The sequence below is a fragment of the Struthio camelus genome, chromosome 1 (assembly GCF_040807025.1).
Source record: "Struthio camelus isolate bStrCam1 chromosome 1, bStrCam1.hap1, whole genome shotgun sequence".
NCBI classification, from domain to species: domain Eukaryota; kingdom Metazoa; phylum Chordata; class Aves; order Struthioniformes; family Struthionidae; genus Struthio; species Struthio camelus.
Window position 1 is genome coordinate 106684304 of NC_090942.1, and position 64493 is coordinate 106748796.

General features: G+C 42.5%; 2 protein-coding genes across 9 annotated transcripts; one reads left to right on the top strand and one right to left on the bottom strand.

Moving 5' to 3' along the window:
• The first annotated feature begins 15204 nt into the window (after positions 1–15204).
• On the top strand, positions 15205–44055 carry GPR89B (G protein-coupled receptor 89B). Of its 7 annotated transcripts, none has more exons than XM_068910323.1 (14): positions 26042–26175; positions 29312–29371; positions 30248–30351; positions 31825–31931; positions 32759–32860; positions 36060–36180; positions 36495–36575; positions 39846–40037; positions 41209–41320; positions 41695–41787; positions 42139–42234; positions 42796–42885; positions 43477–43542; positions 43701–44055. In XM_068910323.1, exons 1-14 carry the CDS (start codon positions 26134–26136, stop codon positions 43905–43907), a joined length of 1473 nt encoding a protein of 490 aa, XP_068766424.1. In that variant the 5' UTR covers positions 26042–26133; the 3' UTR covers positions 43908–44055. The 7 variants fall into 7 exon arrangements, 6 of the variants coding, with proteins under 6 accessions (XP_068766424.1, XP_068766452.1, XP_068766462.1 ...); XM_068910351.1 differs by having other exon boundaries at positions 39846–39955; positions 41232–41320; positions 43412–43542; XM_068910361.1 differs by having other exon boundaries at positions 39846–39955; positions 41232–41320; positions 43412–43542; positions 43723–44055.
• Positions 44056–44620: 565 nt separating this feature from the next.
• PDZK1 (PDZ domain containing 1) lies at positions 44621–60659 on the bottom strand. Of its 2 annotated transcripts, XM_009682698.2 has the most exons (10): positions 56085–60659; positions 53079–53167; positions 52173–52384; positions 51591–51852; positions 50501–50637; positions 49054–49246; positions 48597–48793; positions 47880–48074; positions 46741–47040; positions 44845–45741 (listed from the first exon to the last, which is right to left on the bottom strand). In XM_009682698.2, exons 3-10 carry the CDS (start codon positions 52380–52382, stop codon positions 45664–45666), a joined length of 1572 nt encoding a protein of 523 aa, XP_009680993.1. In that variant the 5' UTR covers positions 52383–52384; positions 53079–53167; positions 56085–60659; the 3' UTR covers positions 44845–45663. The 2 variants fall into 2 exon arrangements, with proteins under 2 accessions (XP_009680991.1, XP_009680993.1); XM_009682696.2 differs by lacking the exon at positions 53079–53167 and having other exon boundaries at positions 44621–45741.
• Positions 60660–64493: the final 3834 nt, after the last annotated feature.

Here is a 64493-nt window from a genome sequence, read left to right on the forward strand (position 1 = left end):
GTGGTGTCTGCCGAGAGCTGGTGAGTAGGCGAGGAGCGGTGAGTGTGACCGCTGAGACTGTGCGGGGCGGGAAGCTTTTCCGTTTATGATTTCACCTGGACTGCCTGCCAATCTCAGCACACAATGTTATCGCTGTAAGCCAGCACATGGTCAGGCTGCCTGTGTTCATGCAGTCTGGCCCCGGGGGACGTTCTCCGGTCCTTATAGCTTTTGGTTTTGATGGCTCTCGCCAGAGTCATGTCATGGCCCTGTTGCCTCACTTTGTTTCCCGTGACACTGGGACTCCCTTTGCTCATTGATAACCTGTGCCTCTGAAGCAGTTATCTAGGACCAGGGAGTAAAAGTGAGGCAGGGAACTCTGCTCCACCCCACCCCTCTCTGGCAATCTGTGTTGCTCTTGACTGTTTTCTTATCTAAGTTTATTGCTGTGCAAAATAGCTGAGCTAATGACTCGGAAGGAATGCTCCATCCCTCTGTGCAAAGACTAAGCTTTTTGGATAGAAACCCTTCCCAAGAAGCCCATTCCCCTCTCTGTAACACATGCACAGTTATTGAAACCACAAGCATTTTCATATAAAGCAACATACTGGGGCTCAGACCCAGTTCTGAAGCAATTGGTTCCATAGGTCAGGGATGTGGTCTGTGTATAACTGTGTTTACTTTTGTCACTGTAAAATATCTTGCCTAAAAGGGAGAGTCAGGCTCAGATCTTCAGAAGCACTTGGCATTGTCACAGATCTTCTCCCATGGGAGTTGATGGAAATTTTATCATCCCTCTGAGGGGCACTAGCAGGGTCAGTGCTGCCTCTGGAAGTTCCAGCCTGAGCCTGCCCTCCTCCCTGCACTAGCAGAAAGACTACTTCCGTTATTTTGGTCTGTTGTTGTGTAAGATATTTATTGCCCTTTGCTTGCTGTTTTGCCCAGACTCCATTTTGCTTTCTGGATCCATTCTCAAAAAGAGGGTCAGAAATCAATACACTTCCCTTAACTCCTTTGCAGCCCTTACTTTTCCCATGGTAGATGTTTTCTAGGGCATTTTCAGGTTTTTGATCCTTTGGCAAGACAGGCAACGCATTCAAAGTGTAGCAGCACTTTGCTGCTACTGGACTAATTTGCAGGAAATGAAATGGTTCCAGCCTTTGACTCATGAGATTCACTGGGGACCAGAGCCTTTGGTGTCAGGCAGACCTGTTAATCCAAGTGCTGATTTCCAGCTAAATTGAAAAAACGAAACAAAAAACCCAAAACAATAACTTTGGAATATGGGTAACATCTACTTGTAGGAGAGTCATGTGGACCTCAACATGCATGACAACCTATATAGTGAATAGTCTCCAAGAGAATTTGCAAGAGTGTTTTTGAATTTTGGTTTGTCCCTGGTACATGATCAGTGGCTGGCTGTTTATAAGTCTTTGCAGGACGTTCATGCTTTGCCCATCTGTAGGTCCACTGACAGCTTGGTGGGATCTGAGTTTGTACTCCAGTACATAGAAAACATTAGATTGCTGGCAGCTTCATGCTGGACAGATATAAGTCTGCTATAGACAGCTCAGGTGCTGGTACACGACATTCTTTGGTACAAATGCACATGGGTGCTTTGTGGGGCACATTCTGTATTAAGCTGGAAGGAGGCAGGGCTTACATTCAATCTGTCTGTGAGCTGCCTTTTGGCATATACAGGTTGTGCTCTGGTAGTGTCTGTTTATTGCTTTGGTTTCTGCTCTGAGTTTTTCTTGCTATTCTCATTCTGTTTTTCAGTCATCCCAGTCTTCTGGCTTCCCAGTTGCTTCTCACATGGTCTTGCCCATCTCCTTCAAACTCCTTCCTTTATATGGAGAGCAAGACAGGCATTATCTTCCCAGAACTGGGAGATGAGACATTGCTCTCAGTTGAGATGGGCTTTTGAAATGCATGGGCAAAAATCCATGGAGCGATGTTCCACATCTCCACTGATGACACTGCCTTCTGGGCTACCTCATAGGTTATTTCTGGGAGCTTGACTAGAGCTGAGCAGAATTAAGCTCTTAAAATTACATACTAGGAGCACATGTGTAGCTCTGCAATCTCAGATGATCAGCACAGGGTGTGTAGCTCTGCAATCTCAGATGATCAGCACAGGGTGAGAGGACAGTCCTGGGAGGTACAGTCTTCATTCAAGCCAGCAGGTAGAGTATTAGATTTATCATGAAAGCAACCTGACTTTTGAACCAGAAGAAAAGCACTCTTTCACTGGGTTAGAGGTCATGGAGACGAGAGAACAGGGAGATTTTGACAGCAGGGGGACTGTCATGAACATTGGAGAATAAACCAGGCAGGTTTGAGATGATACACATATACACCTCGCCCCTGCACATACATCCAAGGATCACCTCAGCCCTTTCAAACACAATGTTGCACTGCGAGCTCAGATAGAGCTGCTCAGCCACTCTGAGCCCAGTGACCTCAGCAGAGTTGCTGCTTCCCCAGAGCACATCGACAGCCTGACCTCCTTGGGGATGCGTGCCACACGGCCTTCCCTGCGCTAAAGCAAACCCTCTCTGTGTGCGCCCAACTTGCTGGGCCATCTGGAGCACTCTCAGTCAGCAGTCTGCCTTTTTCATTATTTACCCCTCTCCTGGGCTTGGTGACATTTGCCAAAAGGTTGATGTTTTCTTCCAGGTTATTGACTAAAAATAACATGAGGCCAAAGACTAAAACCCTGCAGGACCTTGGTACGAACGTGCTATAAACGTGACAATCATTTCTAGTTCTCAATTGCATTTTGGGACCGGTCTGATAGGCCATTTATAGTCCATTTAATTACTGCTATCTTATTTTTATGTCAAGAAAGTTTTGTAATCAAAATGTCATACAATAGCAGGGAAAACGGCTTCCAGGATGTTATGTATCCTGTACCACCTTCGATATATTTAACAACTAAATGTGTAACTTTCTCAGAGAAAAGTATCAAGATAGTTCAATAAGGTATATTTTCTGCAAACTCATGTTGATTGCTCTTACTTATATTTCCCTCCTCTTTGTCTTTACTCTCTGCTTTCTGCATTAGCCATTTCATTGTTTAGTTCAGGACTGAGGTCATGTCACAGGTCTGTAGATACCTGTGTGTAATTCCAGTTAACACATAATTATGCCACTCCACATACTCTTTACACAAGGCCAGACTATGGGCTTTCTTCTCCTCTGGGACTTCCCCACTGCTCTAACAAGTAGAGAAAATCAACAGGAATAGTGAGAGACCTCCTGTTTAGCTTATTAAAAAAAGTTTTAGGGCAATATATCCCATCCTGTTGGTTTAAAATGTCTAATTTTAGTAGGTGCTATTTAACTTTTCTGGAATACTATAGGAATGGGCATGTCACCAACAATGTCTTCATCATCAACTTTTTCCCAGAAGTAGGGCAGAAGTATTCATTGATTTTGTCTGCCTTGTCTGCATTATTATTGAATATTCTAACATTTCCATCTGATAATGGATCAATACCATGATTAAGACTCTTTTTGTTCTTAATTTACTTTAAAAAAAAATTAGCTTTGTCAGTTATTGATTCCCCCTGCCTTTTACTTCCATTATCAGTTTTCTGTTATTTCTGTGTTCTGATTTATATTCAGCTTCTTCTCTCTTTTATTTTTTATGTATGTTTTACTTATTCTAAATCCATCTTCTTCCCTCTTAAACTAGACTGCATTTTTTAAAATTGTTGCATTACTTTTTCTTGACTGGGGTGTGTGTGTATGTTTTTGGTGCCCAGTAAAATGCGTTTAAGCAGTTCTCAGTAATATATTTTCTAATTTAAATTCCTTCTTTGTGTTGATTTAGCCCAGAATTCTATTCAGGGCTGGGAAACAGGGCTTTTAAAGCATCATGTTTTTTTAAGTGTTATACTGCCACTTTAGACCTTTTTCTGCATTCATATAACAATGCAGTTAACTCAGGATCGGTGATACTTAACCAACCACCAGCCTCTTGTTTCTACCGTCACCTTATACACTTGGATGAGGTGAAATATGACTTTTGTTCATTTTGGATTTAAGATTTACAAAATCAGGATACTGTTTAAAACATTTAAAAATTCCCAAGACTAGTTTTGAGCCAGCAACACCAGTGGATGTTAAACTAAATAATAACTTAACTTTATTTTTTCCCCAGTGCTTGAATAACCAGTGATCCCATATGCCAGGGTTGTGTTGCTCAGTTGTCTGTAGAAGACCCAAGCCAGCACTCCAGTTATTAGAGCAGCAATTCACAAGCATCCAGTATCGTTAATGAGGAAATCACAATTCAAAATCAGAAATGAGCAAGCAGGTAATACCTTTTCTTTTCACTCCTGCTTCTGCCCACTCAGTCTTTCCCAGGGCTATAGCCATTGATTTTAACATTCAGTCATACAAACCACCCCAGCATGTTTTCCAGTTTCTTACAGCTGCAGTCCCCCGGGCAGGCAAAGCCTTGATGAGTATAAAATAGAAAGGGATGCCACAACTGCATACAGCTAAGGGGGATGTATTAGAAAGGCCTTGGCTTCTATATTGTGCTTCTGTAAAGGAGGGCATGCTTTTGCAAGGAAGAAGAGCCAGGGCTGCAGCTAAATATACCCAGAGCTGGTTGGGGAAGTTGATATACAGCAGAACTACAGAGCTGCTACTCCCTGGGCTGAAGCAGGGTGACTGGCAGAGGTATTAAAGATCATGTCCTCTCTTCAGAGCTTCAGGGGTTGGAGAGACAGAAGCTGTTAAAATACTTGCCTGTTCTTTGCTGAAGAACTATCTGTAGGAATAACTATGTTTATCATAACAATGTTTATCGATCGGACAAGAATGGGGCCTCGTAGTGCTAGATGTGGAGAAGAGTAGTAGTCAGTTGCTGATCCAAAGCAGGATTCACCATTCAAGCAGCTGCTGAAAGTTTTGCCGGGTCTGACCCAGGACAGGGGAACCTGGAAGAGCCTTAATGCTGCTCTTACAAGGACGCTGAGAAAGCTTTAACCAGTCTTCCTTTTAAGATTATCATTTTCATTGAGCAGTAGCAGGACTCCAAGAAGATTACAGTTTGCTGGAAATCACAACCAAAAAAAAGTCTCTTCAAACTGGAAGCCCTTAAGCCCTACCACTACGACCTACGTTTCCCAGCAGGTCTGTAGAGAATGTGTGCATAGACACTCCCTGACTCCCTCCATCCTGCTGTTTATTAATATTAATAGAGGCTGGATTGTCTCAAGGAATGCGCGAGTCCTTTGGATGGATGAATTGCCTATGAATGGGTTATCTTCTTGATCAGGAAAAGAGAATGACAGGCTCAACAGCTTCCAAGTTCAATAACCTCCTTTTCTTCTTAATAAATTGCTGAGGCATGAGAGGCTTCCGTTCCTTGCTGGCATCTTTGCACTATGCCCAAAGAAACAATCATATCAGGCTCAGGAAGGCAAGTAGCTTAAAGGGCAGGGAAACAGGAACTGTCCCCACAGATGTCCTCCCCAGAGAAGCTGGGAACATGCTCCGCTGTGGGAAATGGGAAGCTGAGGTCAGCCAAAGTGCATGGCAGGTATGCATGTCTCTCAGGATCAGGAGAACAGGGATAGTGCACCGTTCTGCTGCTCGCATCACTAACTCGCGCTGCTTATGAGCTCCCCCAGGTCACCTCCGCACCTTGTACACACAGTGCACCTCCTCCACATCATTCTGCAGTGTGGAAATGAAGGCAGGGAGATAAAGGTGGAGAGTGGGTGGTGACAACGCTCCCGAGAGCCCTGAGCCTACCACTCAGCAAGGCTGGCCTTTGCAGTGTTTCAAGAGGGCAGAGCCCAGAAGAAGGAAGAAAGGAGTAAGGAATGAGCCTCTGGCAGAATGTCGAAGGCAAGGGACCACATAGACAGTGAGGTAATGCAGGAAATCTCCAGACATAACCACTTGTTCTGATCATTCAGAAGCTTTGTCCTTTCCAGCTCCTTGTGCCTAAGGATCTTAACAGATCCTTACAGAAAGCCTTGATAAAGCAAACACACAGAAATCCCCTCAAGAGGTTGGGAAATATTATTAGCTCCTCTTTTACTGGCAAGCATGGAGCAATTAATTATTACGAGAAGTATTATCCGGTGCTTGTCACTCCATTCCCTGGATCCACTTTACATAGTCCAGACTGGCTGTAAACAACATGTTCCCTGACTGGTCTGATACCTCACAATTCCTGATAGCAGTTAATCCATCTCTGAAGAGGATCTCAGTGGTGGTGGAAGGGCCATAATCTAGGGAATCTATGTAGAGAGCAATTTGAATCCATGACCACCTAAGTATACAGCTTGCATGTATTCTGAGATCCTCTCTGTGATGATGGCCTCCAGCTGGCGTGCTCCAGCTCCACGTCTCGCCAAGTGGCAGGTCCTAAGCAAGGGGATAGAGAAGATGACAGGTAACAGGAAGGGTATATGGGGACCTAAGAAAGGTCTTACTGTATATGATGGCTCCATAAGGTATGTGCTGTACCTTGCTCAGAAACTCTGGGCCCTTTCCCAGCACATCTCTTTATAAATAACATCTGCATTGGCACAAGAACTTAGAATTTCTAATGAGGACACTGCTGTAGAGGTCTGCATTTCTAGAAATAGCCTGGTCAAGTTTTACATGAAATCATGCAGATCTAGGAAATCAAGAGTCTAAATGAGTATTATTTTCTTCCTAGCCCTGCTTATGCTGCTGTTCCCGTAGCATAACACCCTGCTTTGTTCTCACACATTTGAAGCATTTGAGAGTTGATCTCCATTCCTAAGACATTCTTTTAAAGTTTAGTTCAGTTTTTACTATTAAGCATACTGTTGTTAAACAGTGGGTCATACAGTTCAGCTGGTATACATAAGGAATATTTCCTGGGTTAAGGATATAGATCAAAGTGAAAATATAGCTTATACAGGCAAAAATATTGCTTTTCTCAACAAAGTTCATACTGAGTCTACAAGTAAAATCAACTGACATAAAAGTGATTTTCATGTTGGTTTAACTCCATCTACTTAACCATTGTAAAAGTACTGTAAAAAAATCCTACCCAGGATATTATTTAACTATTTACTTACATAGATATTAGCGTACCACCACAAATTTCTCGTGTTGCTTTGCCTTAGATTTGTACCTGCAGAAAAAATTAAAGGAAGGAAGGATTAGAGAAGAGAAAGGTAGGGTTTAAGTACAGCAAACAGTCACACTGTCTCCCCTCCTTCCTCATTCCTAGCACCCCTCTGTCTAGTCTGGTGCTGTGTTGTAAATGAGAAAATATCGCCCGCTAGTGGTTTAGACTGCAGCATCCTGAGAGGTCGCTTGGCAGAGGCTGTTTCCTATTTTTGCTTTGCTGATGCTATTCCAACAATTGTACTGGGACAAGGTAGGTGTCTCTCATTCCTCCTGCCCTCACATAAAATCAGCATCTCTGGAAAAGGTCAGTGCTGAACTTAGTGAGAAAACAGGCTCTTACTGGAAGTGCCATGGGTCACTCGCAGTCTGTTTTTCATGTTCAGTGTCAATGTCCAGACAAAACACTCTAAATAACGCCTGGCAATTAACCTTACAATTAATATAGCAGGAGAACAAATTGGTTGAAATGTGGTTACGGTGAGCAAACACGTCTATATCCGCAGTATGTTCAGAGCCATTGCTGGTTACTGAAGCCAAAGCACAAAGCACTGACTGTCCCTAAGCTTCATACAGTATAGCCCTCCTGGCACGGTATGGCAGTGCAGAGATACCTCTGCTAACCTGTTGGGGGCCAGCACCAGCACTGGAAAGAGCACAGCATAGGTGTGCTCCATGTTGCCCTGGCTAATTAGCCCCACTCCAGAGAGGAGATAATTAGCTGAAGTGGAACACTTTGCCGACACAGCAAACCTGCCTCCAGATCTGAGCTGGTGCCTCTCCAGCTCAGCATTGCACCAGCTGGTGTAGACAACCCGGGATGTCCAGGCTGAGTTTTCAGAGTTGGAGGTCTGACTTTTTTTTAAAACTGAAATCGTTTCTCCAAGACAAACGCCAAGAAATCATAAAAGTGTAGGGCCAAAGACCTCAGGAGGCCCCCCCAGATTGTTTCGCTGGTTATGAGGCAAGATCATCCTTAACAGATGTTTGTTTACCTCTTCATAAAAACCTCCTGTGATTCTACAGCCTCCCCAAGCAGTATGTTTCAGTGCTTTGCTATTCTTGCTGTTGCAAAGTGTTTTTCTAATGTTTAACTATATGATCTTTATTGCAAATTAAGCTGATTTTTTTCTTCTTCTACCTCCGGTGAATGTAGAGGACAATGGCTTACTCTCCACCCGTTATAACAAATGTTTACGTACTGGAATACTGTCGTCATGCCTCCCCTCCTGTTGTTTTTTTTTTCTAGAGAAAACAAATCCAGTTCCTTTATCCATTCCGTATAAGTCATGTTTTTTCGTATCTCTTATCATTTTGTTGTTCTCTTTTGGACTCTCTCCAATTTGTCTACATCTTCTGTGAAATGTAGTGCCTAGAACCTGACACAATGTTCCTGCTGAGAGCTCAGCAGAATCAAGTAAATGCACAGAATAATTGCTTCCTTTGTCTTACACATAAAACTCTCCTTAAAGCATCTCAGAATGAGATTTGTCTTTTTCTGCAGGAATCTCACTTAACTGACTCATAGTCTCTCCTTTCTCTGCTGTGCCGCTGCCTACATGGTTATGATCTAGTTTGGACCAGTGTATTTGGTGTCTACACAGTCACCTTTTCTGAACTGTACATTCAGGCAGTCACCTCTGCTGAGGGAAAACCAACTCTTCAGCGTGTCAAGTTCATTCCAAATTCTGATCTCCCCCCTTCAGTAAGGACGGCAGCCCCTCCAACCTGGCTGTCAGCCTTTCAGTTTTGTCCTCTATTCTGTTGACTAAATCATTCAAGGAAATGAGCCACAACATAGGGGACATGATTCTCCCACCTGGAAAAGTGAAGCCCTGGTAATTACCTTTGATTATGGTACTTCAATATGTCCAGCCCCTGCAGGGTGACTTCATCTGCTTGCTGCTCTGGGAGTCTGTGATCGAGATTATTTTCTTTCCTTATCAAAACGCTTACTAAAGTCAAGGTATTTTATATCTACCATTTCTTCCTCATCTACTAGGCTTGTTAGTCAAAGAAGAAAATCAGCCTGGTTTGACAGGATTTGTTCTTTTCAAATCCCTGCCGGTTGTTTCTTATCTCCTTATTGTCCTTTAGCTACTTATAAATTGATTGTTTCATAATTGGTTCTAGTATCTTTCTAGGTATCACAGTTACTCTGACTGGCCTGTAATTCCCTAGGTCCTTTTTGTAATAGTAACTTTCAGAGAGGAACTGTGTTTAAGTTAAATAGATATGGAAAGACATTCTACTTTTGCCCTGCTTATCTTTATTCACCGTCTAGTTTTGTTCCATCCCTTAAATTAAAAATGTGTTTCCCATAAGTACTTATTCCCCACTTTAGGCTCAGCATAACCCTGCCCTGCCTTCACCTCTTCTCTTGCGTTCTTGTCCAAACCTTCCTGTTACCTACATACTTCCCTCATTTCCCTCCTTCTTGATGCTTTTTATCTTACTCCCTCTCTTTTCTTTCTGATTTGTTTGCAGTTCCATAGCAAAATATATTCCTTCGCAATTTATATACCTTAATTTCCTGAGGGCTCTGAAGAGATGCTGAGCTTTAGGCAAGTCCTGGAAACATCTCAGAGCTCTGTCTTTAAGAAAGGGACTGTGACAGTTACCAGTCTTGCAAGGGCATGGCTAATTCAGCCTACAGGTGTGCCTAGCACTCGTTGCATTTAAACGATCTCTGAGACCAGTAGGTGGCAGAGAGAAAATGCAAGCTGGGAAACTCTCACCCTCGTGACCAAACTGACTGACCTCTAGCATGGACACAGAGATACATTACTAGAAAGCAGGTGTCTGCTAAGTCAGGTAGTCTCTAGCACAAAAGAGTGTTAGGCAAAGCTCCCAGCTTCTTGTAGGGAGGCTGAATATATCTCGCGTTCAGCTTCAGCCAGGAGTGAAAGGTCTGTGTGTTCAGCACAAGAACAGGAAGCATGTGCCACTTTCTAGCTAAGCAGATCAAGAGAAGATAACTTTGTTTGAGGGAGAGGTACTGTTATCCAGGGTTGTGCTCTATATAATTGCACAATCTGCCATCATGCATGAACAGAGCTGTTCAATAGCATGGCCCTGCCTTGTCCTGACATCATGTCTGCATTGGAAATCCTCTTGGAATGAAAAATCTCACATTTCCCAAGTGACCTCGTAGTCTGTGAGCAAAGGGCTGAGCTGCAGTGGACACTTTATAGTCTGAGTGGTACCAGGAGATGGGAGCTCAGTAACCTGCCTCAAAGCAGCTAAAGAACAAGAAGTCAGCAATGAAGCAAGCTTCTTCCCAAAGAAAAGACCATTTCCAAAGCACAGGAGATGTCCATGCTTCTTTTGAAGGCAAGAAAAATTCCTAGTAATAGTGTTACTCTCATTAGCTGCTGCTATTGCTAGCACTGACCTCAGAGGTGGAAGTGCTCAGCACTTCAGCAGGTTGCCTACTGAGAGCAGAAGTACTCAGCCGAGTACGGAGGTTAGAAGTGTTGGTCGTTATCAGCCCAGTACCATCAATGTTGCAGTTTTCTTGCAGGCTCACCAAATGTCCTGTGCTTAGAGTGAGGTCCAGTCTATTGGACCTTTGGTTTTGTGGTCTCTACTCCTTTCTTTCACAGCCACTGTTTTCACATTACAAATAGCAGCCCTTTCGCAATCAACCTCTTCCCTGTGTAGTCCCATTACAAGAGGAATTCCTCACCGGTCATCTTTGTCTTCATTTAGGTCTATTTCTATCCTCATGCAGGACGAGGCAGCCCTAGTAAGCTGGGGAATCTGGCCTACAGTCCAGTGGTGCCTTTTTTTAAGGAATCCAGTCGAAGGGCCTTTGTGGTTTTCCCCAAAGCAGGGATGTCCAGCAAACTCACGCTGCCCCTTGTTAAAGGCCCTGCACCTCAGTAATGAAAAAGAAGTCACCCTGGTCATTCAGAAGAAGGTAACACATACCCAAAGATCAGTGATTTGAGTATCTTTTCTGCGTTAGCCACGTCTGGCAAGCTGGATGTTTCTGCAACTTTCCAGAAAGTGTTTGATATCTGGAATGGTGTTTGCAAATGGTAGATAGAAGGTTAATGTGAAATATCCCTGACAGTAGTTGGATGTAATTTAGAGATGGACTATAGCCACATAGTTACATGTGGGATTTGGGTTTTGGCTCGTTTTAGCAGAGAGATAGGGTCCAGAAAGGGTAATGCAGATTCAGTCTGAGCCGAGTTTTCTAGAAAGATAGTTTCAGGCTGAACAGCGACTGGCAATTTAACATCTGAACCACTTCGCCTCTGTGACACAGCAGCTTGCAGACACTCTTCAAAGGTGTTAGCTCCTGGTGGTATCATATGGTCTTCTCTTTTGAGGGTGGCAGTGACAGCCAGTGACTCCTGTACTAATTATAGTTCATCTCAGTAGTAAATAACAAAACAAAGTAAGAAAGAAATTCCTTACTCTTCCTTACCATTCTTAGTCCCCATGTTGATCAAACTCTTGGGACCTGAATCTCCTCCTTTGTGTGTTCGCTTGGCAGGGAGTCTCCTCCCATGTTTTTTTTAATGTAGCACAAGCTGCAGAATAGCCTGTGAAGACACCTACTACTTCTCTACTAAGAGAGTGATTTATTCAGATGTTCAGAAAATGACATTCATTCCAACTGCATAGACAGAGACTGATTTTTCTTTTGTGTCTCCAAACTGATCCCTCTTGCAAGCTGTGATTGTCTTCCATCCCTTGCTTACGCTTAAGCTCTTTTGAAATCCAATCTGAAAACCATCCTCTCTGCCTTCAGCTGGGCTTTGGACTTTGGGACTACGCAACTCAGCTTATAAAAGCTGCTTGGGAAGACAACTGATGAAACAAGGCCCTGAACTCACCTAGGCACAAATGCCCAGAAACAGAGAAGAGAGTCCTGAAACCGTTGTTTGGAGGGTACAAAATGTTGGGGCCCTAATATTATAATATCTCTTGCAAATAACAGCTTTTCTAGAAACAGCATGCTCCCAATGCCATTCTGGGGAAGTAGGTTCAGTGGTCAGTCAGTGTAAAGAAGGAGAGCTACTTGCTTGTTCATCACTGTATGAGCCTGTTATCCATACCACGGCTTAGCACACCTTGCTTCCCAATAATTCCCTGTCTTCTCCAGAGCTGTGCACCAAGAGCACATTCAGAGCAATTCTTACTGCAGAGACGACACCTCAGAATGAAGTTATATTCTTTGTCTTATAATCAAAACTCATTGGGCAGTCTGTTGTGCAGGTGGATGCAATAGGCATCACCAAGTTTTTGTCTTCTGCTGGCTTTCTAGCATTTTTGCAGGTGGCTGGGGGTAGGGGTAATGCCTGAGGTAACATTCCTCTTTGCTGGGCTGCTGGAATTTGGTTATGCTCCTTAAGAAAACAGTTTGTTTTAGACATTTTTGATGCATATGCATTTGAAGAATGCAGTTGGAGGGAAAAAAAAAGCAGAAATAAGAAGATACTGAAAGGACAGGCTGTAAAATTGGTATTTCTCAGCTTTGATTAATACTGACTGATTATCTATTTCTTTCACACTGGTCCTTTTTCCCAGCAAAATATACTAAAGAGCAGGCTGAAGTATTTGCCAATGCCAAATACCTCAGTGAATGCCTGTGCTGTAAATCAGCAACGTGACTTGGCTGTCAAAACTGGGTGTAGGGTAAAAAGTTAGTTTAATTAGTTCTGCCACCCTCAAAGGTGCGGGAGCTCCCTTTTCGCCTGTTGCATCATGACACCTAAAGACTAGCGAGTGGAGACACACGTAGAGCTGTTCTGAACTATAGCAGAATTGCAGAGATGCTTCAGTCCCCGCTTAACTGTGCAAACTCTCGTTTACGCATGTACTAAGTTTTCATTGCCTGTCACCTATCCCTCTCCCTGCTCTGCTTTTTCATGTTCAATGCATTCTCCTCCCTGTGCCTCTGTCTCTCTTTCTCTGTTTTTTCTCTCTCTATTGTTCCCCATGTCACTAACTGTCACTCACTTCATAAAGCCGTCTGGCTCGGAGCTTAAATATTGCAGGGCAACTAAAACCCACCATCAGAGCCAATTCAGTCATATCTGCTCAGTCGTGCGACAGATTGGGACTTTTAGAGTAGGGAAGAAGAGAGACAAAAGTTCACTCTCCACTGCAGCGTGCCAAGAGAGGAGGGGGACACATTTCTTCGGTGGAACCTTTCCCAGTGGCAAGTTGCTTGCTCAACATCCTTAATCTATAGAGTCTCTTTTGCTGGTAGTGTGCTCAGACTGCGACGTCTGGAACTGCAGGGTGGGGGTTTGCAGCAAGCCCATGTGAGATAAGAACACCAGTCTGTTGACTTGGAGTGGGCTTAGGCAATCTACTGCTCTTTTCCTGGTGGCAGGCAATTTCAGGGAAAAGGTGACTGCCTAAATTCATCACTTTCTCTGTTTTGAGACTTAAGGGGCTGATTGATTACTGGTGGAATTCTAGACATTAAAATTGCTCGTACCGCTCATCTCCAGCCCACTCAAAATTGTTCCTTGCAGTTGAATCAGTTGAACAATCTTGAACCACTTCACTTGCAGAAAATAGAGAGGATGGTCATGGCAGATTTCTGAAAGATGTGACTAGCTCAGAAATGATCTCAAGAAGAATTTAGCCAAATGTAGCAAGCTGCAAGTGAGACCTTTGATGGAGTCAGACAGGAAACATTTTTCTTCCTCTGTTACAGTGAGTTATCTGTTTGATGAGAAGGTTTATCATGTCTACAATGTCACTCTTCCATGCTGCAGTGGAAATGTTCAACTGGTAGCTGTGGAAATCCGTGTGCCTCACAAAGAAAGAAAGGGATTGAGTTAACTGCAGTGCCTGGAGGACAATGAAGTTTATATTGTGTATAGTTGTGCTCGGTAGAGTTGCACATGATTGTTAACTGTCTGGTGTACTTTGCTCCGTGAATTTGCAGAAAGAGAATGTTTAAATCAGTTTAGATAATGTATGTAAACAGCACAATGTTCTGCTAGACTTGCTAATGTAAGTGCTGACATTAACATGCTCCTTTACACAACTGTAATGACTGAGAAAGTAGCAATTTCCTTTGGTGATTAAATTATATGTTTGCCGCTTATGCATGCAAGGTGTGTCTGCAAGCTGAGGGACTGTGTTCTGCTCTTCGGTTTTTAACATGGGGGTCTGGGGTTAAATTTTTACAGTGTTTAAGGACAAAAGTAACAAGTCCAACTTGTTCCAGAAAAATGACATCACAGGGGTTTTTGGTACAAAATTTGTGAAATTCCCCAGAGTCATAGAACTCTCTCAATATTTTGTGTGTTTGTGTATGTGTGAATATGTACACACAGTAGTTGAAACAGACTGGTATGCGTTGGTGTGTCATAACATATGGCATTACAAATACATCCCAGTGCTATCTGAAGGAGGAGGGAAGCTGAGATAGTCACATTTCCATATTGATGTTTCTACATTCCTGTTCCCAGCACTTGTGTATGTGTGTCTGCATACAGAAAACTATAGAGGGAGGTAGTATCTAAGAGATGAACTTCTAGACCCCTGTGAACGACTATTTTATGAATTAATATTCCCTGCTTCACTTGTTACTGTCCTCAAATCAATGTCCCTGGATCACTGTAATACTCTGTAGTCCTCAGAAGCTTCAGACTGCTGTACGTTAAATCAGCCCATTCCAGAAATGTTTCCGCTTTATTTCCCTCAGTCATAGATTTTCCCTTACCCAAAATTATACAGTGGGAAGTCTGGGATATACAGGATGAAGTCCTAGTCTAGGAATAACTTCTTAGCATGTAGAAATGACCACAGTTGTAATGTTTGACCTGCAGTACTGGAAAATGGACTACTTTCTTAGCTTTTACTATAGGATACCTGCAGCTGGCTTCCAGCTCCATGATAGCTTGAGATAGCAGCAGTGACATTTTAGAGAGAGAAAATAGTATTTTAGGACCCAATTATAGACCTTTGTACTTCTCTCCAAGTTGGCTCCAGTGTAACTGAGGCAACTGACTTCAGGACAGGATACAAAAAATAGCCCCAATAACATTAAATAATTATATTGTACATAATGTATATTATATATCAGAACTGGTATACAAGGTAGTCGTTTATTAGGCTTATACGGTATTACTAACACAGTAATGATGTTGTTATTGCTATTCTTACCTAACATACAATGATTTCTAACATAAACCTCATATGTGCAACCTATAGAGAAGTTAAGTTTGTGTAGCTGCAACGTGGGCACCAATTTGAGATGATCTGTTTGACTCACGTAGTTCTGCTGAAGAAGAGCTTGGGTACTTGAAAGCTTCACTCTTTCTTCTAATCACAGCAGCTGCATGCTGATAAATCTGTCCTACCATACTCCTGGCAAGTGTTTGTATGTGTATAAAATCTAAGTAGGCTCGAACAACTGAGCCTACAAGGGACCACAGAAGATTCCTACCTGGAAAAAGGAATTAAATATTCTCCCTGGCTGAAAAGTAATTGCCCATTTTGAGCCAAGGAAGAAAGAATTTAGCAAGCAGTTTACTCTGGCTTCCCAGCGCTTCTGCTAATAAATCACAGTGATCAGGTAAATAAGCAAGCAAACAACCTTCCTTTTTCAAAGCATATCAGGGAAACATTTACTCGTTGAAAGCAACAACAGGTATCAATGGGATAACCCCAAATCTTTTTAATTTAGCATAATTTGTGGTCATTCTCTTTCTTTTCTCTTCCCTTAGACAGTAAGAAATGGGTGACTGGAGTTTCTTGGGGAACATTTTAGAGCAGGTGAACGAGCAGTCCACGGTCATCGGGAGAGTTTGGCTCACAGTGCTCTTCATTTTCCGCATCCTGATCCTGGGAACAGCTGCCGAACTAGTGTGGGGAGATGAACAGTCAGACTTTGTGTGCAACACCCAGCAACCTGGTTGTGAGAACGTCTGCTATGATGAGGCCTTTCCCATCTCCCACATCCGGCTCTGGGTCCTGCAGATCATTTTTGTATCCACACCTTCCCTAGTGTACTTTGGGCATGCAGTGCACCATGTTCGCATGGAGGAGAAGAGAAAAGAGAGGGAGGAAGCTGAAAGGCGTCAGCAAGCTGAGGTGGATGAAGAGAAGTTGCCCCTGGCTCCAAATCAAAACAAAGGCAACAACCCTGATGGGACCAAGAAGTTTCGCCTGGAGGGGACCCTCCTGAGAACCTACATTTTCCACATCGTTTTCAAAACTCTCTTTGAAGTGGGGTTCATAGTAGGCCAGTACTTTCTGTATGGCTTCCGGATTCTTCCCCTGTACCGCTGTGGGCGGTGGCCCTGCCCCAATCTTGTGGATTGCTTTGTCTCCAGGCCCACAGAGAAGACCATCTTCATTATGTTCATGTTGGTGGTGGCTGCTGTGTCCCTTTTCCTCAACCTGGTGGAGATAAGTCACTTGATCCTGAAAAGGATTCGGAGAGCTCTGAGAAGGCCCGCAGAGGAGCAGCTGCGGGAGGTCCCAGAGAAGCCCCTCCCTGCCATCACAGTTCCCTCCATCCCAAAGACCAAAGGCTACAAGCTGCTGGAGGAGGAGAAGCCAGTGCCCCTTTATTTCCCTCTCACAGAAGTAGGAGTAGAGCCCAGTCCCCTTCCATCGGCTTTCAATGAGTTCGAGGAGAAAATTGGGGTGGGGCCACTGGAAGATCTCTCCAGAGCATTCGATGAGAGGTTACCATCGTATGCACAAGTGAAGGAACCGGAAGAGGAGAAGGTAAGAGCAGAGGAGGAGGAAGAACAGGAAGAGGAGCAGCCGGCACCTCCGGAAGAGCCAGGGGTGAAGAAAGCAGAGGAGGAGGTGGTAGGCGATGAAGTGGAAGGGCCATCAGCACCTGCTGAACTTGCCACTGATATGAGACCTCTCAGCAGGCTAAGTAAAGCCAGCAGCCGGGCCAGGTCAGACGATTTGACTGTATGAGGCTGCAGGATACGGGGAGCACATGAAAAAGAAAAGGAGGAAAAGAAAAGGAGAGGTAGAGAAAGAGTCAAAAGATGTTTTTAAGCAAAGTGCCAAAATGGTCATTTGAATATTACTTCCTCTTGAGATTCTCAGCTGAAAAGGTACTATCATGGTAACTGTGCCCTATTTGCCCTGTAGGCCTACCTGAAAAGGAACATTTTCCCTGTTTCCACATGCCCGCTCACTCCTTACAGCAATACCTACATTGTACATGTAACCGATGTATTTTAAAAACTAAAGCAGCACCAAATGTCGCCACTGTGAATGTACTTCCTGGAAGCTTTATGTTCCACGTTTCTCTATGGACGTGGGGAGGATTTGACTCTTGAGCCAGCTAAGGGGAAGGCTGACAGACACTGTGTCTGGTATTTCTTTTTCTGTTTTCACCTATGGCACCCTGAGCAGATCTTCCCTTCACTGCTGGCATGGAATTGCAGTTATTTAATTCACAAAGCGAATTCTGTGTTTAGCATTACTACACTAAATATCCAGAAAATCCTCTCTATCCAGAAAATAAAGGGCAAAAATGTCCCCAGTTTGAATCAGGTAGAAGTATCTTCCTTTTGTCAAAAATATTGCTTCTCTTCAAGTGACACTGACAGTGGGCAAGGTTAACACGAGCTCTCTCCCAGGATTTAGCAGATGCCCACAGATGGTTTATTTGTCCCAGGAGGGTCATCCAGCCCTGTGCCTGTTTCGGAGCACTGGAAAGAATAAATCCAAGTGATATTTTTTACTTACAGTCATGCGACTTAAAGATCTGGAACCTGATTTAGCAAAGCAAGCCCAGGAAGGCTTCTCCAAGAGGAGCAACAGCTCCAGGCCTCAGAGCATGAAAGCAAATATAAGCCTTCATGGCATGAACCTGACAGGTGCTTAGTTCCTGGCGCTCCCAGAGTTACCGGCACTCAGCAAATCTCAGGCACAGAGTCCTGAAGGTACCTGTGAACCTAAACCGCAGGTCTGGATAACTATGTGGTTCACAGGTCTGGCTAACTATGTGACTGTTTAAACCTCTAAATAAAAAACAGGTTGTCCAAGTCTGAAAAGCCTAATATAACAACAGGCTTTTCACACCCTTTGTTTTTAATCTGACAGGCAGGAGCCAGCCAGTGGTCCACTTTGCCATTAAATACCAAAAGTCTCTAATGCATAAAACAAGGCCTTTCAAAAGATCATTTAGGTCTTTTGTGCCAACAGGTCTGTACAAAAGTCTCAGAGCCTCAGCAAAGTCATTTTGATTTAAAAAAAAAAAAAGGCAGAAAAATGAGCAACTGTTTTTTAAAGCATGTTTGCAAATGTTTAAACACCTGTGGATTTCTAATTTTAGGGCTACAACAGCTGGTTACAGTGCAGCAATGCATTTAAAAGCTTCAAGTTAGCAGCTCTGTCCCCCCAAAATGAGCCTCTTGCCAGAAAAGTGCAGGTATGCACTCTCATCTGCTCTGCTTTCCAGACCTCAGACCCTACTAGCTCAGCAAATTCCTTCTGCCGGGCTACAGCCCATTCCATTGTTCCCAGGGCAGGCTCTAATCCAGGTCAGAAAAAAAAAAATCTTTAGCATAAGGCATAAAACCTATCCTGCCATTAGCTAGAAAAGACCCCCTGCAGTCTTCCATTGTAGCAGGGCTGACTCAAAATCCTTTGAAGTCAATGGGCATCTGAGACTGATTTCAGTAGGCTTGGGCTCAAACCCTAGGTCCGGCTGTCCTAACTAACTTCCAGCCTAGGCAACGTCGAGTACAAGCAGTTCTGTCACTCGCTGATCCAACCGGTTTGGTGGACCCTTTTTTTGTGCCTTGATACACAGCTACCTGTGCTAGCACAGAGGTGGCTGCGCTTCACTGCTGAGTGAAGTAACCTGTACATATGTAGAAAGTTTGTAGGGTGCATTAGGATTCTTCAGCACCATAGCACTGCCATATATTTTTACACGGTTAATCCTTTTGCTCCCTCTTGGGCCTGTGTATTTTCCCAAGGTTTGCAGCCTGAGCTAACAATCTTTGCTCCCTTGACAAAAGTAGTTAAGTTGTTAGGAGAGCCATCCTCATGAAGGAAGACTGGAAAGTACCTGCTCAGTTTTGAGAGGGAATGTGATGGGCAACATATGCAAAGGATCATGCAGAGATAGAACGTGGAGGCTATCAGTTATCCATTCTCATAATATAGCAACAGAAAGACAGCGAACACAAATAGATGACGGGGAAAACAACACTGAGGAAAAAGAATCATTTTCAGTAGGAGAGAGTTTGCCATGACCAAGACTCTACTAGAATTCAAGAAAGGGTAAAGATTTAAATAAATAGTAAAATCCCCACATTTGCACTACATAGGCTGTATTCCTTTTTATTTTCTTCACAGAAAAGATAAAAGAAAGTTTTAATGGTCCTAAGCATAAAACAGCCCACTAGTTGAAGGGGATAAGAAACATTTCCCTGTAGGTAACAGGTTCTACAACTGTTCAGTATGAGGTATCTTCCATCTTCCTCAGAGGATCTTACCCTGCCACCTATTAATATACTGGACCAGATGAATTGCTCCACAGCTTTATTTACTTGTAATTACTTGACAGGTCCTTCTACATACTAAGTATTTAATAACCATCCATGTCTCTGACCTCTGACATACCTTCGTTAGGTCATCAGACCACTTAACGATGACTGCTTGTTCATCAGAGGTATATGTTCAGAATATGGCAGTCAGGCAATTCAGTCGAGAAATTTTATTCTCTTTCACTGGAGTGCCTCAGTAAAATACACTGTATGCAATCTACTTCAGGGACATTGTGTAGCTCTTTCACAGCTGCCACAGGAAAGCTCCTGTTCTTCCTCCAGGTCATGACAGCACAATGAAAGAGGCCAATGTTTTCCTCTACCTCCAGTCAACTGCTTGCTGACTTTTATCCTTTCCAAGCCAGTTTTCAAGTGCCCTACCAGGTTGCTCATGACTCTTAGCCACGAAGTATGAGCCATTGAATCAGGGCAGTGCTTCTTGGCAAACCAAGCAGGGGACTAACAGCCAGGTCTTCTGGCATATAGCCTCATCTCTGCAATGAATTCACTGTGGGACTGTCAGCAAGTCAAGTCTTCCTTTTGGTTAAATTTTCTACCTCACAAAGATCATGTGAGGCTCATTATATTGTGTTAGGAATAGAATGGGAGGTCCTTGGATGAAAGGCCCTATAGATGAGCAAAGGATTATTGTTATTTCTGGATGTGAAGGCATGTAAACGTGTTTTCTCCCTCCCCCCCTCCCGTGAGATGAGTTTAATCATTTATTGGAGAAATTGCTAGTGAAGTTGTGTAACAGCCTCAGAGCTGTGGATTCAGTGTATGATTCTAATTAACAAATGATTAAGCAAAAACTGGAAATATATGTAAAGAGCAGGGAAAAATAACTTTCTGGGAAGCGGGAAGTCACTGAACAATTACAGCCATGCTCGGATCATGCAAAAGTGTGCATACCGCTTGGCTTCCCTCTACAGATTATTAATTGATCACATGGTGCTCTGCAAGGAGTATAAGATTCATCAACCTCACCAAAGGAGGTGAGAGTAGAAGAAAAAGGTAGTGTCTTAGCTTACAATAGCATGTGGGAGTTGGTGTTCTCTAGTGTCTAGAGCAGTGGACCTAGAATAATAACCTTAGATTTATTTCCAGCTCTGCTACTGACTTGCTGTGATAATCACTTTATTTCTCAGTGCTTGTTTTCTCCACCTGTACAATGGCTATAAGAATTTGCACCTACCTCACAGGGATGTTGTGAGGCTTCATTAATTCTGTTTGTAAAGTAAGTAGGAATGATCTGATGAAAAGCACTACTGAAATGCATGGTATCCTTGTTATTTCCTGGCAGAACGTCTAACTTGGCTAATATACGGCTCCTTGACCAGAAGAGCAGTGGTTTCAAAATGCGAACGCTGCATTGCACAGACAACACTAACACAGAAGTGGACTTGCCTTGAATGAAGAAGACTTTAGCCTTCCCTTGCCCTTCCTCCCACTTTAGCCTTTGCCTGGTTGTATGAAGCAGAGGTGACAGTGCAGTTACATGCCACCCTGTGCCCATTCCCAGCACCCGTTTGGTGGCTACATTTGTGCTTTGAGTAAGCCAGTGCCTGGAGGGTAGGGGGGACAAGGTGGTGGAGCTCTAGCAATTTTAAGGACGTTGCAGGCATGGGGGGGATGGTTGTATAAGGCCTGATATTGCCGACCCTCAGTTTTAAACCAAGCTCCAAGTGTATTTTTCAGAGTCCGTGGAAGAAAGAGTTTACAATCGCTTATGGCATGTAGAAAAAAGGCCACTGTCCATGAATCCACAAACACAAACTATCCTGTTACACAGACTATTTCCAATATGTGACACAGAAACTAACAACCTCTTAGTGCTGAAATGCAATAATGTACAGATTTGCAATAATGTACTCCCATAGCAGGGGAGAGGTTTGAGGGGACCTCTGCTCTCCAGGCCTGGGTGGGCATGCCATCTACTTGCTGAGGGAGGAAAGTCCAGTCTCTTCTGCCACTGAGTAACTCACTGACTGAGCAGTTTTGTATTTAAAGAGCAGCCGGTGTCACACAACGCTGGGAAAAAGTGATAGTTTGCTGTTTTGTATAGAAAGTGGCTTTTCAGCCTTACAACTGAGAGTAATCCCAGCCTAGACGTGGTTTTGTGTAGCAAAGACAGGAGCATCCATGAGAAACAGACCATAAGCCTGAGGCAGTTGTGAAAAAACAATATACGGTGCCAGATTTCCTGATGGCCAGGGTTGGATAAGCAGACCAAAATCAGGAGAGTTGTCCAAGTACTGAAATCAATTTTCTTCCGAAACAGGAGGACAGTACCATTTCTTAGGCTCTGTGCGTGCTACACCTTTTAAAATGGTTCAGGAAAGGCTTTCTGCCAACACCAGATGTTGAGCAGTAATCATGGCAAATAAATGTGTGTTGACTTGTCAAGATATAGCCTGGCACACAGCTCTTCCCCTGCAACTAGTTTGGCATACTCCTATTTGAGTGTAGCAGGCAAGACTCATACCTGTGTCAACAATTCAAGCTTTTCTCCCAGCAGTTTGATGTACAGAGACCTGACTGGGAGTTGCAGGGAAGATGAAGCCAGACTTTAGAGGTGTGTAGCAAAGGATGAGAGGCAATGGTCACACTGAGCAGCAAGATGAAATTCTGATTAGATATAAGGAAAAAAATGTTCTTAGGAAGAGTGGTTCACAGTGAAGCAGCTGCCTAGAGGCATGGTGGGGTCACCATCTTTTTCAAAGCCTGACTAAGCAATGCTGTGAGTGCCCTGGTCTGACTTTGAAATTGGCCCTGCATTGAGCTGCAGTTGGACCAGGTGGTCCCTTCCAGCCTCAACTGTTGTATGGGAGGCTGAAAGCTCAGTGCAGCCACTGCGTTGTGAAATAACCGGTGTGGGGCACCTTCTGCTTCTCTGGGTTGCTCTGGTAAAGCTTACTTGGACTTTCTCAGCAGGACACACTAACAAGTAACCAAGCATCACAGCATAGGCCAATACACAAACACAGTTAACCTATGTTTGCTAGCTAGAAAAGCTGCTTGTGGCAAAAACCATGTGTTATGCAAATGGCTTAGAAAGAGCACTACAGATTTAAAATATGGTCATGGCTGTTAATAGAGGAAATTAGAGCAATGTAAGGGCTTAAGTCTTTACAGCTCCTATTAATTTTGCTGTCAAGTGTGCTTTTAAATCTATCTGAAAGTGCAGAGGACTGCATTTTAACGTTCTACCAAAAAAAATATCCCTGTATTTTAAAGCTTGCTGATCTGGGCTGAAATAGAACTGAAAAGAAACGATGATCACAGAGCTACTGACAGAATGTTTTGCGAAGACAAAGACTGTGTTGGATTTCACCTTGCTAGATCCAGTCTGGTACAATCAAAGCAAAAAAAAATAATTTATTGGTTTCTCTAGGAGGAAAGGCTGTATTGCTTGGAAAAGCCATAGAGTAGGCTACCAAAAACTTTTCAGTCAGCCCAGCATAGAATTTATGGAGACACACTAAACGGACATGTTGGCTGTTGAACTCTTTTCCTCTAGTGTTTCTCCAAAGTTCAGTGGATAGTTGGATTGAAGGGTCATCAGATTAATGAGAGCCAGTTACAAATGAGCATATACAAAGATACTGGATTACAGGTGGCTGCTGAGCAGGTTCCCTGCAGGAGGGCATCAGGAAAACCCAGGTAACAGTTCAGGACACCAGCCGATGGCGGGCTGCAGTCAAAGACTGAAGCTAAGAAGCCCATGAGCCCATCAGTTGAGTACCTGATTGCAAGCGTAAAGTAAGTCAATTTGAGCTATTAATTAGCTCAAATTAAACCCTGACTTTTACCAAATTCAGTATTCCTGAGTTTTAAGAAGGTCAGCAACTTTAAAATAGTTCAATTCTTAGGCACTGGACTGTGGATTTAATTGGCAGAATCGAGGAGCAGAACTAGCATTAGCAAGGCTTTTCTTTCTAATCCTCCAGCCTAAGTATAGGAAGACGTACCCAGACAAAGATGTTCAGGTAAGTTTGCACAACACACATATTTATATGCTAGTCCAAACCAAAGCCACAGACAACTCAATAAAGGAATTCACCTACTGCTAGTGACAGCCATGCTCCAGAAGGATGTCGAGTTACTCCCAGCCTCAGAACTTCTGTTTATGAAAAACTTTGGAGAAAAAAGCAAAGAAAATGGGTGGCCAGCTGCCAGCAAAACCTATTTGTCATGAATATGCCCTGTAGCACCTTCCGGAAACCTACATTATCTCTAAATATTCTCTTGGCCGACACACTGCTTTAATTCAATATGCTCCACCTTTCCGCTTTACTTGGAAGACTTTAATTTAGCTCCCACTACAAAAAATAGCCACATTTGCCCTTTAATATGTGGAAGGATAAAATATGGAACTAAGAGGAAACCTGCCAACGTACTGAACAGCCTTTCCTCCTCCTGCATCTTGCCTCTCCATTCCGGCCACTTTCATCTCTACTCTGTTTAGTGAAACTATAAGCCTTTTACTACAGAAGTTGCCTATCTGTGAATTGCCATGCACCCTTCTCCCCATGCACAGCACTGACTTTCTAAGGAGTGACAACATGGAATAAATTTCCCATATTCTTTTTAAACTTTTGTCTTCTGCAGGAGAGGTCAGGGGTAGGAGGGTAGGTGGAGGATTGAATCTGAGGTCTTTTGAGAAGAATTGTTTTCTTCCCTGTGTGTTTCTCCCAAGGCTCAGGGATTAGTCATTTAAAGCTAATCACAGAAATGTTTACAGCCTATTAATAAGCAGTTGCAAAGCAGAAATTTTAAAGAGCTGTGACCAAACTCTGCCTTTTTTTGCCCCTGGTGTTGAAGTGAGCGGAGTTGCCAGGGTGTAACAGAATTTGGCTCTGCACAGTTCAACTTTTAAATAATTTCCTGGTAATTTCTGCTGTAAAAATACAAGAAATCAGCCAATCTCTCCCTGCAACCTACCTAAGCAGAGCTCCCCCTCGCCCCCAATCCCTCTAAACTCAACAATCTCATCACTTTAGTAAAAATCAGTTTCTAAGCAGAAGTGGCTAACAGAAGAAACAGGGAATCTCTGTTCTCAACTCTACATTAATAGACAGCAACAGCAAAAGTTTTAAAAAAGGCCTCAGATCCGATAAAATAATTTGCTCCCGCAGTTCATTTCCCCATGAGAGCTGAATGTTTTTTTTCTCTTTGCAACGCTATAGACAAGGAAACAAATGTCAGAACAAGAAGACTGACAAGACTGAAAGCCAAGCAATCAAAGAGACTGTGGGACTAATCTGGTGATTCCACACAACCAAACAGAATTGTTTTCCTAGTGAAATGAGTTGTAATGAATAAAGGTTCCTGATTTTCAACCAGCAAGCGCTTCGTGCTTTGTTAAAGAGCTAAGCCCAATTTATTCTTTATCTTCCAGTGTTACTATTCCAAATATAGAGAGTCTTGAGGGGCAAAGATTAGGAGTGCTTTTAAGAGAAAAAACAGATACCAGACACTATAAAGTTCAAATGAGTGCACAACTGTGACATGAAGGAGTGGATCTTGCTCTGATAAGCATCAGGAAATCCCCTGTTTGAACTTTTACTTCCCTTCTGGCCCCGTTCCTTGACACGTTATTGCTGATGGGCCTGAAGGGCCTCGCCAGCCTGGCTCTGCGACACAGAAGGAGGCTGGAAAGGGCCTGTGTGGAAGATTGCTCTCTGTGCAACTGCACAGGCCCCTCTGCCCAGTATGGCAATGCGTGTCCAGAGCAGTGGCAGTGCGCCTAACTGCTCTGCCGTGTGACTCCGGCAGAGGCGTCAAAACACTGAAAAAACCGCCAAACGCTGTTTGTATCTTCAACTGGTCACGTCCTTGCCCCTCTGCAGGCGGTGGCTCCCTTTCCCTTGGCCTCTTTCTTGTTTACACACTTTCTACGGCCAGATATGCGCCGTCTGTCATGAGTTGTTGCAGCAGTCCGGAAAATGATTCAGGTTTCCTCCAGTGCCCCCACTCAGCACGCTGCCCACAGCAATAAATCCCAACGATGAGGCCTTGCCCTGTGTTTTGCCTTTGGTATTTAACCTCATCTCTACAACCCACTCTGAGAGGGTGGGAAGCAAACCCCCACGCCCTCCCGATGGCGGCCTCTTCGGCGGGGGGGGGGGGGGAGGGGGCTCCTTCCTCCTGAGGAGAAACGCGAGCGCAACAGAACAAAACGCCACTCCGCCTTTGCACCACCGCGTAAGGCTAAAAATGACAACAGGCAGGGAACCCGGAGGGGGAGCGGTGGGCGCCCCCCGGGGAACCACGCTGCCCGGCCCCCTCTGCCACAGCGCCCTGCGCGGCCAGCAGCCTGGCGGCCCACCCCGCCAACGGCCGCTCCGCAAGGCCGTTACTCCTCCCCTCCCCCACCCACAAGCGCGTGGCGCTCCGCGCGCGGCGGGGCGGGACGGGGCGGGGCGCGGCGGCCGGTTGGCTGACGTAAGCGCCCGTGCCGGGCGGAGCCGGAAGTGCTGTGAACTAACGGCCGGCGACCGCCATGAGCTTCCTCATCGACTCCAGCATCATGTTCACCTCCCAGGTACCTTCCCCCCATCCCCAAACACACACACACACGCGCACAAACACACATCCCCCTCCGCGCCGAGCCTTGCGTGGGTCTGTCGGCCGAGGCGGCGGCGGGCGAGCCGGCGCCGCGCCGCCGGCAGGACGGCGGGGTAGGCCGCGCAGCGCTGCAACGCCGGGCGGGGCCTGCGGGCGCGCATGCGCGCGGGGGCTGCGCGCTGCCGGGGCGGGGGCGCGCAGCGGCAGGCGGTGCCTCGAGGGGGCGGCCGCTGGGAGCCCGCTGCGCTGGTGGCTGCGCTGCTGCGGCGGCCCGGCCCGGCCCACGAGGCGGGGTGGGGAGAAGGGCTCCGCGCCCGGGCGAGTTCCCCCTTCCCTGCCCGGCGGGGCGGTGAGGTGACGCTCAGCGGTGTGGGAGCGGGTGCAGCCCCGCTGCCGTCGAGGGCGCGTGGTTGACGTTGCCCGTTTCCTCTCGCCTTAGCCCGTATTCCAAGGGGAGATGAGCTGTGTGCCCCTCCGGGCCTCTCCCTTAGACGTCGCCGTGCCCGTTGCCCTCGTGCACTGCCCGGGCCAGCGTGTGCTGTATGAAAAGGTTCATATCAATCACTACGGTTGCAGGGAATAGAGCTTTTTGTTTATTTTTATGGTACTGCATCATTTTTATAAACATTAATTATCTTTGTAGGAAAGGGCAGGAAAGCTCATCTTGTCATTCTTCTAGTAACCCTTTTTTTTTCTGGTGTTTCTTAAGAAGGCTAATCGTGACTTCTATCCCTGGTATGCTACTGAAGAGTTTGCTTCTTTTACAAATTTGGAAGACTTTCGATCTGCTTTGGGGCGTTTGACCTTAAATGCATCCTCACTGATGTGTGTGTGGTTCAGAAAATCCTTCACCTCCTCCTTTCTGCTGCCATCAAAGTCATCTTTCAACTAGTCTTTATTTTAGGCATACTTAATTCAATTAAGATTCCATTAAACCTTGTTGTGTCATCCTACCTTTATCATTGTAGACAAAGTGGGTTGTGGTCTTAGCATACTTGAAACTTTCCTACTCTTTTTTGGGTGGAAACACCCCCTCCTTCTTCATTAACAGCCTTGCTCATAATTTATCCTGTCATTATGGTCTCTTTGACTTTCCCTGCCTCTCTGCTATCCCACTCAGTAAGCATCTGAATACCCTTCCTTCCTGCCCGCCTCTCTGGCAGCTGAGGTGGTCCAACTGTTTGCTACTTCCAAAAGGGAAAGGTGCCACTCTACCTTGTGCTTTGCTGTGTAGTCACACTCCCTTCTTTGTGTCATCTTCAGTATTTATTATTCTGCCAGTTAAGTGAGCTGAACTGGATCACAGAGGGATCTGATAAGCTTCAGAACGGATGTGAAGTCTGTGCTGTGTAACCAGGGGGAATGAGCTGAGAAAATGAGATCTTTCCCCTCCTAACAGCAGTTTGTTGTCTTGTATGGACTTTGCCTTGCACGAATGTGTAGTTTCCCTGGTGGCTCTGAGGACATCTTTTGGCCGTTTCTTAGAGGTGCACTTTCCTTCTGCTTGTTAATGACTTCAGCTGTTTGATTTGAGTGTAGATTTGATACTGGTAATGATTCTTCTAGAACAAAAGCTTTCCCATTGTTTACTCTACATTACAAGATCTCACTTCTGTGATTACTTCTTTCCTTCATGATGGCAGCTTTGCATCTTCCAGTTATCTTCAGAAGTATCAAGTTGGATTTATAAATTGCTGCATATAATTGTCAAATACTCAGGGTTTTTTGACTTAACATGTCACTTTCACCTGCGGTCTCTTAGGCTATGAACTTTTAAGATAATGTCCTTCCATGCTTTTGTACAATGCCTAGTAGAAGGAAGCTCTAATATTCATGTATAATTTCCCCTGTTATTATTGTACTTGGCTATCTCCTACTACCGTTATTTTCTTTCTTTATTTCTTTCGAAAAGTTAATCTCTCCTTTTTCCTGCTTCCCACTGTTAGATCTGAATTTGCTCTATGTAAATATCACTTGCTGATCGTTCTTCTTTGACTTACGGCCAGTAGATAGGAGGTTTATGGAATGTCTTACCTTATTCTCTTAAGTCCTCCTTGAACAATTTTTGCCAGGTGTAACCTATCACTAGCCTTCATTCAGACTTCAGTTCTGCTTTCAAGGCAAACATAGTTGATCTTCCTTCCCCAATTTTCCAGATATTCGTGGTCCGTATATCACGTTCTTCTGTTACCTCTGCCACTGCTGAAATCCGCAATTACTGGTCATGCACAGTGGAATCACCCCCAATGATTCCCTGCTTGGGGCCAGGATGCTGTGACATTTTCCATGTGCTCTTGGAAAAAATACTATCCCGTGCTTTTTAAAATACAGTACATTGGCCTGTTCCTTTTGACATGTAGTAATTTTTCTCTTTGCTTTTATCAAAGTGACTTTTAAAATATCTTTTCAAGATGTCATCTGAATTCTTTTTGCTTGGGTTCTTGTTAATCATTATACCTTTCTTTCAGTCTTCCGAAGAATAGTTGTGGCTGTCTGTGGAAGCCTTGACAATCAAATGTCCTTTTCTTAGTTGCAGATGGGTAACTACAGTTTTGAGCATGTTTCTTAATTTGTATTTGTTTTCTTTAAACCATTGACAAAATGGATATGTTATGTCAGAGTGTAACCAGATTCAGTGTTAAGACCTCTTCAGAAAAATCAAATGCACCTCTAATCTTAAAGATTTTTTAACAAATACTCATCCCTAGAAGATGTGTACATTGGGGACGTTCAAGTATTTACTCTCCCTACTTTACTGTGTTTCCTGTAAAACTGTAGACTTTGATTCTCCGTGTTAGAGGAGGGAACAAGAAATAACAGTGCAAAGGATTCCAGCAGGCTAGGAACCTAAATTCTGAAAACTTGGAAATATAGAAATAGGATCTCTTGACTGGATCTTTGATAAGGCCGGAGGCTGCCATCCCCGCTACACTTTGAGTATTTTAAATATTCTTTTCTCCATGATATTGCGGCAAATTTGAACTTCTGTGAAGGCTGGGTACTTTGACCCAGTTCTGTTCCTTCTGTTTCTTTCATTTACAGTCAGTAGTAAAGCAGCTTCATATTCTGCAACCTGCAGGGTATAAATACTAACGGCTTCATCTCTTCTGCAGGTGCTCTTCTTTGGATTTGGGTGGCTATTCTTCATGCGCCAGCTCTTCAAGGATTATGAGGTGAGAAGAGGCCTTTCATTACAATTCCTTATCTTAAAGATTACTCTAGTTATTGCAGTATTTTAAAAATTGCTTCTGGCCATTTTCTTTTCCCTAAGCTCCCTTATCTTATTTCTAATTGTCTTTATAGTTACTTACTTTTTCATTTCCTTTTGTGCTTCCATTTAAAAAACTCCTAGATATCTGGGATAATTGGTTCTTTTGGGGCCACGGTGAAAGTTTCTCTGTAGGCTACTGTTAAATAAAAATCAAGTGGAGGAGGAGAGGGGTAATAGGAAACTGTTCTTTCCTTTTGCTTGAATAAACTTGCTGTATATAACTGTAACACTTCTGAGACAAGATCAAGTTAATGGTGAACTTTAAACTTGGTGAGGTGTGTTTGTTCTGGCTGAATTGCTTGTGGGGATTGGATGGGATAAAACTGCCACATTCCCTTACCTCAAAAGGGATGTGAGAGAAGATGGTCTAGGCCAGAGGTGGCTCAAGGGCAAGCCAAATTCACCTAAAGAGTTTTCTGATACAGACCTTGTTTTTAATTCAAAGGTTAAGATCACAGAGCTTTGTTAGGAAGGGTCCATCGGTAGTCAAGTTGCTGTACTGTGTTACATGCTTGACGTTTCCTCTGTGTAAGGCACGTGTTAAATATGATGATAGCTGCGATTGTTGTGATGCTGAACAACTTCTGAGTTTGCCCTCTGGTTTCTAACAGGCTGCTGGTTTACTTCCCATTTTCAGAAAGGACAAGGTGCCTTGAAGCAAGACGCCCAGCTGTGTGCCAACCTACCTTGTGATTTGTTGTCTTTGCCTGGGGGTTGTCTGGGCACTGTTCTGTGAGTGGAAATAACTGCTGTCTCTGGCTTGTTTACTCCACTGCAGGTGCGACAGTATGTTGTGCAGGTGATCTTCTCTGTGACTTTTGCCTTCTCTTGTACCATGTTTGAACTCATAATCTTTGAGATTTTGGGAGTGCTGAATAGCAGGTGAGTGCGGGAGCTCGGTAAAGGACTAACCTGCCTTCTGTTCTGCAGCAGCTTCAGTCCAGCTTCCAAATGAACAGGTTAATCTTGGGGCGTGGAAATCATGGGGATATTGTCAATGACTCAGTGACGACGTTCGAGCAGCAGGATTCGTTTATTTAACCGAACGTGAGACTGGAAGCCGTAAGCTTCTGATTGTCCGTGCAGTTGCTGTTAATGTGGTCTAGATCTTTAGGTCAAGGCTTTAGCCTTGGACTTTCTCTATTTATGAAATGAAAAGATGATTTCCCTTATGCGAGTGTTGTGATGCTTTCGATCACACTGAAGAGCACTTTTCAGATGTTAAGGACTATAAGCACTAGTTTTTCTGTAGTGATCAAAGCAGAGAATAAGGTGTGAAGGCAATTGTAGAGTAAAAACTGTACTTCTGTAATAATACAGTATTTGTGAATCAAAGGCACGTCCTCCCTTGGCACGGGGTGAGGGTTTCTACATAAAGAGGATGTTAAAAACTATATACTTCAGAAATCACTAGGAAAGAGAAGATGGAGCAGAGGTTAGCTGGGATTTGTATTTATCTTCTCTCATCATACTGGCATAAGAGAGCAGTCAAAGGAGCTGAAAGGCAAGAAGTTCAAAAGTGATAAAAGGTAATGTTGGTTCTGACAGTATGTTATTAATCTGTAGAGCTTGCAGCCAGAGAGATCATTGAGAAGAATGTCTTTCTGTGGTTCACTGGAGAACTGGACATCAATATAGATGAAAATGTCTACCTCTGACTTCCCTAGGAAGAAGTGATAGGGATCCTCAGAAGTTTTTTTGCCGCAAGGCATAAACAGAATACAAGTTGGTATTGTGAATGGCACAAATTTTTTTTTTTTAACCATTAAAGCCAGTCTGAATTTGGCCAGAGGAGTATTGAGCAGTATTTCAAAAATTTGGAATGTGTTGAGATATATATATATATATATCTCTCTCTCTCAAATATATATGTTTTTTAAAGTTTTGCCCTACAGTGTCTTACACGGGATATAATTCACTCTGAGGTGAAACACATTGAGTTGGGAATGCTTAAATTCTTTTTATCTTTTCAATTTAAATAAACCCTTTTTGACTCGGTCACAGAATTACAAAATTAGTTATTGTTGATCACTAATTTTGACTTACCGTTCAACTAGATGAACAGTACATCAAATAGAAATCTGTTGCAGCCTGCATTAATTACTAGAAAATACAGTATTTTATAAAATAGCCTACTGTGGCCATTTTGGGTGGGTCACTGCTTTTGAAATACGCATTCTTGAGCTCTGTGTTTTTTTAAGAAACAAAAATTCAGAATATTCTATATGCTGGTGCGAGGCTGATATTATCAAATGCTTAATGTAAATGAAAGTGTTGTACTGAGATGTGGTCAGCTTTAAGAGAAATGTGTTGTATTATGATTGGATGCTGAACGGTATTTTGACTTTGTTTTAGCTCTCGGTATTTTCACTGGAAGCTGAACCTCTGTGTTATTTTGCTCATCCTGGTCTTCATGGTGCCTTTCTACATTGGCTACTTTGTTGTGAGCAATATCAGATTATGTGAGTACTTACTTTATTGCAGAGGGGCTGTTTAAGAGATGTTTTTCACCATCCCCTTATCTCCCGCCTGTCTCTGACTTTGTTCTGACTAGACAGCTCCTCTTTGGAGCTTAATGCTTTAACTTTAACTGTTTATTGAGCAGTTAGGAGATGCTCTACCTGATGCCAACATACCTCGTTTTTCTAGGTTTTGACAGACATGGGCGCTTTTGAGTAATGTTACTGGATTTTGTTTCTTGCAAGTTTACACTTAGAGCCAGCCTTGGAACCCTTGGCAAGGCTGTGTTGTTCTGCTAGGGGACAGAAGAAATAAAGGAGAGAAGCTCAGTAAACTACCCATGCTCCTGTGCTGACTACTGTCTGGATGAGGCCTATTGTATGTGCTAATGCGTACTCACCTTTGAGCTCCTGATGTTCCTCTCTCCTTTGTATTAAGCTGAGGTGTTGAGGTTGGGCATATTAAATGTTTAGTTTTGACAAGAACGTTAAATTTCCAATGTCGTGTTCCAGGTCACACAAGAAAGATGCAGCTAAGCAACTCCCTTTTCATAATGCAGCCCTCTTTGTACTGCCTTGGGAAAAAGCCCTTTTGTTTGTCAAGGTGGCGTAGTGCTGCATTATTTCTTACAAAAGGTAGTGTCTATCAAGTAGCGACTTCCTTAAGAACTGAAGTGGTACCTGCTGCTACCTGCAGCTCTGTCAGTTGACACCTGCTTTGATCACCTGTACTCAAAGCAGCCTTGGGACCAGCATAGTGATTTTGCACCCTTGAAGAAAATGCTGAAGGAAGAACTTCCTTAAAGTTCTTCTTTTCTTCTCTCCATTAGTGCACAGACAGAAACTGCTTTTTGCTTGTGTTCTGTGGCTGACATTCATGTATTTCTTCTGGAAGTTGGGGGATCCGTTTCCTATACTCAGCCCAAAACACGGTGAGTTTCGTGTTTATGTTCCTTCCTTCCCTCCTGAAAGTGGGCTTGCTCTTATCTTATCTTGCTCTTATGTTGAAACTGTTGTTATATCGGTCTTACAGTTAGGGAAATGTAACTATGGGAAAATAGTTATTTACTTGCAGCTGAGAGTGTGCTCTGAAATCTGGAAGCTGAACGTTGTCAGGCAGGCAGAAATGGCTGGATATACCCAAATTATTTGCATTAGCTCTCTTCCCATACCACAAGAAAACTTTAGGGAAGTCATTGAGTCCTAACTGAACATAGGGTATGTAAGAACACAACATACTTCTTGTGGAGGTAAGGGAAGTCCTCAAAATGTGAATAAAAATTATTAACAACTTTTAATCACAAAACATCATACAAAATATTGCTTCTGTTCTTGTGAAGGCTAAAGGAAACTTACATAGGAAGAGAATTGACAACCAATCCTTTATCTGATTTTTGTCTATCAAATTCTTATCTTTTGTGCCTGCACGCGTGTCAGTTAATCATCGGTGGTTGTCCGGGTGACAAAACATGCCAGGGGGCCAAACATCAGAGCTATTTAGCCTGTGACCAGCAATGTGCTTGGCAGTGCATATTAACTTGGGTACAGTTTCAGATGCTGGCAGAGGCAGTACAATTGCATGGTGCCACAATGTAGTTGATAAGTCCTGCTGGACCCAAGGCATTTATATGCAAAAGTAGCTTGGGAATCTCTGCATTGCGCTCTTGGACCCAAGAGTATTTATAACGTAAAGATACTTGTGTGAACTTGGATTAGTTTGGATCCAGCAGAGATTGGTAGCACGTGCATGACTGTACTGAGCCTTTTGGGCGCTTAAGTATATCTTATAACACTGTTGAATTGAACTGTGTGTCACCTGCTTTTCCTATATAACTCATGTTGCCATTATCTCCTGCACTGGAAAATTGTTTGTGTATTGTTCTGAGCTGAGGAAATTCACTCAGTTTTTACTCAAATTGGTGAAAATGTCTGTCTGTGTTGGTAACTAACTGAAGCTCTCAAAGAGGCTACTTTTGTTCTGTACTCATCTGTAAGAGAAAAATTGAAGCATGCCAACTGCTGTAGGATTTGCTCACCCTCTCATCTGTGATCCTGAAACTTTTCTGAGAGACCAGAGTATGTGTCTATTTTGTAACTCTGTCACTTGCCAATGAAATACTGTAGCTAGTAAGTAGTGCAAGTCCCTCTGCTCAGTGCTTCGTTGCCAAGAAGCTGCAGAAGGAGCTTGAGTTGGCAGAATATATCCCAATCAGAATTTAGCCATAGAGCTTAGGTAATCCTCTTCAGATCGCTGAAAAAGTACTGTAAAAACTGAGTAACGACTGCACGTTTCCAGGACTTTTGGCAGTGGTTTATTGTGTGTGTGGTTTTTTTGTTTTGTTTTGTTTTGTTTTTTTGTTTTTAACTTCTGCTTTGCAAGATGGTATCTCCGTTTGTAGTCATACAGTGCTTTATCATACCAGGTTCAGACATTGTTAGAGCAAAATAACCCCTAATCTTTTTTCCACTGGTGTACTGGGTTATTGCTGCCCTACACATACTGACAAGGCTGGTTGGCAGGGCTTTGCCACATGGTGGTGGCCTGATTCAGGAGTGCAGGATCCTGTTGTGGAGGGAGACGTTACAGGAAGCCATGTGTAATGAGCCCCTCATACTGCAATGTGTTACCTGTGGTGCCTCTCCCAGTATGCTCCATCCTGCTGATCTTGGTGTACAGTGCTGTGCTGTAGCTGGGGAGTGTGCTGACTAGTTGGACTGCTTTAAGTATGTGCCCTGGGTGTTTGTCGCCCTGGGTGTTTGTCACCCTGTGTCAGGAGAGTGCTTTGCTTGGGAATGGTGGTGGCACTGTGCTGCAGCTGGGGAATGCATCTTCTATCAAGGCTCCCAAGCCTGGAGTCCTGAGTGACCTGCAGTCTGTTTAGCATGACTTTATAGATCTGAGTTTGGGAGCTCTTGTTAGGGAGAAAGGTATCCTTTCCTGAAATACGTACTAGTTTTCTCATGAAACTCTTGGCCTTCATCTGAGTTTGTAAAAACATTCATTTCATGTGTCTGATTACAAGAGTAGGGATGCTGTGAGTGTTATGGGAGAACACTGCTTTAAACAGTGGAATGACATGTCATTTTGAAGGCACCTCTGTTTTAAATGCCGCTTTCTGACAGCGTGTGGGGCAAAAGGCCAGTATATTGTAGCACATTCTGTAGCTGGTGTAAATCTCTGGGTAGCTGCACATGACTGGGTGTCTCAGTCTCCCTTTGTGAAGTCCTTTTGCCTTGTTTTCATCATTTATTCCCCTCCTCTGAAGCATGAAATGTGGCTTGGCGCTTGGCCACCTCAACTTTGCAGTCATTTAAGCTACAAATATGCTGTGTGTGGCAGCTGCTTCGTAACTAGCTCCCTAAAAAATGAGTGATGTTTAATAGCACATGGCACTGCATCCTGACAAGATGGGCTGATTGAATGGCTGGGAAGGATAAATGCAACTTCAATCCTTGGAGCTGGTTACAGCATAGGCTTGGTGTTTGTGCTCTGTTTTGTAAATATGTGTTTTTAGAGTTCACTTGATGCTCATATACAATGTCCGATTGGTAGGCACCCCAACAGCCTGTATTTATCTGCAAGATTAATATCTGGGAGCAGCCTTATCTTCCCATGCTGTCGTAACACTGTTGTCCTACGAGCACTAATTGAATGGTTGATGGGATAGGGCTTCCTCTCTATGGCCCTAACAGCTTTGGGCCAGCTTGCCAAGAGTAACTTGTTTGGTAACTCTAATGCTGATTATTGCCGAAGTGACTTTATGGAATATAACCTGATTTATAGTGGCTGGTAGATGGTCTGAGTTCCCTTCTCAGCAAAGGCCGATCGCTAATCTTAGAACGAAAAGGCAAGCGCTAGTTCCCTTCAAATCTCTCTTGGGCTGCTTCTTAGCTTGAGTTTCCCATCCCTATTTTCAATCATGATGACATGCTTTCTAAGGGAGGCATTCCACCTCTTTCTTTTTGTGGTCCTTGCCAATTCTTTCTTCTTATCACCTGTAGTCATTGAAGTGTGAAGGCAGTCAGTTTCGTTAAGCAGCTGTGCGAGTGTGTTGTTTTGTGAAGGCACCAAATGTGGGGCTGAACAAAAAGAGCAACTGGTTACTGATGCTGTATTTTTCCCTCTCTCAGGAATCCTGTCTATAGAACAGCTCATCAGCCGTGTGGGTGTGATTGGGGTGACACTCATGGCTTTGCTGTCAGGATTTGGGGCTGTCAACTGTCCATATACTTATATGTCCTACTTTCTCAGGTAATTGCAGCCTTATGAAATATTCTGTCCACCTTTCTGATATCTGTCCGTCTGCTTTTCCAGTTGTATTCATTCAAGTATTTTTCATAAAAGTTGTCATTTTCCCATCCATAAGAGTTTGATGGGAACTTTGTTTTTCCTGTGCTCCCAGTTTGCAGACCCTTGCTATTGGTCTGTCTACATGCTAGGACAGTTATCATCGCTGAAGCGTATTCTCCTCATCTAGGCTTCTCTTCCCCTCTTTGTTTAACGGACGCTTGCGGCTTTTGCCTGAAATGGGATAGCAGGCCTAACGGGGTGTCTTCGCTTTGCAGGAACGTGACAGATGCAGATATTCTGGCTTTGGAGCGCCGCCTCCTTCAAACTATGGACATGATTGTTAGCAAGAAAAAAAGGTGAGAAGGCAGTAGAAGCATGAAATGGTTTATTTTGACGGTTGTAGTCAGCAGGATTTAAGGTGGTCTGGGAATTATCAAGAATTGTAGCTGTTAGGCCTTTAACATTCCTGTGAAATAGGTGGCTGAACTGGGTTAGAGCTGTGGTGGTTTATTCTGGCAGTTGCATGTGGCCTGGTACACAACTTTGGATTCTTTCCATACCCGTGCCCTAAGTAGCACCCTTTCTTACTGCAGTGGCATTGGTTAGACTTCCAAGACAAACTGTAACTCTCTGGTAGCAGCTTCACTGTCTAGTCAGTAAAATGAACCCCGTTCTGTCCAGATGAGTAGATGTTCCTTACTTAAACTGCCACAGTTCGTTCTCTTACTGGCAGCTTCGGTACAGAAGCTGGTTTGTACATACTGAACTCACTTGTGCTCTTCAGATTTGCTGTTTCCTGGTCAAAACTGAAGCAAGCCAGTGAGCTGGTATGGAAACACACAAATTCTTGCTAATGGCAAGTTTTAAATAGTTAAAACATTTTGCATTCTTGCAAAACGTTCCTAGTGTGAATGTAGTGCAGTGCACATGCATACTATCAAAACTCTGTATTTGTTGGTTTGCCTTATTCAGTGTACCCTAAGCAAAAAAGTTACTCTCGGAAACAATGTGATTGCATTTACACCAAAGGGATTTTTATGTTCTGTTACAAATTGCATATTTCATGCCTTACCAGTTGTGCAGAATAAATGTAATTGCCATAGCTGCTTCAAAGGTTTGTCTATCTGACACTCAGTTGTCACAGCAAACCCCAAAACTTTACTTTTGTCACGCTAATGTTTTAATAGGAGCTTTTAATATATTACAAGAGAGATTTTAGGTAGCCTAAACTTGCTGAATAAGTTGCCAGCGTGCGTATCTGCTAATCAGTGCTAGCACATGAACGTGTCATTAAAGCATATCTTCTTTCTTTTTGAAATGTGAATGTGTTAAGTCGTGAGCAAATGTTAATTCAGTATTTATGGTGATGCATGAGATAAGTAGTGAGAGAATGTATTTAAGCGGAGAGATTTAATGTAGTATGATCAGCAGCATGCAAAAATATTGTCTCTGGAATTGAAAAGTTATTGTACAGTGCTGCTTCTGGTTCTCTGTGCTCTTATGTTTAGCGTTTTTGGGCATCTTGCCTCTGAGAGGGTCATATTAGGAGAAAAGTAAGGGTGTCTGGGACTTCCACCTGACTAGCACTTGCCTGCTTTCCAGGGCCAGGAACCTTCTGAACATAACCACTCTATGACCGTTAGGAGGAGCCATCCAAAATGTGTTAATTGTCTGGGAATTATACTGAAGTTCATATATTTGTATTAAGAAAAAAAAAAAAACCTGTATAGTCTCAGCAATGTGCAAGAAACAGCAGAAGCTCAAGTTTTGTAGATTTTGTTCTCTTTTTGCTCTGACAGGGAGCAATGACTTGCATAATTGGGCTATTTGCTTATACAGAGCAGAGCTTAAAAAGTTAGATTTGTATCAGTTCAAATGCAATCCGAATTATTTGGCAGAACAAATGGGAGCAGCAGTATTTTATTGCACAGGGTAAACGCTAAGGTTCTCTAAATTGTCAGCTGCTAGCTGGCTGCCCCTTCAGTACCGCTGATGATAACTCAGCTCTTTCAATGCACATGACGGTTATAAGGTAATAGAATGTATTGTTTCCCACCTTCGTTCATACTGAGTTCCTTGCCAGTAGGAGACGGTGGTTGAAAATTGTCGTCCCTGATATCTTTTGCGCCCAAATTATCTGTAATGTGTGTTCTCCTTCCTGAGTATGTTCAAGTAAGGCCTTATGAAAATTCACCTTTAAGGTTGACAAGTTCTTTATACTCACCCTTGCAGACATTAGACAACTAAGCTTCAAGTTTGAAAGCCCTAGATTCTGTGACACCATTGCTTCATTTTGTTTTATGTTTAAGTAAGGTCAGCTCGGCCCATCGGAAGGAGATATATCTACACAGGCAAAGTGTGTAGTTTTGCTTTTGGATCTTCTCTGTGAGCTCCTAACTATGTGTGTGTAGATATCCCCATCACCTCTCAAAAGAAAAGATTTACCTTGATATCCTGGACTACATACAACCTTGCACTTCTCCTTGACATAGCTGCATTTTACTGCAGTGCTGTGGATCATTTGGGATGGAGCGAGCGTGTAAATTGGGTAATGTGAAGAAAGCAAGGGTAAAAATGCAGTTCTTGCATTTATTTGACAGCTCTTGGGAGGAATTAAATCATTTTAAGATCTCTGTTATTTCTAATCTGTGGGCATGTGTGTTCTTCTGTGTGCTATGTGGGGTGTCTCATGGGTGCTTCTCTTGCTGGGTGCAAAGGAGGATGTGTGTGTGGTTTTTTTTTTTTTTTGTTACACTGCTTCTCAGCAACCTTGAAGAAGGCTGAGTGCCAAATCTAGCAATACTGGCTGCAGCTAAAAAAAAGACTCTAAACGCACTCAAACTGTGGATTACATGGACAATCTTATGACTAGTTTTCAGCTTAGGAGTGGATAATTGGTTCACAGATTTCAATGGGGAGATATGTGAGGTAATGAGGCCAAAAGCCAGCGCTGCTCATAGGGATTATGCTGCAGTGCACATGAGAGCGTGAGGGACCACATGCAGCTGCCGCTGTTGTACTGGAACAAGTTTTAGGAGTCATGTACAGATCGCCTGAAGCACCCAGTGGTTCAATCCAATAACAGATCTATGTGTTTCTGCCTTAGGAGAGCTTGTCACCCAGCCCAGCAATACGTGACAGATAGCCAGCATGTCAGAGAGTGCTGCTGCATACCACCCAGTGCTCACAGTTCTGTGGAGGAGGTGGATGTGCAGTGATAAAGAGGTGTTCAAGGGGAGGGAGGGGCATGAGGAGTTTTCTGATTCCTGTGTTTGAGATAGCAAAGTCATGTGTTTGAGGAAAGGAGAGTGACTAATAATATGCCCGAGGAAGCTATTTGAATGTTTATTTTTAATTGGATTTAACTCCCTTTAAAGGATATTGAAAGGAACTTTTAGGAAGTATCTCATTGACGCTTCTAGTAGCTTGCTTGATTAGATCTGGGCTGTACTCCAGAGCTAATCAGGACAATGTTGTGAAGCAATATTGGTGCTTAAAAATTGTGTGTGTGGGGGGGGGTCTATCTGTAGTATTTTTAGTTTAACAGTGCCTTTTAAGAATAAAATATTTTTACTACCAAATAAAAAATTCACTTCCTTAAAGACTTGTATTTTCTTTTCTTTCAGGATAGCAGTGGCTCACAGAACAATGTTCCAAAGAGGAGAAGTGCACAACAAACCCACTGGCTTCTGGGGGATGATAAAAAGTGTCACAACATCTGTTGCAGGCAGTGAAAGTATCCTTCATGTGCATGTTGGCACCTGCCTTGAAAGGTGGCACCAGCTTTCTTCCGTGTTGAAAGGAAAAGCATTAGGGAGGTCAGTTACGAAGCATTTGTGTTTTAACGTGTTTCAGAAGTCTAAGCAAAAGGCTGTAACGTCTCCCAGGAAGTTTGTCCTTTAGCACTCTACTGTCTGAGCTTTCGTCCAGGGGTTGGACACAGGTTTTTGAGACATTCGAGAATCTCGTGTCATTGCCCTTCCTTATAAATGTACTTTTGCATGACCATAATTGAGGTGCACAGCAGGTGGCAGGACAGATGGGCACACTTGCTGTGTTATAATGCAAAAGACTATCCCATCACGTGATTGAAGTGGAAGACAGCTTTCTATTGTATTGTATACTCTGGTCATATGACTGACCTGCATGCATGTTTTGGTGATAATTTGAAATATGCTCTTCCAGGAGGAAGAGGCTGTGGGATACTTAAGCAAGACAGCAGCGCTGGCTGAGTTGCTAGAACAATTTACCTAGGCTGTAGCTTGCTTTTTGGTCGTATTGGAAAGCCATGAGAAAAAGAAGGGAAGCAACTTGTAGACCAAATAAATTGTTCTCGTGTTGTAACTTGGCCACTTGTCCTATAGCACAAAAAGGTACAGGTGAACAGGCGTTGTTCTGCCCACGTGAATGAGGGTGGAAGGAATCTATGGGAAATGAAGAAAGTCTGTATTTGTGTACTTCACAGTTGCCTATCAACAATTGCTGCCAGACCACCTGAAGTGTGCAGTTTGCATATTTAAAGCTGAGGACTCTTCCTCCCCTCCTTCTTTCTCACTAGCTTTTAAATCCCAAATTTGGCTATTTGACCACGTTCATAATAATAACCACTAATCTCTTGGAGTAGTTACTCATCAGTTTAAATTATGAAGGTGGTGTGAGAGTGACACATGAGGCACACCAGTCACAAGGGACGCTGATAAAAGCAGAGCAGTTAGTCTTTGAGAGCTCTGGTTCCATTCTGCAATGTGTTCCTCAGAGGAACAAAGAGCTTGCTGAGTGATGCTGTATAAAGACTGTTGCCTGCATTCTTAAAATGAAGTACTGTGTCATATGCATGTCTTTGAGATTTCTTTAGTATAAATGAGGAGTGCTAAGACTGGATCGAAAGACCGATCTGAATCAAAAAAGTGGTCAAACCACTGAACGTGGCCCTTGGGGGGAAAGATGGGGGGGTTTTATTTATAATTAACAACTTGTGACGCATTGTAGCTTTGACTATGCTGGTTTGCCAGATCTGTCCCTTATTCAGCAAGAAGTGGATGCCTTAGAAGAGCTGAGTCGGCAGCTTTTTCTGGAAACCGCTGACCTGCATGCAACAAAGGTACAAAGCAAAGTAACTGCCCAGATGGATTTTAGAGGCCAGAGTAGTTTGGAAGGGGATGTATGTAACAGGACATTGAAAAGCTGTTCAGCAGGCAAACATGGAAATGTTATGATGCAGTGGAGTGAGAATTTGTTTCTTAAATTTGGGATCTACTTGGCAGTTTCCTTCCAGTTTAGTTGCTGGGGCAAGCCCCGTATCCCTAAGTCTATTCAGAGACCTTTGAATTAAGAATAGCCGAAGGACAAAGTTGTGGTTACCACTATTGATGCTCCTTTAAAATGTATGATTTTGTGTTTTAGGTGAACCTGGAAATAATATATTCTTTTTGTGTGTGTGTTCTGTTTCTCCCTCCACCACATTTTTATCTCCAGGAGAGAATTGAGTACTCCAAAACTTTCCAGGGAAAATACTTTAACTTTTTGGGTTATTTTTTCTCCATCTATTGTGTCTGGAAAATCTTCATGGTATGTAAATGTCTTTCTTTGTTGTATGTGGACGCATGTAGCTGTCACAGCTTGCTTAGATTGTGCTGCACGTGAAGTGCATCAAGTAATGTTCTAGTGTCCTTAAAATTCTGCTTCTAGAAATTCTGAATGAAACACATTTGGGTGGAATGAATCTCTGCCTCTATCTTTCTATATAGAGCCTTAGGCAATAAGTTCTTGTTTGTCTGCCTTTTTAGCTTCTTAGATTATCCCAAACCACCTTTTCCTTATTGAAACAAAGCAAAAGTCATGTGTGTGTCTCGTTTGTAGCAGTGATGTATACTTCCCGGGTTTTTTTTTTTTTTTCCTGATTATAAATCTATTTTGCAGGCAACCATCAATATTGTATTTGACCGTGTTGGGAAGACTGATCCAGTCACGAGAGGGATTGAGATCACTGTGAATTATCTGGGAATCCAGTTTGATGTGAGAATTTATTAATCCTTATACTCCTTTCAGTAATTTTTATCTTATCTAAATAAATGCATATCCCGGATTAGGAGGGAATGATAGAGCTCTGAGAATGTGTCTTTTTGACTTCTGACTGATTGAGGAGGAAAAGGTAATGCATCATGAACTTTGCTTTCACCCTGCTTATATGCTCAGAGGGTAATAGGATCTAGCCAAAGAGGCAATGATTTGTTTATTTTGGGCAGATGGAAACACATTAGTGAACTTGCTTGGATTAGTACATTTATCTACAGAGTAATTACGTTTGCCTGTACCCACAGATGTTCTGTTATTTACTCTTTTTTATTATATACCTGTGAATACAGGGTTCTTTCTGATCTATATAAGTTAAATCTCTTTTTCTTGTGTGTTTACAAATGCATTAGTAACTACTTTTAAAAAAAAAAATCTGTACGTAAACCTGCCTACAATGGGTATCTGTACAGTAGCAAAGTTGCTGAAGAACTGGCAGCTATACAATGAGGGGTAAATGAGGCTAGCCTTAGAGATTTAACTGTATTCTTCTTGTTAATACAGGTCAAGTTCTGGTCTCAGCACATTTCCTTTATCCTTGTTGGAATAATCATTGTCACCTCCATCAGAGGCCTGTTAATCACACTTACAAAGGTATGTTTAGCCAGGACTCTTGTGTGGTTGTGGGCTGGGAGAGCTGTTAGTGATTTTTGTAACTTTAAACAAGGCAAGTGTTTTAAAACAAGGCATGTTTCAATATACATTTATGTTTTTAATATCTGAATATAAATTCTTGCAGAGGGAGGAAGGGAGGAAAATATCTTCTGCACTGTATTTTCCCACTTAGTCTCTATTGTTAATGCTCTTAGGAAGAGTAGTAGATGTTAAATGGGATGTTAAATGTAAGCAGAGGTGCAAAGTGGTGCTGTAGCCAGGGCCTTTTAGTACGTTTGATGAGATGGTGATTAGAAGAACTTGATTGCCTTATTTCAACTACTGATTCTTTATGTAGAAGTAAAAAGGCGTTACCTCTCAACAGATAGGTGACTCATTGTGTTGACCTATCTTTTGGTACCTTCGCTTAAACATTTTTTATATATAGATAGGTATTGATGTAGATAGATATGTTTATTTTTAATCAAAGAGTATTGATGGACTTGTTTCTTTCATGCTCTCCTAGGGCACGTTGGATTTGTCTGACTGCTTATTTCCAGTACTCTTTTTTTTTTTTTCCCCTCTTTCTAGTTCTTCTATGCTATTTCCAGCAGCAAGTCCTCCAATGTTATTGTTCTGCTCTTAGCACAGATAATGGTGAGTATACAGGACCATGGTCACACCTATGTACACTTATGTATACACATATTTGTCTGCATATACATATACAGATAATAAAGTCTTTGAACGCTGACCCATCTTATCCCCATAGCCAATTGTGAGACAGTTGTTATTTTCTGTTTTTTAATTTACAGGGTATGTACTTTGTCTCTTCAGTGCTCCTGATCCGGATGAGTATGCCTCTAGAGTATCGCACTATTATTACAGAAGTCCTGGGAGAGCTCCAGTTCAACTTCTATCATCGTTGGTTTGATGTGATATTCCTAGTTAGCGCGCTCTCCAGTATCCTCTTCCTCTACTTGGCACACAAACAAGCCCCAGAGAAGCACATGGCCCTCTGAATAAGGACTGCAGTCAGCCACTGCTCTCTTGTCCTTCCTGCTGGACTGTTGCAACTCCTGTGGGCTGCAAAACTTGTAAAGAGCCAAAACAGTTCAGTGTGTTCCAGCAGTGTGACTGGCTCTTTGAACTCCTACACATCTTCAGCAAGCTCTGTGGCTCATTTTGTTTAGGTGCCACAACTTGAAGGAAAGGGAATGCAAGTGTTGAATGGGAGGTAGTTTGACAGCAAGGAATAAGGGCACTCTTTGGTGCAGCAGTACCTTGGGGGATTGGAGCATGGATAATAGGTTGTCTGAGGTGAAACTTGTACATTTAGAAGAACATCTTTATAGAAGGCACTAAGGAAATGTGATTTCCTTTTGAAAAGCAACTCGTAACTGGGGTGGTGATTCTACAGCTGAATGATGGAGTCTGTGGAATTAAATAAGCTTTTATAATAATATCTCTTGAGCATCACAATTATTTCATGTCAACCCCAAAGGTTTGGCTGGAAGTGAGATAGAAAATGGATTTACTGGCAGGATTTACTGCCTGGATGGAGAGAAAGGAAAGAGAAGTTGGAGAGAGATGTGTGCATCACTAATATCTCTTGTCCTTATGAGCTGGAGCTCAGCCTTCTGTTGCTGAATCTCAACTTATTTCCTCTCCCTGTATAAATGGAATTGAGGCTTTGAATTACTGTTTGCTAGAGTTCAGTATAAAGATCAGAGATGACAGCTATTCCTTGTTTACTTGATATGCTGTAAAATCAGTATTCCCCACAACCTGTGTATTCTTCTACAGTAGCCTGTATCCCTTTCTCGACATAAGTCAAAGCATAAAAGTAAATTTTACTCAAGTGACTTGAACTTGTAGCTTCCTATAGCCACTCTCCTTGGCTTTCTTTGTTTTAAAATTGTTCTGGAACATAAATCATAGGTGGCAAGGGTAAGACCTGGGAAAAAGAAATAGCCACTCTCAGTGATTTATTTCAACATTGTCTTTGGTGTACAGCAAGGAGGCAAAGCATACAGTAGCAGTATTACAGAGCCATTTATGTCGCATTCAAGACAACGTGGTTGGTTTGGAGTCAGGCAAAGTTGCATGACTCTGAATTACATACACTATTCTAACTACTGTGATCCACAACTATAAGCAGAGGAGAGAGAATAGTGCTTAAAGGTTTTGAGTTGTGAATTACGAAGTTAGCGTAACGCTTGGGGAAAAAAAAACCCGAAAACCTCTACAGTGTTAGTAAGGGAAAGGAGTGTAACGCACATAGTGCATTGGCTTATGACATATCACAGCAGTTGTACAGCAGTAAATACAGCACATATCAACTCAATCTCTGTGGTGACTGTTGAGCTTTGATTAGGAAACTGCCTCTCCTGGGAGACAGGAAAAGATCAGTTTCTCTATATTTAAGAGCTTGTCTTTAAAAGGCTAAAACACTCATGGATTTTTGGAACATGGTTCCTCCCTCCGCTGCAGCATACTTAAGCATATACCTCTAGTCACTTAAGCTTTTACAGAAAGAAGTGACTAACCACCCACTTTATGAGGCAGAAAGCCAATGAAGTACAATTGCGGTGTGTGAAATGACTACAAATTACATCGAAGTATCTATTTCAGGCAGTTGCATTTCAGCAAGAGATTGTACTCCCTTTCGGGTATGTCATTCCTAGAAATAGTCTCGTTCTGAGACACGTAGTAGCAAAGAACGATTGAAGTAAAGGGATTTCAGAGACTTATTTGTTCTTGGTGTAGTTTGTCTTCTCACAATGGTGTGTCATCACTGTTGTCACTGTCTGCTGTTGGTGATGCAAGTGGCTGTGAAGAGCATGAGGAGCTTGCCTGCAGAGGAGTAACAAATACATTCTAACTGTTTTTAGTTTGTAAACTTGCTTGGTACTCTGCAGTGTTATGAAGGTCTGCTGTTTTAAACAGTCCTAATCATGTCCCTGTATGCATGGGAGAATGAGCCAGCAAATGTGATTTTTGTTGTTGTAGCAATCTTTTTTTTGCTGTTGTTTAAGTTTACTGTAGAGAAAAAGTTGTGTGATAAGGGCTTCCTGTTTTTGTTTAATTCCACAATCTGCTGAATTTGTACACAAAAGAGGGGCTAACTTCAGACCTGTAAAACTCAACTTGGTAACTAAAACTTTTGAGGAAACTTGCAGCTGGACATCTGCAGATGGTGTAATGAAAAATGAAGAGGAGACAATATTGGTCTTATTCTTCCCTAACTGACTGTCTCTTCTGCATAAGGGAAAGGGGACAAAAAAAAAGAAAAAAAAAAGCCTTTAAATAAGGCTGACCGCACACAGGGGTCAAAATGACTGGTTCAAGAAGAAATACCTTGCGTATTTGCTGACTTGCCATACTTCAAATTTTTTCTACTGGCATAATGTGAACAAAATACTTCAAATCAGTGCATTTGCTAGAACGTGTCATGCCCTTTCAATTGCTCTTCCTTCTACAGAGTAATCTGTTTTGAAGTATTTCACCTGGTTTCCCCAAAAGCATCTCAAGCTCTTTAATGTGCTTAGGCACTCTTTCTCTGCACTTTCAGGAGTGTCTTGCCCGTTTCCGGTCTTCATTAAGAAGTACCATATTTGGATTACTGTGTTGCACAAAATCTTTTATGTGCATCCTTTCTGTGATTTAATCTTGCATTAAAGATACCCACCTGTATTTATGTGTGGGGAAGGGACCGCAGCTTCCCTATTAATAACATAGACTGATTTTGTGAAAACCAGACTCAAGTTAAAGATCCTAGCTCAGGTATATGTACTAGCTGAAAAAAAGTTCTTTCCCTGTCCCTCAACATCTGGTCAATATAGTGTTACTTACCCTTTCTCTTGGCTCTGATGAGGTTTTCTCTGGCTCTGCTGGTGGGTTTTCTGTATAAGCGGGAGGTTCAAAGGCATTGCAGAATGGATCTGCTGTAGAGGCTGTAGTGTGAATCTTCTGATGCTGAACGTATTCGTAAGCATCTTTGCTGCACACCAGCAGTGTTAGTTCATCACCACTATCCTGCACTCTTGTCACTACCTTTTCATAGGGCTCATTCAACACATTCACCCCGTTCACTTCCACCAAAAAGTCATTGTCTTTTAGACCAGCTGCATCAGCTGGCCCACCATTTTGTATCTGCAAAGGCAAGTTCAAACTGTGATATTAGCACAAAATTTGGGAAGATGCATTAACAACCAATGTTTATCTAGAATATTGTGTTACTGCTTTTGTTATAAGACAGCAAAGTAAACATGAGAGAGAGGAGATATCATGGGACAGAAAGAAATTAATTGGGAGAGGCAACAGGTTTAGATGTAATTAACATGCAACCCATCAAATTTAGCTTTGAGATGCATCTTGATCTTGATAGGCTCTGATTAAAGAAGTGTGGCATGGTGGAATCATGAAGACAGGTGAAAAGCAATTTTCTTATTATTTGCAGATCACTGTCTGGTAACTTAAGGTTAAGTTTATTACATTTCACAAGTTCCATCGTAATGAGTGGAGACCTTCCCCCTGCCCCCCCAAACCCCTTAGAGGCAGAGGTATAATTTGAGGCGATAGAAGTTTGACTTTTGTCAGCTGTGCAATTCAGAGAAGGTGGGGTGGAGGAGATAAATCTTTTACATTTTTAGGGTATTCTGCAGCTCAAATAATCTCTTTAAATTACTAATGTTAGCATGCCTTATGGATAAAAGTAAAAATGAAGCAAACCATTCTAACATCTAACAGAATGAAGATTTTTTTGTGTGTGTGTATTTTTTTTTTTTTTTTAATCTTCCAAGCAATACTTTACCTGGTCCTACAATGTCAGTCTGGCTTTAACAATTACAACTCTGTTATCTAAGAGCATTGGAGAACAGACTTGTCTTTTTTTGTGGCTTATCTTGAATGCTTTACAGGACAGAAGGAAGAGGAGAGGCTGTCTGACTGTCTGCCCAAGCTTTCCCTTGTTTCTTGTCCTATGCTAGTACCTCACTGATGAACAGTCCAGGTTTGTTCTTGATCATATTCACAGTGAAGCCAAATCCACTAGGCCCTTTCACCATCTTGCAGATTCTTGGCTTGTTGTTCACTTCCTGCTCAGTGTGCAGCTCTGCTCTTTCCTCCATTTTAGCTGGAGATGGATCTTGTACTTTGTGGTAGTACAAACAGGGGGAGATTTGAGCCTGAAAAAACGGCAACAAAGAAAAGCTTGGTAATATAAAAAAATTCTGTTATGAAATCTGTATTAGGCTTTCGTGTTAAACATGTTGTTTGCACCTTTTTATGATCAGGAATTAAGCTGCAATGAAGAACCCCTCACCTCAGCTAGAAATTAAAAGGCAAAAACTACAAATGTTAATCTATGTGAGAAGGGAGTTTTGTTACCCATTTCAATCATAAGTGGTTATGCAACCTCATAGCTCTTGTGTGCTGTCTTAAACTTCTGATCTTTGCTCTCATCTGTTCAAATTTAGATTTGTTCCAGTAGTGTCTATGAAAATCTGAAACAGGCCAAAAACTTGGGATGTTCAATGACACGTGTGTATACAGATGCAAGAAGAGTTGCTGAAATATGGACATACTTTAGACATACCCTGCAAGTTGAAGAAGTGTCTCTGTCAGAGCAGATTGGCCATTTCATTCATGCCTACATCTCTTTTCAATGATAAATTATCATTTCCTAGCAGTCGCCTGCATTTTCTTACCAGTTTATACATGGTGTCAGTCTCCTTATCCACTACCAACAGTGTGATTTTTTCCTCTGACTGCTTAATCTTTTCCACTACTTGTTTATGGTCCAGAGCCTCCACTTGTTCACCGTTGATAGCCACTAAGATATCATTGTCTTTGAGACCTGCCTTGGCTGCTGCACTCCCAGATTCAACGTCCTTGATTACATGATCTAAGATCCGAAGGAAGGGGAAAAAATAGTTTTGAGTATGTTTGGTAAGTTTAAAGACATTTCTGACAGTAAAGGCTAATTCTCTGAGCTGCACTTCAAGTTGAGACCATTTCCCTGATGTAGCCCTGCTTGCAACAGAACTATAAATAATTTTTCTAAGATTTGCAGTAAGAAGCCAGACAGGGAGAATAAGGTCTGCAAACCCTATACAGGAAGAAACTGTACGGCAGATGTGATAGCCTCATTGGCTTTGTTCTTACCACCAGTACTTTGTTCCATTCGTAGATAAAAGCCATAACTTGTTCCTTTCTGGAGCTCAATGAGTCGTGGTGTGAGGGGAAGCAATTTTAGGCTGGCACTCTCTTTGCTTAGTACCATCTTGTGACTTCTGTAATATTGGTCCGTTTCTTCGTTGGAAAGTAGAAACATAACATGATTTCCAGACTTCTTTACCTGCATTAGTACATGTACAATCTCAGATGTAACCCCTTCGACATCAAGTGGAATCGTAGATGACTTCAGTAACTGGTGCACTGATACCGATGTTGTGGATACTGTTGATAAATGAGCTGTAAGGTCTAGGCCAGTCTACTAAAGAATTGATTTCAGTTAGGAACTTGGAGCATGCCCAGACCATACCAAGATCTTGGGCATGTGCGATCCTACATATAGCTGAGGAAATTTCTTGTACTTCTTACTGTGTTTCTGGTCTCTAGAGAATTAGCTGTAGTGTTGTGCCACAGTTATCAGCCTTGAAGGTGTCATGCAGTGCCAGTAAAATTGAGTGAGCCTCAGAAAGTAGTGCTTGGCTCTGATCTAGATCTAGAGTCCTACAATATAAATATATGACATCTATATCACCATTTTGGATTGCAGTAACAATCAAACAGATAACTTGGTTTTGCTATACCATTACCTTTTGGTCACTCTTGATCTGTTCAGCCTCTGCTTCTAAGGTTATTCTCCTCCTTCCCAGTCTAATGCTCATCTTACCCACTGTCACTCTGCAGCTGATGTTGCACCAGCTCAACAAAACACAGATGTTGCACAATTCTGTAGTTATTAGCATACATTGAATTGTGTTGCTGCACTGCTGGAGCATGTACTGCTGATCTCGGGGCACTTTGAAATCTTTTCAGCTCCTACTGCATTTTAGCAGTGCTGATCATGAAAAGCTGAAGCCTCATTAGCAATGTTTTTTGAAGCTGAGGCCAGGTAGTGAGGTTACTTGCATAGTAATTTTCATTAATCTTGGATTTCTTAGCAGGAGGAAGGAACTACGGTCTGGAAACAGTAATCCTCCCTGTTCCGAGCTAACTACATCATCAGAAAGTTCCCCCTCTTCCTGCACTGAAGACCACATTTGATGACTTGCCCACTTTCTATTGAGAATATTTCTAAGACTTCTAGAAACAGGACATGATTTATTTAATGGGATTCCTAACAACAGTATAGTTGTGGTATTTAAACTTCTTTGGCCTGTCTCCGTGGCAGTATTCATTCAGCCTCGGTTCAAGACCCTGCATGACAACAGAGCCAAAGTAGCGGGATACTCTGCAGCATTGATATGTAACAGTATCTTCCAAGATTTACTGTGAGGTGTTCAAACCAGCCAGACCTGCCCCCTCAGTAACCCTAACAGGCCGCTAGGAAAGTGGGCCCGAACAGAAAGTGGGCCCAAACAAAAGATGACTCATGTACAAATACCTTTTCTACTACCTCCTCGTGTGTGTCATTTTCCACATTTTTTCCATTGATTTCAATCAGACGATCATCGTTTTGGGCACCAGCCTTTGCAGCTGCTCCTTCTGATGATATCTCTACTATGAACAGCCCCTTCTGACCTAAAATAAATGGGAAAACTCATTACATGGGGTAAGTCAACGAAACACGCCTAGATTTTGATGGCTAAGCAAATTCAGCCCTGATGTCCTTAGAGCCTCTGGATCTCTGATTATGCACAGATTACAGTGGCACTGCAAACCTTTGACGTAGACACACGCACCCCTGTGTCTCTCATTCTACCCTGGAAAAATCAGCCCTGTGGGGGAAGGAGCTATTTTTCCCGCTTTCGGCAGCTCAAACAATCATTTGTTTCTCTACTGAGAGTGCCTAAGGGACTAAGACAGCTGAAAGGGATTTATTTGGGGGCGGGGTGGGGAGGAAGGAGGCAGTTTGAAGGGGGGAGCTGCTGTTGTTGCTGTTATGTGCATTTCAGAATTTCCTATGTTTGGAAGGCTTCCATAGGTGGCTTTTGAGTTATATTGCATTCTGAAATACCCTTTTCAGAGTTAATGCTTTCTGGAAGATGTCCATATTCTGTTGAATAGCACTGGAGGAAAGGTGTGTGTGGAAGAGGTTTAAGATTTCTTGCTTTCTAAATGAGTTAATTTGCAAATCAAAACACTTGTTTTTCCTTTTTCAGCTGTCTTTAGAACTTTGTGTACTGGTTCCCAAGATAATTTGGAGGAATGGAGCAGGCCTTTATGCGGTGGTTGAAATATATTTGGTATACAAGAAGTAGGGCTGCAGAAGTGATATTAAACAGCAAGCTTATTATAATAGCTTATTCTCTTTATCCAATTTTCTGCATTTTTTTCCTCCATTCCATAAGAAATGTGGCCCTCAGAAAACTGGAAGCTGCATATGCTGTATGGAAGTGGATGGCAGAGAGCGGAACCCATCTTGTCTCCTTTCGCTTCCCTTCTGTTAGCAAGAGTACTTAAAAAAATTAACTAAGTTGTCTGTGTCCCTGCTGTGATAAATTTACTGCCTTCCCTTTTGCCCAAGTTCTCACCTTCTGTGGTTTTCAAGGAGAAGCCGTAGCTATTCCCTTCCTTAACCAGGTAGCAGAGCCGGGGTTGCGGAGCTGCAGCGATCGCTCCATTGGCCCTGAGCGGTGGGAACTGTTTTTCCTGCTGCTCCTTTTGCTGTTCTGTTGACGCCTTTTGGCCTAACTCTTCCAAGTTCACTCCCTCCTTTCTTGCCTTTAGATAGGAAGCTTCATCCAGAACAAGGAATACAACAGAATTTCCACTGCTCTTGATTATCTCCACCACCTGTAGTGGACAAGGTGAAATGGCAAGCAGGTGCTAGAGTGATTGACCTAAAAGCCCTCCCCAGGAAGGGTTGCAGTATCAGCTTGGGCACTGCCTACTCTTGTTGGTAACTCATCCCTCTACTTAAGCACTTTGGAGGTATCTCGAAGGCATTTCATGCCCGTGGCAGATAATGAATGATGCAGGGAGATAACTAGAGTAGTTGACTCACCTCTTGGATTTCCTAGCTGTACTGCCATAAAAAATAGAAAAGAAAGCTTCTCGTAGTGGCAGTGGGTTAGGGGGGACTGATAAGGATCCCAGACTAAACTGAGATGTACCTGTGGGTGTTCTTCCTTGTCTACAAATACACCATTAACCCTGAGGACTCTGTCTCCGTCCTTCAAGCCAGCCTTTTCAGCCGAACTGTGCTTTTCCACGTTCCGGATGAGATGCCCTGCCGTGTCTTTCTCAATACGCAGGTAGAATCCGTAGTTCTTGTGGGGTTTTTTGGTCACTTTACATTCTCGGGGCTGGAGAGCAGAAGTCATCTCTACCAAGCAGGATGGGGGAAAAAAATATGTGAGCAAATAGAGTCAACTACCCTAAATATGCCCTCTCTAAATACATATTAAGATTGTTTACTTCAAAATTCTTGGGGTTTTGTTGCCCAGGAAATCTAGCTGTGCGAATTTGAAGCTAGTTAACTAGGTTAGGGAGAAGAATACAGTTCCCCTTTTTTCCTTTCCCCTCCCTGCTTTCCTTGGCTCCCTATCTCAAAGGAAGTTAGTGTATTAGCAAGATGCAGACCTGGAGGAGGAAGTTGTCTGCCTATGATAAGAAGGTGAAAACTGAGGCGAGGATCTAAAATCAGAATTAAGTATTACAGGAAAAAAAACAATGGCAGCACAAAAATGTTGGAGCACTGTAGGAAGGTTATGTGACAGAACTGGATTTACAGAAAAGGAGGTGAGATCAAGGAAGGACCTCACTGGCCTAACCATGCTTTCCTGTTCTTAGTTGTTTTAGCTAAACGGAATTAAGTTTCAGGAAAAGACGTTGTAGCTGGAGTGTTATCACTGATGAGTGTGAGATTTGCATTGGAGGGGGACTTTAAAGCAACTAAGAAAGCCCTTGTCTCCACTTACAAAGCTCTTTTTTCTAACTGCGTTCGATATTCCTACATCTCAATTCTCATACAGAATGATGCACTTGCTTTATTTCCTTGTCTTTGAGAAGTTACTCACTGGTAAGTTGAAGTTCTCGGAGCTGTCTGTATTTTCTTCTGCCTCAGAATCCTAATTAAAACTCCTTTTGATTCTGTTCTGGAGAGGAGCTGACAGAGGTAGCATGCGTTACACTCAGATACACTGCACATGTGACTTGAATAAGATATGAATGCCTGTATTATGAGGTATAATGAGTCTGGAACATTCAGGCGTACACCTACTGACAGTGTAAACGTGCCATCAGGTAACCGCTTGAAGGGGAGGTAATTTAACCCCTTTTGGTCTATGTGGAATGAAAAGAGGAGCTGGCACAGTATGCTTATGTAGCAAGTCTCGTGTGAATACTCACATGACCATAAAGCCTCAGTTTGCTGCCTATCTGGCTGCAAAACTTTGCTTCCAACCCTGATGACCTCAACAGTGCAACAAGATGTAATCAGTAAGAAAAATGACATAGTGTCTATGAGAAAGGAAGGAAATAAAATCCGATGTAGAAATTATAGGCTGCTGAAGTGACTGTAGTAGTTTGATTCAAGTGACTTGTCAATGAGTTCATGACAACTGGAGTAGAATTTCCGGTCAGTATCTCCAGGGTGCTGTGTTACTTCCCCAGAGAGTTTGAGACTAGCTGGTTGGAGAACGTACTTGATGTTGGGAATTGCTACTAGGTTCCCTGGAGGTTATGGAGCAAATCATCGTGGAAGCCATGCCAAGGTACATGATGGACAAGAAAATGGTTGGGTTCAGCTGGTGCGAATTTACATTTTTATCATGCCTGATGAACCTGATAACTTCCTGTGATGAGGTGACTGGCTCCGTGGGCAGGAGGAGAGCAGTGGATGCCGTTCACCTTAACTTTTGCAGTGCCTTTAAGACAGTCCCTCACACAATCCTTGTAGCCAGTTTGGTTAGCTAGGGACTGGATAAGGGCATTATTAGGTGGATGGAAAGTGCTGGACCACGAAGCTCAGAGGGTTTTGATCAGTGGTATAAAATCCACCTGGTAGCTGGTTATTAGTGGCGTTCATTAAGGTTAGTACTGGGGCTGATCCTGTTTAACGTCCTTATTGATGATGTGGACAGTGGGACAGAACTATGTCCTCAACAGGTTTGTGGGTGATAACAACTGAGTGGAGCGGTTAATAGGCTGGAGGGTAAGGTTGCTGTTCAGAGGGATCTCAACAGGCTGGAGAAATGGGCTGAGAGGAACCTCATGAAGTTCAACAAAGAAAAGTGAAAAAAACTGCATTTGGACCCTGCGCAACAATACAGCCTGGCTGCTGGCTGCTCAGAAGGCAGCTTTGCAGGAAAGGACATGAGTGCACAAGTTGAACATGAGTCAGTGATGTGCATTTGCAGTGTAGGTCAAGCGTATACTGGGCGGTATTGCTAAGAACGTAGCCAGCAGGACAGTGGAAGTGATTGTTCCCCTGTATTTGGTGTTTGTGAGACCGCGTGTGAGTACAGTGTCCCGTTTTGAGCTCTCCAGTTCAAGACATTGACATATTGGAGCAAGTCCAGTGGAAGGCCTCTGAGTTGGGTAGTGGGCTGGAAAACATGATGTTTGAGGAGAGGCTGAGAGCTGGTTTTATTCAGTCTTGGGAAGAGAAGGTAAAGGGAAGGTCTTACTGCTATCTTCAACTACTGAAGAGGAGTGAATGGAGAAGACAGATCTAGATTTTCTCAGAGATCCACAGTAGTAAGGTGAGAGGCAACGGACATCGGCTGCAGCAAGGGAAATTCCAGTTAGACGTAAGGACGGCTTTTCATCATGATGGCTGTTGGATATTGGAACAGGTACCTAGAGAGTCTGTGGGACCTCCATCCCTGAGATGCTTACCTGGATGAGGCCCTGAGCAACCTGATCTGGGTTGGCCCCATTTTGCATGGGGCATTGGAACAGATGGCCTCCAGAGGTCCCTTCCAGCCTAAACCATTCCATACTCTTGTGATCTAATGGAACTCTGTTTTAGCTGGCACAGGTCAGCAGGGAAAACATCGCATATCGTATGCTGAAAGTAAGCAATAGTCGTGATCAGGGAACAACTCCAAAGCTAGCTATCTCAGCAACTCCTGCCAAAGACCCGTGCTGATAAACAAAGTGAAGGAGGACAGCCTTCTCTGGTTGGAAATTAGGTAATTAGTAAACTTGATGATCTGTGTTTTATTGGATAGATTTTCTTCTGTCTATCTGTACCAACTGGAGTCTGTCAAAAGGCCAGAGTAGCGTTGCAGAAAATTAGCCATTAATTACAGCCTAATAAATACTAGTAACATTCATCTACTTGCATGTAAAACTTTCCTCACGACTCTGTGATTTTTCTTCTCTTTTTATCACATGTGTGACTAATTTTTGTGGGAAGAGGCTTAGAAGTAGCAGGCACTAAAATCCCTCTATGATCTTGATAGCAGCCTACTGCAGAACTACCTCTGTGGCTACCTGAGGTACAGACTGCTGTCAAAGCTGGAAGTGCATTGTTGAGGTTAATCAGGCAGCATACTGAAAAGTATGCATGTGTGCTGAGGGTTTGGCACAGATGCCGCTGAACTGGGAAGAGAATACAGGGAAATTCACCATGCAGAAATGGGAAGCCTGCAGATCATGATTCACTTGCTCCCCTTGGTCAGGTTCTTCTGTGCGCTTTTTTTCAAGTCCCTGTGTGTTTGCATTAGGACAAACACTGAATAGAGATGGGCTGCCCTATTATTTGGACGTTGCTGGAAACACATCAGACTGTATTAATTAATTGCAGCTCAAAGCAGCTTTTCCTGACAAACACTGGAAATTTGTGCTAATTCCTGAAGTTTACCTGCAGAACCAGTAGTTCACAAAGGCCAAGAAACAGTAGGCTCTTAGCGGAGAGATTATTTCTTATATTTAGAAAGTGGGGAAGGTTATAGAGGGCTACTTACTACTTCTCCTCTCACTCTATGAAAGCTTTACATGCAAAATTATGAGGATCATAAAAAGGAGGAGTTTTCCAGGGGAAGAGGAATTAGGGAAAAATCGAAGGAATTTCCTACCTGTGTGTCTGTGTGCAGCAGCCTTCGCAGGAATTCTCTTTTGCTGTCCCTCTCGTGGCAGTACCTATAGGTAGGGCTGGACAAAGGTTGATTGGGCAAAGGTTGATTTAAAAGATGATTTATTTAACCAAGTTTCACTGAATACGTTCGTCTTCTTGATAAGCTGCCTTGCCCTTGCCTGCAGAAGTACAAATCACATGCTCTCCTCAGTAGCTTTGAATTCTGCTCTGCTGATGATCATAGTCAAAAGCAGACGAGCTGAACCGAGCCAAGCCTGATCTTTGCTCTGGGCAAGAATCTTCTCCAGCTATAAGAAACATCTTAAAGGGAGCGGATCTGGGACATACCTTATCCACTTGATATAAGCATCTGCAAGATATGCTGGCAGACATGAACTGAACTAATGGTGTTTCTGATGTGAGGGGAAGTCTCCAGATTGTAGATCTTGGTATTCCAGTATGCGCAGTGATTTGAGAGTATGAAGTTTCCTGTTCTAAAGTCTCATTCAACTTTGGAAAGTTTTGAAGGGTCTGATTGCCCTCATGAATTTGCTGTGGAATTGGATTATTAGAAGTAATACCCGTGTTTGCCATGGCTGTCTCCTCTACCTCTTTAATTCAAAGGAAAGGTGATAGAAATACGCATAACCTGAATGCTGTTCTGGAACAGAACAGTCATCAGTGTTACAAATGCATGACTGTAATCTACTTACCCTTAAGTGGATTTGTAGGCTTGTTGTGACTGTTCCTCTTTGTACAGTATTCAATCTAGGAGTCCAGGAAAGTGAACCCCCGTGCTGTAAGCACTAGACAAATGTAGTCAGACCCTGCCTACAGTGGCGTGTGATTCTTCAGACAGGTGAGACAAAGATTGTATGACAAGGGACATTGAGCCACGGTGATTTTCCTTCTCTGTTTTGCAGCTGAGCGCAATGAGGATTGGAGTACACACACATATATGTGCTTGTGGATATGTATAATACACACATATATGTGCATATATATATATATATAAATATATATATGTCTCAGGTCAGTATATAAGGAAACAGCACAGCATTTGAAGTAAGGCATCAGGCTGTATTTTTTGATTGTAGTTTTGCTGTGATATTTACCTGAGCCCAGTTGGACTCCAGACAAGATTTTTCAAGAATAAGGTGCTACACTAATGTAAAATGCTTGTGAAACGCAGAAACGGTCTATGCTTCTAGAAGAGAAGACACGGGTCATCTTCCAGTTGGAGAAGAGGCGGACATTGTGCAACAGTTCCAAAAGGTTTGGAAAAGAAAGTTAAGGGAGGAAGGTCTAAGAGTCAACAGAATACTTGGTAACTTCTGGCATGATGAATTATGAAAAGCTGGTAAATGAGAATAGGGAGAGGAAGGTTCTTTACGAGTAGAAAGCTGGTGGTTAGCGCTAGAGCCATGAAAGGAGGTTGGATGGGATGCTGGTGATGAAGTGCATGGAGGAAATATCTCCATAGCTGCGTGAGAACAGGAGCCTGTATGTCTTAGAGCTTGTCTTCATGTCTGCGGTGCTGAGATATAACTTGTATGGAAGGTGTGCTAATGCATCCAAAGCTGGTGAGCCCTTGAGGGACCTCTTCTGTCCTTCCCCCGTAAAAGTGAAATTTACTTAAGAATGGAATCGAATAAAGGCAACTTAAAATATCAACTCTTATGGTTCTTGAGCCTTTTGGACTGTGCTCTCAAACATTCATACAATTACAAAAATGAGGAACGTAAGCAAAAAAACCCCCTGACCTCTAACATTTCACGGCCTACAGATCTCTAGGAAGACGTCCAAATTCTCAGGACTTTGATACTGCCGGAGCTGGCCACAGTGACTTAGGTGGTGTGGTTCTGTTAGCACAGGGACTAGATTTATGGGGCCCATTCTCCGCAAAGGATGTCCCCGTTTTATAGCCAGTTGTGGTAATGTAAGGACCTTTGTTCCTCCCCTTGCATTTTCCTATATGCTAACATTTGCAAAATCCTTTCCATCGTTCTTTTTGCTAGAGCTTTCTGATGTTCAGTCAGAAAAAGTTATCCTACTTATCTGTGTTACCAAAGGAGCCATCTGTTTCAGATATTTGTTTTAGATTTACACCAGACAGAAACATTTTCTAGTAGCTGTAAGTGGTCGCATGGTTTCCTCAGCACATTAGTGAATGGAAAAAGGAGCCTGTGTTCTTGGAGCTTGCCAGGATCCCTGGCTTTAGTAAATTCACAAGTTTTGATAAGTCTTAACTTCAAAATAAAAGCTATTTGTCAAGGTCCCACTCTTTACAAGAAGTGCTGTCCAGATGTCAGGTTTGCTTTTTGGCCCTGTTTTAGACACAGACGTGAGTGGAGCATGTGGATCTCTAATGCCCATTGGTGCCAAGATAATGGCTCGTATGTAACTGTTATTGACCTCTGAAGAGTTTATACAGATTCATGTGTGAGTTTTAAAAAAAAAAAAAAAAAAAAAAAAAAAAAGTATTATCTAGTCTCTGGATCACTTCTACTTTCTTTGGTAACCTGCGTTTGTGTGTGTCTGTGTGTGTTTTCTGTTGGCAGTAGTGAAGAAACGGGTTTTGTGGTCATTTCACTGGATGAGAGGAGTAGAAAACATGGCTATTAATGACAGATTTGTGAAGTAGATCTTTGAAGTTTATAATACAAGCTTAAAGCTCTAAAGCTTTGTTGAATAAAGGATACCTTTTTTGTTAACAAAGCTTTACAAGGGTCTAAACCTAAATTTGCATGAATACATTTCACCTGTTCAGTTTTGAAAATAAGCTGGCTACTCAAATGATACGCATCACTGTCAGCGTTATTTTTTTTGACAAAAGGTTTATGTGCATGCTTTGCTGTAGAAATATTCCCTCTTTAATCTTTATAATAGTGACTATGCTAATCGCAGCTGAACTCTCTTGCCGGGGAGCATGGGTCTGGATGCCCTTTAAAACCCATGTAAGGAGGCATTTCTAAATAATTTTTGCTTGCCTGCCTTGGTTGCTGCATACTCACTGACCATCAGCTCACTTGTCTCTTTGTAGTGCTGTCCTTTTCTTGGAGTCATATGACACAAACTAATTAATGAAAATTAATTTTCGGATGCAGCCTATTGGGAAAGCAAGGACTCTTATTAACGTCCTCTGCTGACTCCAGCTGGGACAATTTGAAAAATTCTCCCCAGCTCCCTGCAGATAATTATACCCCTGTACCTGAGAGTGACAGAACGGTGGTATGCCTGGTCTAAGCCACCACAACCCAATGTATTAACAGGAGGTACTATTGCTTTCAATTTATATTAGTATACATGACTGTGAACTGTGATGTCTGAAGGCTCTAGTTCATAGCCTCTGTCAGGTAGAGGTATGGTGACTGAAGAAGCTACTGTCCTCATCGGAGGGGGCAGTGGCCTCTTCAGCTGTCCCAGCTAAATGCGACAAGAATGATGAATCAGAGCCTTGGACTGTTTTAAGGACTCCCTCAGCACAGTACTGTGAAGGTGTCTGGTATTTGTTCCTGTATCCAGCCTGTTAAAAATCAGTACAGCCTTCTCACTTTGCCCCTTATTCTGCCAGTGATGTTTTCCCACTTTGGCAACTATTAGGCAAAACAGCAAGTGCTTTGATGATAGAAATACTTAGTTCGCTGAGATCCTGCTTAAATATGAGGCAAAGTTCACTTGATCTACTAAATGAATATTCATCAGTCATCCTTTAATTACCGCTTGGGTATGTACATCTTTCTTTTTCTGGTGACCGCGTGATCCTGATACGGTAAAAAGTCAGGGAAATAAAGGAGAAGCAAACAGAGTTGGCGTTGCTGGTCTAGGGAGGAGAAGGAGACAATATCCCTCCTTTTAGCTTTTGGGCCTTCTGTCCTCCTAAATCATGTTCTGTTCCTAATCAGCCAGTGTTTATGGCAAATAAAAGTACTCTGCTATCCAGTGGAACTTTTATGGTCAAGGGAAGCCAGCCCTTTTCTTCTTGGTAGACCTGTCGGCAGGGGATTACAGTGGCAGTTCCCTTCCCTCAGGCTTTGCTTTTTATATTTCAAATAGTGAATTATCTTCCCTAATGTCCTTTTCGCTTGAGAACATAAACTGCAAATGAGTGCTTTCTTCTTTAGTTCTTCAGTAAGGATTTTGTATTGATTATGAGTTGAGCTTTTGAATGCTGAATTTTTAATAGAGTTAATTGTGATGTTTGTGCAGCTTCTTTTGCTGCCATGTCAGGCTGAACTCAATGTTTAAAAACTGGAATTTTGTATTGAAGAAAAAATTTGAAGGCCTTATAAATTAGGAGTTTTGTGAGTTGAGTAGGTTCCTCAATGGAGGAATGTGTTTGTCCGTAATAAATGGATGTATACCTGTGTGTATATATCTGTGAGCATGCACAGAAATCTGCCTGTCTGCAAAACTATTCGGATAACAGCAACAGAACTTGATTGGATTAAAAGTTACTCAAGTGGCAATGCCTTTGGAATTCTCTTTTTCCCTCGGGCACTGGTAATGTGGGAAGATTTTTCTTTGCAGTTCCTTATATTGGGTGTTTTCAGGACATAAATTTCTTCAGTTCTGCATTTTAATTGCTGTATCAATCAAAAGTTTTTGTACATGCAAGATGCTGAGACGTTTGTAACATATATATATATATATATAATATATATATATCTTTCTTAATCTACCAGTCTAGCTTTTCCAAATCCATGCAGCACCTGATGCTTTTCGTTTCCTCGGATATGTAAGCTTATAAAATTGCTTTTTCTGATCTATGAATGAACAGAGTAAGTTACTTAGATCTCAGTTGCAAGTGCGTTTCTTGCCCTTTGGAGATGAATTTCTGAATTTGACAGCAGTGTATGTTAGTTTTTCTAAGCTTTGGAAATATTTGTATTTAAAAAAAAGAAATCTACTCCACTGTTTCCTTTAAGGAGCTTGAGGAACAGATGCTTATGTAATCACTACAGAAAGCACATACTGCTCCTCCAAAAGTACAGCTCTATGAGACAGGAAGTATACAGACCTAAGACTTAGACAGCAAACAGGTCTGAATCTCTTTCCCTTCCCATTTCCAGTTCCCTTCCTACACCCCTCAAAAAATCTGTAACCAATCCAGGAAATTTCCCTGGTTTCTGTATCACCTCTTTATTATTGAGTATTTTATTTCACTTTGTCAGTAGAGATGCTATAATAACATTTCTTTGACCTAAGCTTGGTGTGAACAGATGTTGCGGGGGAGGAGGTTAGTTTGCATTAACCTCAGCAAATATAAATGCTTCACTGAAGCCAGGAGATCCATTGTGACTTTTTTTCATATGCCAGGGATCTAACTTTTGCTTCAGATTTCCTACTGGATGCATCTCGTCTTGCTACCGGAAGGACTTGAACTGGAACAGCATTCACTTACCTCTCTGAGATCAGTGATCGTAATGGAAAGTCTGAATGTAGGCTTGAAGGCAAAGATGTGATTTATATGCAGGCTGCCTGTAGACGTTTCCATCTTCTTGGTCGCTTTATAATTGCCTTTGTATTGAGGGAATTATTGTGTGCTGCTCTGATGTGGCTTATATGATGCTTATAGAAATGTATGGGGGTGGATAATGGCTGCTCTTCATTAGTTATTGTCACCTCTGTGGCTTTGTAAGGCTTGTGTTTGTTGCCACAGGAAGGAAACAATTGCCGCTATGCTAGGCGCTACGTAAATGCAGAATGCAGCCTTGTTCCTGGGTAAACCTTGAAAACAGTTACTATAAGCGTTGTGAGGAATATAAATCTAGATATTAGTTGAACCCAAGATAATTTTAATATGAGAAAATTATTTACTACAAAAATAAATTCTAATAAGCTACACAGGCCAGCAGAGTTCATTATAAGCTTCTATAATTCTTCAATTTCTTTGGTGAAAATCTCCAAACAAGCGACTGACCCTACCCGAAACCTATGCCTAAGTACTAAGAGCAGAATAAATCTCCTTAAAATGCAAACATGGAAATAACATTGGCTTGGTTGTAAGAGCAAGTTTTGATGATGGCAGAGCTTATGTCCCTGATTTCAACTGGAAGACGACACTCAAACTTTCTAAAATACCCACTTTTTGTGGAAGATCGTCCTAAGTGACATGGCGACATCTGGGCCTGCTTAACTTATCCAGAAATGCTGAATTCGGTTCTGAAGCGGAGCCAGCAGGACACCCCTTCTGAAGAAGTAAAAGCTGTGGAAAAGGAAACAAAATTCTGTTAGCCATGGGCATAGCTGAAGTTACGTGAATCTGCTTCCTCAGGCAGGCCATCCACAGTAGAGAGAATTTAAAGATTTAGGTGACTGGGGAAGCCGGCCTATGGCCAGAGGAAAGTTGTGTGTGTGCCAGTAAGCTCCACATTATTTGAATCCATATGATAAATAGCAAGGTCCCAAGAAGTTAAGCACTAACTCAAACTCTGCTCCCTTCTTGTTTTGCTTTTTCTGGAAGCTATGCCATTATTTATTGCTTTTCATTTGTATGTGCATATGAGAGATTCCCAACAGAGCCCTATAATGATTTCCTAAAGTTAAACCACAACTTGTCACTAATCAAGTCAGATTCGCTGGTGTTAATGGTGGTATTTAAATCTGCCCTTATATGATTTAACTGTCACACCTTCTTTTAAGCCCATGGAAACAGTGTGTCCCTTTAAAGAGGATGATGGAATAAGAATCTTCCCAACTGTGTGTTTAGTGACAGCAAGGTGTAAGGAAGAGGTAGCTAATGGACGCTTAAATCAGGTAGGCATTTATATTCCAAAGTAAGTGGTGCTATTCATTATCCATGTGCTTTTGTAGCTAGATCACTGGGTAGGGAATTGAAGATGAAGGATATTGTCAATGCCTTAAATTCTCCTAGGGCAACCCTTACGGAAATTCCTCCTAGTGCTGACTTTGTGAGTGGTAATAATGTGTTATATTAGTCTGGGAGTTTGATCATTGGACTGTGATAGTCTATTGATTCACCTTAATACTGCAGAGTTCCATAAATAATTAGATAAACGTGGAATGTTGATTTTTGCAAGGTTTGCTTTTATTTCTACTTGATTGACATTACACTTTTTTATTATTTTGATTTAAAAAGGAAAGAAAAATTAAGTTGCAGCTTTTGACAAATTGGTACATGAACCTGTTCTCTCTGTAGTTACAGAATACATATATCTTGAGGTATGAAATTTGTAAGCCCTCTGAGTTCCCTTCAAAATTCTAAAACTTCACAAGGTGATTAAGAGTAATAATGATCACTATGGCAAAAAGCTTTCTGTTTCAAGCCAGTATAGAACTCTTGGGTTTTTGTTTTTTTAATTCTAGATATAGGGAAGCAAAAATGATAACCCATTTGTCATTTGTACAAGCCAATGTTTTATGAAAGTGATACTCTACTAAAAGAAACCCAACAAACTAAGCCTTGAACTGAGGTACAGGGGGAGGTTGAGAAAGATGTTGGCATAAGCTTGGAAACCGGAGCAGAAGGGCTTGCAAATTGCAGTTCAGCTTTTCTTTGGCTTTCTAGGATTGTGACAAGAGAAAAGAAAAAATTTTTTAAACTTGTAATAGGAAGCAAAACTGACACTCAGATAAACACAGGCAGTATTCCCATTGTGAGGCTGCACAGCACATGACTGAATTTTATGAAACTGAGGGAGCATAGCCTGCGTCTTAGGCCTCAGAGGAAGTAGCTTGGCTTTTCACAGTTGCTGTCTTTTGAATGATTCTCAGGCTTACTCAGCCTAAATGTTTTGTGTTGATACAGAATGGATTAAAACTTTTAATTTCCCTCCTTTGGCAGATTAGTTTTGTGCGCACACATTTTTTTTTTTTTAAACACAGGCAGATTTAAGATAGTATGTTAGTTATATGGATATACTGCTGCAATCACTTACATCTCTGTGTGCATGCACATTCCTTTATAATTTAGTATTACAGGGAAATCTGTGATAAGTAGGCAGGCACCCATGTTTTATTAAAACTCTAGAGGGGATAAGACAAAAAAGAGCGTCTTATGCATGGCTGTTATTAGCCTCAGATTTGGGACTGCAGTTAGGAGGCGAAAGTCTTTGTGATAGGTTGGGCTTCATTGTGGGGGGCCTCTTGATCTTAACTCGTTTGTAGACCAACACGTCCAGAAGGCTGACCTGATGCATGATTGAGGTGAAGGCAAGTAGCTAGGGTAGATTACAGCCAGGACTATTGGAAGTCCAGAGGGCCTGGTGCATGGCTTTGTCCTGCCTGGTCCAGGGGCACTTATGTCCCACAGTAGGAAAAGAGCAGTTTCAGAGCGCCAAGAGGATATCTCCTTCTTTCACTGTTTTGATGGGAACCAGGCTTTACTACCATATCACTTACAAAACTGAAAGCTAGACCTGTCCAGATTTGGCTCTAGAAAGATCTG

Coding starts and splice junctions, on each gene's coding strand:
- GPR89B (XM_068910323.1), top strand. CDS start 26,134: ATGAGCTTCCTCATCGACTCCAGCATCATGTTCACCTCCCAG. Junction 32,861..36,059: donor TATACTCAGCCCAAAACACG/GTGAGTTTCGTG, acceptor TCCCTCTCTCAG/GAATCCTGTCTATAGAACAG. Junction 41,788..42,138: donor GTGTCTGGAAAATCTTCATG/GTATGTAAATGT, acceptor TCTATTTTGCAG/GCAACCATCAATATTGTATT.
- PDZK1 (XM_009682696.2), bottom strand. CDS start 52,382: ATGACTTCTGCTCTCCAGCCCCGAGAATGTAAAGTGACCAAAAAACCC. Junction 50,638..51,590: donor CTCCTTGAAAACCACAGAAG/GTGAGAACTTGG, acceptor CATTTATTTTAG/GTCAGAAGGGGCTGTTCATA. Junction 45,742..46,740: donor CATCAGAGCCAAGAGAAAGG/GTAAGTAACACT, acceptor ACTCCTCTGCAG/GCAAGCTCCTCATGCTCTTC.